The sequence below is a fragment of the Mirounga leonina genome, unplaced genomic scaffold, assembly GCF_011800145.1.
Source record: "Mirounga leonina isolate KUSES-001 unplaced genomic scaffold, KU_Mleo_1.0 Mir_129, whole genome shotgun sequence".
NCBI lineage: Eukaryota > Metazoa > Chordata > Mammalia > Carnivora > Phocidae > Mirounga > Mirounga leonina.
The window spans coordinates 12,674,386-12,746,474 of NW_023270323.1; the positions used below are offsets into that span (position 1 = coordinate 12,674,386).

The 72,089-nt window shown below is 37.5% G+C and overlaps 1 non-coding gene across 1 annotated transcript; it reads left to right on the top strand.

Moving 5' to 3' along the window:
• Window positions 1-43,436: 43,436 nt before the first annotated feature.
• Window positions 43,437-43,543, top strand: LOC118010911. The gene has a single exon (XR_004679333.1). It is a non-coding gene; the product is annotated as a U6 spliceosomal RNA (small nuclear RNA).
• Window positions 43,544-72,089: the final 28,546 nt, after the last annotated feature.

The following is a 72,089-nucleotide window of genomic DNA, read 5'->3' on the forward strand; positions in this document are numbered from 1 at the left end:
GTAAGGGCAAGTCCTCACAGAATGATGTCTTGGAAGTGCATGGCCTCTACACCTTTAAGCAAAGGAAAACATCTATTTCTACAGCCTGTTGGGTCTCAAGATGAAGGTTCTAAATGCATTCCTCTAATACCCTCTAATTTGCTGGAAGAAGGGAAAGGAGCACGTTCAGAATAGCTAGGATGGGGATATGCTAGGGCAAGAGCAAGGCTTGACGAGGAGAGTGCAGAGAAGGGAGAAATTACTTCCAATTGTTCAAATCAGTGAAGGCTGTGGGTTTTAGGTGCATCTGAGCTGGACCTTAAACCCTTAGATTGCAGCAGATAAAGGGGTAATAGCAGCAGGTAAACACAGGGCATATTGAGGGAATAATGAGGAGTTTAATTTGACCACAGCAGAGACTATATTTGGGAAAGTAGAATCATATGAAACTAGAAAGATAGGTCATATTATAGAGAACATTGCCTTCCCCTTTCACTTATTGAAAACTTACCAAGTGCCAAGAATTTACATACATTAGCCCATTTACTCTTCACAACAAACACAAGAAGCTGTTATCATTGTGCCTATTTTCCAAAAGTACAAAACGAACCTCAGAGAAACTATATAACTCACCCCAGGTAATCCACCTAGCAAGAATTCAGCTCAGAAACAAATTCAAGGAAAGAAACAAATCAAGAAAAAGAGTTTAAAATCTGTTGCCACTTTCCAAGAAAGAGATCACTGGGGTGGATTTAAATTAATACTGCAGATATGCAAATCTCAAAGGTTTGTCTGGAAGACTTGGCGGAGATAGAATGGATACGGCCTGGTGACTGATTCTGTGAAGGAATTAAGAAGGGAAACAAAGGAAGATAAAGGAGAAATAATAGCCAAATAAAACCAACATTATCAAATCTTATTGCACTGTGTTCTTGTGTGTTTATACACACACATAAATACATAATTCTGCAAATAAACATATAGAGTGCCTTTTAATAAGGAAAAAAATGGAACCTGGCCTTTATAAAAGGAGAATCTTTATGGATTCAGCTTTATATGTATTGTCTCTAGAAATAAATATTTGTAGTAAAAGTCTATTATACTCTTCATCTATAACATAGATGGGAGTTCTGCCCTCATCACTAACAATATTGTAAACTAAATTCCCACCAACCTAAGCAGTTTAATATATACTGAGAAATAGGTTATTGTCTCTTAAAGAAACCTGTAGGTTTCAGGTTAACTGTTTTCTTCTGTGCTTTTATTTGTACTTGCTTCCATAAAATGGAAAGTAAATAAAATAAACTACCATATCATAGCTAAATCTTCGTCAAGGTAAGCTGGTGGACAGCGGCAACAGAAGAGGATGCAGCCTTTGACTGCAGAGAATCGCCATGTAAATTCAGTACCAATGAAGCTTGGGAGCTTGAAAATTTGGAGAGCTACTAGATAGACATAAAATATTTGTGACATGAACTAATAAACAAATTAGCAATTTAATGATTTTGACCATATGGTCACTGACATATCCAAATGTGCCAGGCTTTATGGCAATTAACTGAAACTCTACACTAAGAACACAATAATGTAATGTACATACGAATGAAGGGAAGATTATGTTTATTCATATGGATATAGGTGTTTTATAAGCAGAGTAGCAGCTATCAAAATGTGATTTGTGGGTCCTGAAAAGTCATGTGACTCAAATAGCTCCCCTACTGGCCCGCTAACCATTAATAAATTTCTTCCTTACTGGTTTTTTTGTTGGTTTATCTTATAAACTCATTTAAGGAAATAATTTAAATAAAGCAATTGTTCATTGCACTAGAAATTCTAAGGAAAATAACCAATGCACTTTGATAGGGTATAAAAACATTTTAGTTATAGTAGTATGAGACTATCTGAGGGAGAAGCTTCTGAGCTAAGACCTAGAAAATAAGAGGGAGGCTATCATATGTAGAAATGATGGAAAAGCATCATAGCCAAAAGGAACATCAGGATTAAAATTTGAAGGAATGAAAGAAGGCCTTGAACACAAGAGTGTTGAATGTAGGTTGGGAGCTAAGAATGGAAAGATAGTTCTGGAAAATATCAAGGAAGGCCCGCATGACCAATAATTGTTTTGCCTTCTCCCTGGCTTGAACTTCAACATGCAGCCAAGTCTTTACCCCGTAAGTCTTTTGCTTGCTTTCCCCTAAGTCTTTTGCTTGCTTTCAAACTTTTTTAACTCCAGTGCATCTTCACAGCTTCTGAATATTACCAGATCTCCCACCGTGTCCCAACAGTTCACACCTTGTGCTAAATTACTTATAGTCAACTCAGCATCACTCCCCGCCCCTTTTAAAATTTTCTTTGACTGCAGAGAGAAAGCTGTAAACTCTATTTCCCAAAATCCTCTTCCCTTCAGACTCTGTCACTCACTGAGACTGGGAGAAAGGAGAGGCCATTATTCTCCAAAGTCAGGTTCAACCAGATGTTCTGAGATTTCAAGCAGGTCCCTGGCAATCTCTTGAGATGTACTCATTTCCATGCTTCATGCTAAGACGGTCAGTGGCAACTTCCCTGACTTTGCTCTCCAGCTCTTCCAACATTGCAGGAGCCTTAAGTTCCTTATCCTAGTGCCCTTCAAATTTGGGCCATAGGGAGTGGCTTTTATATTTGATACCAGAAAACAGAAGCTCAAAAGATAGGAATGTGGAATCAAACCTATGGCCTGATTAGATCTGAAGGCAGTAATTATTTCACTGTCAGTAAAAAATGGAATAATGATAATTCATGGTATGATGGGGCAAAAGTTACAGAACATATCAAGTTTAATTGCCTGGAATGAAGTCTGAGTTTCAGAGAAATAAATACATTGATACAGGCACCCTGAGTAAATAATTCTGGTGTCAATGTTTTAGCTTGAGTAGCTAAAAGTGTTTCTAACAGTTCACTTAGTTCATTTGCAATACAGACTCAACACTGGCATGAATGAAATTCAAATGAAATTAAGATGGTAGAAATTCTTTTTATAGTATACAGGAAGAAATCCAACAGCTGAGGGGATCTTGGAGGGGACTTATTACCTATGACCTCACCACCCACTAAATATGTCACAGTGAGAATCTAAGGAACATCTCCTTCACTAAGATATTGACTGACCCATTGAAGCCATACATTTCTTCTCAAATTCTACTCCTTTGACAGCTATGACACTATATTCTTCTGATTCCTTCCCAGTATTTCATCCTTATCCCTCCCTCCTCCCACTGAGCCATAATATTGCTGTTCCCAGGGACTATTCCTGGTTCTCTTTTCTTCTCACTCTACTTGTCTCTGTATACTATCTATAAACATAGTTTCCCCTACAAACCACATGCTGCTGATTCCCAAGCAAAGTTTCTGCCTCATATCTCCACCTCCAGACCCATCTATCCTGCTGCTATTAAATTTATCTATTTCAGTGGTTCTCAGATATTTTCATGTCAGGAACTAAGCCCTTTACATTCTCAAAAATCATTAAGAATCCCAAAGAGCTCCTATTTATGCAGGTTATATCAATAGAGATTTACCATGTCAGAGATTAAAAATGAGAAATTTTTGAAATATTTATTTTAAATATTAATTTAGCTTATTTAATATTAAATAAAATATTGATTCATTTGAAAATAATAATAGATCCATTGTATGTTAGCATAAATAATGTTTTTATTTTTAAGATCTTATTTATTTATTTGAGAGAGGGAGTATGAGCAGGGTGAGGGGGTAGAGGGAGAGGAAGAAGCAGACTCTCCGCTGAGCAGGGAGTCGATGTTTTTATTTTTAAAAACTGTACTAATAAAAATAGTGAGAAGGATGACACTGTTTTACTTTTTGCACGTTTTTTTTAACATATATTTATTAATTTGAGAGAGCGAGAGAGAAAGAGAAAGAGTGAGCAGGGGGTAGGGGCAGAGGGAGAGACAGAGAAGCTCAAGCAGACTCCCTGCTGAGCCTGGAGCCCAAAGTGGGGCTTGATCTCATGACCCTGAGATCACACCTGAGCCAACACCAAGATTTGGGTGCTTAACCTACTATGCCACTCAGGTGTCCCCTTTTTTGCACATTCTATTCTCACTGAATAGAAGACAGTTGGATTCTCATATCTGCTTCTTTCAATTTGCTGTGATATGTTATTGTTTTCATTGAAGTACATGAAATTCAGCCTCGCACAGACAACTAGTTGAAAAATGGAGGGGTATTTGAACAGTTCTTTTGGATAATTGTAAATACCTGTCTTTAATACTACACCAAAACTCAACAGGAAGTAAGTTCTTAAAAGTAAGTTGCAATGTGAAATTTAAAATATCAATGTTTTCATAATTTTAATTTATATTAAAATCCATTGCCTTCAGATTGTAGAAAGCTGGAAAGCTACTCCCATGTTAACAATGAGCAATTAAGTCAGATAAAGTATAAAATCAAAACTCTTTTGATTCCATTAGATAGCTAAGTTCACAAGGCAACCAAATACCCTGAATTCTAAGTTAAGACTAGTTTCTCTAAGACAGACTACAGAAAGTGTCTTACTTGTAGCAGAGCATACATGAGAAAAAGAGGTGGCCACTACACAAATGGATAAATAGAAATCAACTAAAAATTTTGAATTAATTATTAAGGGTCAATTGTGGACTACTATTCCAGAATAGCTGGAGGCCTCAGACACAAAGCATATTTGCACTCACTTGAGAGCTCTTTTTCTTGGACTTCCTCGGAGTGTTCACATGAAAGAATGGAGCAAGGCAGGAGACCAGGAAGAACCAACCTCAAGGGTACAGGACTGTAGAGGGTAGTCAGCTGCCACTGGGGTAACAGACATGAACTCTTGCTTGCTTCCCAGGACTCTTCTTTACTGAGAAGCAAAAGCCTTAAGCTACTAGGGATGGTGCAGCAATCACTATTTAACTCCCAGAGAACAGGCAATGACCCACTGCATTTGGGGGAAGGGTAGAAGGAAAACCTGTCTTCCCTGGGGAGGGGCAAGAAACCACCCTGGTTCCAGAAACCTATGCATATACAGAATACAGAAGTCTACTATTGCTAGGGTTAAGGGAGAAACTCCCACTCAAGATGAGCCACAGATACAAGACAGTTTATCTGCCACAGTGAAGAGGGGCAGGGAATGCCGAGAAAGGCCCTCCTCTGAGATCCAGGTATGCAATCCCTTCTTAAGACTGAGGCTAATCTAGGACAACAGACAACCTCATCGCCACCACCATAAACCTAGCATCACATATATAACCAGCAAGAGCACAGAGAGATCCCTTTTGAAGTGCAGGAACTCAAGGACATCTGAAAGCTGAAGGTACAGCACAAACCCAGGAAAATCTGCTGGCACCCCAGCCCCCAGACTAAACTGAAGGCAAAATCAGCCCCATATCAGAGAAATCTGAAGACTGTGGTATCCTGAAGATAACAAAGCAATGGCAAACACCAAACCCAGATCAACTCCTTCCTAAATGGAATCAAGCCCCTACACAGAGTTCTGTGAAAAAGTGCTTATTTTCTTGCAAAAATACTATTTATCTCAGTCTCTACTGTTCTATACAGTTCTATATATCCAGCATTTAGTTAAAAAAAAAAAACCTACAAAACACACAAAAAGAGAAAACAATTCCTTTCCAAAAGATAAAAGAAAAATAAATCATTTTCAAAAGTTAAAACAAGTAACAGAATCAGAATCTGATGAACACAAGAGACTTTAAAATAACTATGGTAAATATGCTAAACGATCTAACAAAAGGTAAACAGCATGTATGAATATATAAGCTCCAGCAGAGAAATGAAAACTCTAAGAATCAAATGGAAATATCTGAATTTATTTAAAAACACAGTATCAGAGATAATTCTAGTGAGAGACTCATCAGTATACTTGACAGAGCTCATAAAAAAATCGATTAACTGGGGCGCCTGGGTGGCTCAGTCGTTAAGCGCCTGCCTTCAGCTCAGGTCATGATCCCAGGGTCCTAGGATCGAGCCCCGCATCGGGCTCCCTGCTCAGCGGGAAGCCTGCTTCTCCTTCTCCCACTCCCCCTGCTTGTGTTCCCTCTCTCGCTATCTCTCTCTGTCAAATAAATAAAATCTTAAAAAAAAAAAATCGATGAACGAAAATCTATTGGTCTATCTTGCATGATTTTGTAACATTACAGATTGGTCATTTAAAAATAATGGTTCACTTAGTTATACAGATCTTCCACATGTTGGCACATTTTATTATAAAATAGCTTTTTGACTACATTTTTAATGTTACCACCAATCTCTTTAGAAAAATCTCTAAGTGTTGGGAAACCATCAAGATGATGGTGATAAATACAAGCTCTCCAAAATTCTTATTTTTGCTTGAAAGCTTAAATTTATCACTAGCAACAAATACTATCAGTTATTTTTCTCAAAGTAACAGTTCATTCATTTGCAAGAACATAACGGCCAAAGACCCAATTCTGAATAAACATAGCTTTTCTGTCAGTTTTACTTTTAAATAAAAATAATATTCTGTGAAAACAAGTAGTTATGAGTTCAGCTCATAATTCAAAGACAAGTTATCATCCTCCAGGCAAACTTTGTAATTCACTATGCATATTTCCCATTTCACCAAGTGGAGTATAAAAAGATATGTACCTTACATTTTTCTAAGGAGGAACTCCTATCTATTAAATACTAAAAAAGAGCATTCTGAGGAAAAAGAAATATTTTAGCAATTGGACTGTATGCAAAATGTTTAGAGCTAGAAGCATACAGGTTTACATAAGTTGGTTTCCTTTTTTTTTTTTTAATATTTTTATTTATTTTTCAACAGAGAGAGGGAACACAAGCAGGGGGAGTGGGAGAGGGAGAAGCAGGCTTCCAGCTGAGCAGGGAGCCCGATGTGGGCCTTGATCCCAGGACCCGGGGATTATGACCTGAGCTGAAGGCAGATGCTCAACAACTGAGCCACCCAGGCACCCTACATAAGTTGGTTTCCTATTAAGTAATTTGAACTAACATCCCTGCCATCATATTGCAACATATATATTTTTTTAAGATTTTATTTCTTTATTTGTGATAGAGAGCACAAGTGGGGAAGGACAGAGGGGAAGGGAGAAAGAATCTGAAGCAGATTCCGCACCAAGCACAGAGCCCAAGGCGGGGCTCGATCCCATGACCTGAGCCGAAATCAAGAGTCAAGATGCTTAACTGACTGAGCCACCCAGGCGCACCTCACAATCATATTTTTTTCATAACCTGTTATTTCTATCACAACAGCCCCATTTGCTTAATTGTTATTCAGTTTTAATTCATAAAAAGTAAATAAAATGTGTATTAATTTTAAAAAAAGATACATACCAAAGGATCAAAATCTAATAAAATTAATAATTTTTGTGCTTCATCAAGGACATTTTAAGTAATACTGGGCATTTTCTTAAAGCGCAAGTGCACAGCAATAAAGACTACAATATCCACAGTCCTGCAGCTTGGCACCATTGCCTTATTCATGCTAAAGCACCAATAATTTTACCCACAATTGCTCTTCCACTATCGGTGCAAATGTCAACACAGTTAAAAAGGCAATAATGTCTTTTTCCTTTTCCCCTGAGGCATCTTATTTGCATACACATATTACATCCCTAGAAAAAGAACTCCAGGATTTTCCCTCCTGTGTGTTTTTGTCTTGCTTCCTCATGGCCCATGACACCAGCTGAGGTTTTCAGTACAATGAAACAAAACTGGCAGGTCTGGAGCAGATTAGTCTCCATTTTTCTAGATCTTTGAGTTGTACATCAAATCTGGGGCTGATCGCTTGATATTTGTTTAACCTGCCTGTGAGGTTCACAACAATTTTCTCCACTCTGTGATCATCAACGATTTCTAATTCACCAATGTAACCATGCTTCACCATCACAGTTAGAAACTACACAGTGACTCAGGAGCATGACCTAATGAGAACCTGGTGCTTGTCTCTCTTTTCAGCATTGTTAATGCTCTTGAGAGCATCTGCCAGGCCATTCATGCACACCAATATGGCAGCACGGAAAGATGGCAGAAAGAGGAATAATGTCTTACTATTATTATGAAAATGATTTTGACTTCATTGACCCTTTGAAAGGATCTTAGGGACTTCAGGCATTGACAGACCATACTTTGAAAATCACTGATCCATCCCAATTTTTCATATACTTCAAACTTAAATTGTACATATCTTGGTCAAAAATTCTTCCCCTAAAGTTCAGTAATCCTCTTCCATTTCCCACTTTGAATAATTGCACCAAAATCCAGTTCTTCATCAAAGTCTAGAAATAACACCAGAAAAAACACTAGAAAATAATCTCTTCTGTCTTCCACTAATACCCATATTCATCTTGTCAGCTTCTCTCAGTAAAATGGCTTGCATCTATTTCATCTGTCACCCCAGTACACTTCTTCACTTTTATTGTCACAAGGTAGTTCTATCGAATCTCTTGTCCATAACATTACTATAGTCTACTAACAATTACCCCTTCTTCCAGTCTTGCCCCACCCTCCTCCAAGATCAACTTTCCACACAGCCATCAAAATGATCCTTCTAAAATTCAAATCATTTTCTCTAACCTATTTTCCCTTGGCAAGCTCAGTAGAATGATACACAAAGTCCTGCCTGATTAACTCCTGCTTACCTTTATAATTTAATCTTTAACTCACTTACCTGCACACACACACACACACATACATACATACATACATACATACTACACTCCAACCACAGGATGCTTCATTCAACCCCTGATACATTCCTTTTTTTTTTTTTTTAAGACTCATGCATATCCTCACTGAAGCAAAACTGATTCTCTCTCTTAAAGATCTGAAGAAGGAGAGGAAGCCAGCTATAAGAAAAACGGGGAGAAAGAGCCTTCCCAGAAGAACAGGTGCAAAGAAAAGGACATGTGCAAAGGCACAATGGATTGCCTGAAATGTTAGTACTGGAAATTAGGACTGAAGACATGATTACCTTAGAGCCATGTTATTTAAGGATTTTGTTACATGTAGTTGTTATATTTTTGGTAATAGTTTTTCATTAATGTTAGTACAACTCTTAATAAGATTTACCATAATAGAGAGCTACTCTGCAGGAGTGCCTTAATTTCATTTTTAAAAATAAGAATGCAGGACATCATAATATATTGATCTACCTTTTTACAAATGGTTATTTTTTGAAAAGAAGATTTGGGGGGTGCCTCGGTGGCTCAGTCAGTTGTGTCTGACTCTTGGTTTCAGCTCAGGTCATAATCTCAGGTTTCTGAGATGAGCCTCACGACTGGCTCTGTGCTCAGCCAGGAGTCTCCTTCTCCTCCTCTCCCTCTGTCCCTCTCCCCCCCACCCCCACTAGCTTGCTCACTCATTCTCTCTCTCTCTCTCTGTGTCACTCAACTAAAATAAATAAATCTTTTTTTTAATTAAAAATTTTTAAAAATAAATAAAAAGAGGATTTGGATAGCTCCCTAATGAGATTTTTTTTAAATGTCCTCATCTTGACCAGAATTAAACCACATGTATTACCAACGTAAGATTTAAGCAAAACAGACACTTCAGTACAATTCACCAGAAAAAGACATTTTTTTCTGCACAGAAAAGAAACATCTATTTAAAAAGTGCCAAAATGTCCTCCTTACTCTGTGCTGTCTTCACTTTTAAGGACAATGGGATCATTTGCATTTCTTGAAGCAAATTCTGCTGTTCCCTTGTCTGTGGTTAATGAATGTGTCAGAGATTCTGATTGTCAGCTTTTTTTTTTAAATACCAGTACGAAGTAATAGCCAGGCATTTAATTTTGTCACACAGTGAATTCCTCTAGAAAAGTCCTACATGTTGGGATACTGGATTCTTATTTTCCTTCATACTATTAACCAGAAAGACTGATTAATCTACACTTCTGAATATACCCAAAACATTGATAATTATTGCTAATAATAGCATCCATGATATGCTATATCTTGAAATACATAAATAATCTGAATCAAAGGAAGGTTATATTTTAGTCCTTCTTAAAATGTAGAGCTGATCAGGGCTCCTGGGGGGCTCTGTCAGTTAAGGGCCTGCCTTCCACTCAGGTCATGATCCCGGGGTCCTGGAATCAAGCCCCACATGAGCCCCATGTCAGACTTCCTGCTCAGCGGGGAGTCTGCTTCTCCCTCTGCCCCTTCCCTGCTTATGCTCTCTCTTTCTCTCTCAAATAAATAAAATCTTTAAAATAAAATAAAATATAGAGCTAATCATGCTCTTGCCCTACTTAAGCATTTTTTTATTCTAATCCATTGCTTATAGTGAATTGAGTGTTCCATCTACTGATCATAAAATTAGAAAGTTTGTATTCACCTTACAGAGTAAATGTTTTTTGAGGGAGAGGGAAAGGGAGGGGAATACATCCATAATTACTCATGTTAGAAGGTAAGACATTGAGGACCTTGGCTTTGGCTGATAACAAAGCTTCAGAGGAAGAGAAGAGTTGCTTTATTTAATTTTTTTTAAAGAAAGATTTTCTTCTTGAATAGCTAGCTTGGGGTTTTTGTTGGGTTTTGGGTTTTTTGCTTGCTTGCTTACTCCCGAAAGGAAGTTGCAAAAAGGAGAGAAGGGAAGAGAAGAAAGAAGAAGCAGTAGGGCAAGAAAGGCTGAGATGAGTAGAAGTTCTTCACAGTGGCAAGGCAAACAGTAGCTATTTTTTAAATAACATCTATGTTGACAATTAAAATCATGTGTGTCACAGTAATGTAAACCCCTTCTCTGACTCCTCCATGAAATTCTCAGTAAATTCCATTTGCTCATGTTTTGTGGGGATGATTTGGGTTAAGACTCAAAGAAACGCAAATTTCATGTGTAGGTCACCATTACATAATATGTTCTCAGCATCAGAAGGAGGTAAAAAGTCATTGCAGTACAAGACCCCTGAAAATCAGCATAAATCTAAGTATAGCTTTTGTATTTGCACAAGCCATATTTTAGTAAGCTTTGGATCCAGGTATACCTATTTGGTCCTGAACTTCAATTTGACTACTTATTAGCTACATTGCCTTGGGTAAGCCTGTTCATTTCTCAGAGTCCCCATTTACTTATCTGTAACATAAACATAATGGCAGTGCCCTATTATGTACCTGGCACTTACTAAGCACCCATTATCTGTTAGTTACTTAAACTTTAAATTGCTTAGCAAATGGATTTGCTAAGAGCTAGGGCTCTTGAAGAGCTAGTGCCACAGTGAAAAATATACTTTACTAAAGAAGCATTTTTTGAAATCACATGAAATTTCTTTGAAAATTACGTCCGCTTGTGTTGTAAGGCAGTCCCACTGTGACTCTCATTACCACATGGAAGGGACTGGATGCTCCAAGGATTTCTTCCTCTCAATCACCGCTGCCCAGACTGATTGCCACAGGCTGGCCACTCAGACAGAAATGTGTAGAGCCCCAAGGAAACAGCTGGAACCAAGTGCTAAAGCAACCCCCATAGAAAGCTGAGCTGGTAAATCAGGCCCATGGGCCACCAAAGCATTCAGCTGCCACCACAAGGCTGGTCAGGCCTACAGTAAGGTTGTGTGTTGCCCCAAAGGGCAAGGGAGACAGGGTGCCCGCTCCTATTACTATTCCTATCTCTGTGTCTATTAATCAACACTGTCCCAAAGAACTTGAGATGTATGTACTGCCTAGCGATTCTCCATTGCCTTTTGGAATGACTCAAGAGAGGGAGTCCTCCACTCTTTGGATTCTTTTTTTCTATAACATTCGATCTAGCATTAATTAAGCATTCCATCTGTTGAACATAAAGAGGAAGGCACAAGAGGAAGGCACAAAGAGAGAAAGGGGCTGACAGCTTACTAGACACTTTTGCACAGGAGACTGTCTGATGGGATTAATTTCAGAAGCAAAAAGTAATGCCACTTTCCAATTACTAGCCTGAAGATTTTGTTTTCACTGAACCCTTTCCACCTGCTGCATGTCTTCTCTCAATGGTCTTGTCTATTGACCATTACTTTAATCAGCTCCTTTTTTTTTTTTTTTCTATTTCTCCTTACTAAGATAACCCATCTTAGCAGGACATGGCTAATCATTCCTTCTCCTACCTTTGCTAAGAGAAAGTGTTGAAAAGTTTTAGAAGTTCATTTACGAATGTTAACAACAACCCAAAAACAAAACTGGAAGCAAACAGAGAGAGCCTGACTAGTAAAGGCAAGAGCTAGCTTTACACAGTATTTGCAAGGGCTCTAGATTATGCCCCATGTGGCTTAATTTGTAAACATGAAAAGAATTTCCCACCTTTAAGAAAGTAATAATTACAGACGGAGTGCACAGACTTTACGACATAAAGATTCCTAAGAGAGATGTACAAGCAAAGGAAGAGAGTGTTGGCTGAGATCTGAGGGCATCTATGCAATTAAAAGGGGCTGGGGAGAAGCAGAAAGAATAGGCTATTTGAGCTAAACTCATAAATTCATACTTCTGTATAACAAGAAGATGGCTTCTCTCATCCATTGGGAGTCAAGTGTTATATACTGAGGCTAGAGGTATAAGGTTCTTAAACATTCTCATGTGTCTTAAATTTGAATTTTTCCATGTAGTCTTCCTTAATACCCATACTTAAAGCCCTGGATGAATCACTGAGGATGTGTAGTAAGGCCGATGTGAATATTATGGCAGTAATGTCACCCTATCCTCTTGCTTCTTCAGGACCAGGTTAAGTTCCAGGCCAATAACAGGCTTACAAGTTTATGCCAAATAGAATTAACATAGGCAAATACTGAAAATTCAGTGTGATTCCCAAAGGACTCTGAGCACCTGGACCTTTTCAGGTGTAGCCCAAAGACGTAGGTCTGCCGCAGCATAAGCCAAAAGGTGAACCGAAAGTGGATCTTTATGAAAACCCTAGAAAAAATTATCTTCAAAATATATGATACAGATGATTTGAAATGCCTCTGGACATTCCTAAAGTAAATTGGATTTGATCCCAAGGCTTACAGAAAAAGGATTGAGTGTTTTATCCTGTGTTCTCTTTGGTGCCATAGCTTCACAAGGTATTCTATTGGAAAGATTCAAGTCTTTACCCAGCTTTTCTTCCTTCCACCCTCCCTCCTCCCCCCTTCCCCTCAAAACTCTATTGACAGTTTACCATTTATAAGTGTATAATGGTAAAATGAATGTGTAAGATAATGTGTGAAGAGCCATTTGTTTTCAATATATTCCACAACGTCATCTCCCACAAGCCTCACAAATACCAAGATTTCTCCAAAGTCTTGTTTCCTCATTGACACCAAAGCTTCAGTATCCACATATAGACTGATGATTGCAAATCTGTATCTTTTGCTCCAAATTTAGGGTGGAGATGCCATTGTCACCTTTACCTGAACCCGTCCAGAACAAAATATCATCCGTCCCCCAAAAACCCCGTTTGTTTTTTTTTTTAAGATTTTATTTATTTATTTGAGAGACAGAAAGAGCATGAGCAGTGGGAGGAGCGGGGGAGGGGGGAGAGGGAGAAGCAGGTTCCCTGCTGAGCAAGGAGCTCGACCTGGCTCTCCATCCCAGCAGCTGCGCTCATGACCTGAACTGAAGGCAGATGCTTAAACAACTGAGCCACTCAGTTGTCCAAAAAAAAAATCTGGGTTTTTTCCTGCATGTCTATCTTATGGATTAGCATCACCAACCTACTAATTCATCATGGGATGTAGAAGAAATACCAGAGACATCACTGTCACGTCTCTCACCTGTTCCTTCTCCTCTACTCCCACCATCACTGCTTAAAGTCCGCATCTCTTTTCACCTGGATGTTGCGGTAGTGTCATAATTAGTTGGCCTTCCCTCAGTCTGGCCTGCTTCCACTGCTCCTCCTAATTGTTCCCAGAATGATGTTCCTAACTATAAATATCATTTCTCACCTCTGCTTGAAAACCGTTTTGTAAATCCCTGTAATTTTCATATTCAAGTTCAAAATTCTTCACTTACATGCAAAGCTCTTAATGACAGGCCCCTACCTACTCCAACCTCTTCAATCACTCCTTCACATTCTTCTTCCCCCTAGCCCCACATCAGTGGATTTATAATTCTTTAAATGGATACATCTCTACTCAAATGCTTTTTCTTCTTTTTTCAAGCCAATTCCTTACTTACTCTTTCAAAATTCAAATCAAAGGCAGCCTACTTCTGGAATCATTGCCTAATCGTTCTTGCTCCCATTTGATCTATGTTCTCACTGAACAGGCCTCTACTGTAGCCTTTATTCCATAGGACTGGAACAGTTGATTCACAAATCTCTCTCTCCCATTAGACTGTAGGTTCCCTCAGGTCTCAGTCATACCTGTCTCACTTTCTCTCCCCAGGGTCTAGAACAATGCCTGGCAAACTCGTTCTTCAAAACAGAGTTGATGAATGACTTGTTGAAAGAAGGGATACAAAGCATGTGCTGCGTTCAGCAAAATCCTCAGACTTTGCAAAGCATTCTCCACTCTAGGCAAATATTTATGAGAAGTTTATATGACAGTTTAGGCCAGGTTTCTTTCTCCCAAGAAGATAACAACATTTAAGGACATAGGGAGTACCTTTATCAAGATTTTAGAAGGCATAGAGAAAGAAAGAAAAGTATTTCAATTAATATATATGAAGCCCAGAAAATTTAATATAGCAGACTATGGGGAAAAATAAGCACAAAAAAATAAATGAAGCAGAATATTTTTTAAAATAATCTTCATTTATATTTCTATATCCTTCCCCTCAGCCACATAAACACAATATAACATTCAAGAGAATTAGAAACTTTGAGGGGAAAAGAATGAAAGCGCAAGTCACTATTCTATAGGATCTTTTTTTAAAAAAATGTCCCTGGGATGCCTGGGTGGCTCAGTTGATTAAGCATCCGACTCTTGGTTTCAACTCAGGTCATGATCTCAGGGTGGTGAAGTTGAGCCCTGCATCAGGCTCTGTGCTGGGCATGGATCCTGCTTAAGATTCTCTCTCCCTCTGCCCCTCCCCCTTCTCTAAAAAAATAATAAATAAACAAATGAAATTAAATTTAAAAATCCCTAAAGAGAACTCATCAACCTATGCATGATAAAATGGTTGAATGGAAGTCTCTGGCTGTCAGTGTAAGCTTTGGAACTCACTATGGAACACTAGCACTAACATTTACTTCCTAGTGATAAATGGAACCTCTGGGATATCTCCTGAAAAACCATCAACATAAGTAAGTACATTTTACAATAGCAGAGTAAGTTTCTCTATTAGCCTTTATTTAGATAGATGAAGTGTCAAGATTATAGTTACTACTTTAAGAGCGACCCAGGCAACAGGTGCCTTCCATAATAGCAGAGTCATAAGATTCCCATTCACTGCATACCCAATTATTTTAAATCAGGTGTAACAATTTACAGATAACTAAATTGCTTTAACTTAAAAATATTTACTCATCAAATAGATAAAGAGAATGCCTCTGAATGAAGCCATTTCCCTGTAAATTATGGGTGCATTATTTCAATCCACGGGCAGCAGGATGAGTTACCAAATGATACAAATGTTGGGGAAAAGAATACTGTTACGCTGAAGTCATTCTGTACCCCAGAAGTTAATGACTATCCCCAATGGTTGCTAATAAGTTGACTTAAAGAGTACTAAAACCCAAAAGTGAAATGAATTTCATTGTAAATTGGTGGCAGGAACAGAAATTAATATTGCACCTTAAAAGTTAACCATACAGTGGCTATATGGGAACTCTGTACTTTCTGCTCAATTTTGCTCTGAACCAAAAACTGCTCTAAAAAATAGTCTGTTTAAAAAAAAAGAAAGAAACATTGACCATATATTAAGTTTTCACTTTGTCAAAATGTTACTTTGAATGGTGAATAAAATGTTGTCTAGCAATGCAAACAATAGGGTAGCTAAACTGTAATAATTCAATTCTATTTCTCCCATTTGAGGTCTTTAGATGCTTACATTCTACTTTCTAAGTTATAAAGAAAAACAAAACCTTTCAAAACCACCTCTTTCAAGAATAGGCAAGTTTTCCTATTTTCAGATCAGTACGCCTTCATTTTGAAACAAGTGCACCCCAAAATCAACAAGAGAAACAAATGGCCGGGCCTCTGAGATGGCAAATCTGTACAGTTCTTCCAATGCCTCTCACTACTGAAAGAAGGCAACCTGTATCAGAATGAAAAATGGGCACCTGGCCCAGAGCAGGGAAGTTCCTCAAAGCCTTCCTCAGTGAATCTCTTTGAAGCATGAAAATTCTCAGGCAACTTGCTTACCACCTTATGGGTAGACTCATACTGTTTATCTCTGGTAGAGAGGTATGTATCTGTGTATATGTTTGTGCATGTGTACATCTGGTAGAAAGGGTGTAGTTATCTATGAGACAATCAGAATAAATTCACACCATTGGGGAAACGTGGAACATCTATTTGGATCATTCTGTGGGACCTGGCATGTCATGGGTGACAATGAACTCTCTTAGATGTTATCCTTTTCCAAGTACTTCAAAGAAGGAGAAATGAACTGCTGGAGGAATCAGGATAGCAATAAGTTCTGGTGTGAAACCAGTTCCTACGGTTAGGAGAGGAGGTTTCTTCAAAGGTGTTCAGAGAAAAGGTACTCTCAAGAAAGAACTTAATACACAGGAGCAATAGAGAAAGGCTCCCTCTGAAAGACTGATATCTTAGATGGTTTTCCTTGACCATGAAAAAGTCCTACTTTATAATATAGCTTCCATTTTCTACTATCTACATGGAATTCAACATAGTTACCCAAATCTTGAGTAAAGTAATAAACCACAGAACTTGATGTGATATTGGCATAGAACATCAAGGGCTTGTCTTTCCAAGGGAACCTTCATGGAGGCAGAAACTCACTGAAGGGACTGTGTCTAGACATGCCAGAAGGGGACCAGCAGGGAAGGAAGAGGTGGCCCACCTAGGAATCAGAGGCAGCAAGAAATGGTACCTTGTACCAATGAGCAATAGTCTGCCAAAACTTCAGGACACAATGAGACCCTCCATGTTCTAGCCTTCATAAGAGCAGACAGTTATGTGACTAACTCTGGAGAATAAGATATAAATGGAAGTGCTGAGTGGGACTTCTAGGAAGGCTGATTAAAAGTAGCTGCCTTGGGGTGCCTAGGGCTCAGTTGGTTAAGCATCTGCCTTCAGCTCAGGTCATGATCCCAGGATCCTGGGATCGAGTCCCACATCGGGCTCCCTGCTGGGTGGGGAATTTGCTTCTCCCTCTGCCCCTCTTTGCTGCTCGTATCACTCTCTCTCTCTCTCTCTCCCTCCCTCACAAAAATAAGTAAATAAAATCTTTTTTAAAATTTAAAAAAAATAAAAATAGTTTCAATTTCAAGTATTAAAAATTCCAGAGCCATATACATCAAGACTTCAGTCTCATGGTTTTCTACAATATCCACACACTGACCACTTCCACATTTCCCTCTCTAGGCCCAGCTTTCCTTGAGCTTCAACTGCCTGCATGACATCTGCCTCAGATGTCTAATGGACATCTCAGCATCAACTTGCCCCAACCTGTTCCTCCCCCTGGTAGAGCACTTCTCAGGTAATAAGAATTTCACCTCTCAGTTGCTCAGGTCAAAAATCATGTTAGTCTGCCCTGTCTCTCATTCCCCACATCCAATCCTCAGCAAACCTGGTTGTCTTTATTGCTTGGCAAACATTTCTCATCTCTTCCACTTTGAACTCCTTCCCCACACGTCCTCTTCCCTTTCCTACTTTATTCATTTTTTTCCATAGCAAATATCATCTTTTACGTATTTAGTTTATTTACTATTCTGATTTGGTCATTTCTCCTCCTCTATTAGATTATATGGTCCATAAAAGTGAAATTCTTTCTATGTTTTGTTCATGGATGTATTATTCCCCATGTCTAGAACAGTGGTAGGCATACAATAAATGCCCAATGAACATTTATTGAAGGAATGAGTTAAGCACATCCCATTCACACTTTCTCTCCTCTCCCCAGCTCAAGCCTCCCAGACCTGCAGGAGGTAGCGAGCTGTGTCTGCTTCTTAACTCTTCCTGCTCTATCCCCCCTCCACATGGCTACAAGCCTCCCCAAGGAAGGAAGGGAGCAATAAGGAAAGGGGGGACTAGAAGACATGAGGTAGAGGTCTTCTTATCTGGCGGATGGGCTTATAGTTCTCTCTTGGCTGATTCCAGCTGGATATCAGACCCTCAATTATGAAGAGCATTCTAATTCAGCTTGTTTCATGAAACGCTAGGATATTCTCTAAAGATTGTCCCTGGTCTCCACAAGGACCTCTGCACTGCATCTGTTCCAAACACACAACATACTCCCTCCACTGATATTTTTAAAGATTTACTTATTTATTTGAGATAGGGGGTGGGGAGGGAGTGAGGAACCCAAGCAGACTCTGCACCGGACGTGGAGCGCCATGCAGGGCTCAATCCCACGACCCTGAGCTGAAACCAAGAGTTGGACACTCAACCTACTGCACCAGCCAGGCACCCCATCCCTCCACTGATCTTCGGCAAACTCTCTCAAGAAGTTTATAAATGACATATAGAGGGAGTTGGGTGCTCCCTCCAAGACATCAACTTGGACCATGGGAAACTCCCACATCCTTGTCCCGAAAAATATTTCTTCTACCAACTGTCATATGGTCCCCTTCACATTGTTACTCCTCTCAGCCTCCCACCATTCAAATTCATCAGGGGGATGCAATTCCAAGGTTCTATGTTCACATGTTTCCAATCCCCAGGGGAGAATTCTCTCAACTCTCTGCTCCAGTCTACACCAGAGCGCAAGCTAGCAATGCCATGGTAGAGAACACAGACAGCAAGGTTGTGACATGTGGTACCCTCTTTCAGACACCTCCAGCCTCTGACACTCTTAATGACTTCTTGCATGTCTTGGGGAAGAGGATGTAGTCCCTCTGATTTCCATGGAGAGAGAGGGAAAATACTATAGCATCATCTACCACTAGTAATTCTCCTGCTGTCCAACAAACTGTCTTTTGAATTACTAATTTTTTTCTTGTGTAAGCTGGAGGTGGGTTACAGAAAATGATAGTCACAAAGGCATATTGTTATCTTTCAGAAAGTTCTCTAGAAATATCTAGCAGCTCTCTTTAGAAATTGTAGATACCTATGACCTAATACCCTTAACTTTGAGGCTTTAGCAGAAATTCTAAAACAATAGGAAAAGTTCCATTCCACATTCACCAACATATGCAATATCTGTGTTCATCGCAGTATGGCAGGAGCTTAGAGTGGAATGTGAAAGAGTTTCCAGATCTAAAGCTGGATAGCTAAGTAGGGACTAGATCATAGGCATCAAAGGAGTTTATATGCCATGCTAAAAATTTTGGAAGTTATTTTTAAAGCATTTCAAAACTGGACACCTGTGTGGCTCAGTCAGTTAAGCGGCTGACTCCTGGTTTCGGTTCAGGTCATGGTCTCAGGGTCGTGGGATCAAGCCCTGCACTGGGCTCCATGCTGAGTGGGGTGTCTCCTGAAAGATTCTCCCTCTCCTTCTGCCCCTCTCCCTGCTCACGCACTCTCATTCTCTTTCTAAAATAAATAAATAAATCTTTAAAAAAATAAAGCATTTCAAAACCACTGAAAAATTTTAAGCAGGAAAGCAAAAAGGTCACATTTGCATTTTAGCAAATGTCATCCCAGCTGCATGAAGGAGAACAGATGAAATGTGAACAGTGACGGAGACTGACCAGTTCTGGAAAGCTGTAGCAGTAATCTAGGCAAGAGATGATGACATCTTAAGTTAAGGAACAATGTCAAAAAATAGTAGAAGACAGAGATTCTGAGGTAGCACGAGATTTTGTATTTATATGTTGAGGAGGCAGATGGGAGAGTCACAAATGAGGCCTAGGTTGTGCCTGAACAGCTGTTTGGATGATTTTCCATCATTCACCAAGAAAAAGCCCTGGAAGAGGAACAGATTTGGTATGAAAGATGATGAATTCAAACCCTGAGCACACTAGCAATATGACAGGTAAATGACATATGGCAAAGAAATGGCCCTGTCCCCAGGGCCACAGGGGTTCAAAGGAAAAGTAGACTGCTTAGGTCTCATGTGGGCAGACGTGTCCTTGGAAGGAACAAAGATTTGTCTTGGACTTCTAAAATCAGAAAGGAGGTTAATAGAAAGAAAGGATGAGAACATTAAAAATAGGGGAAAGAAATGAGCTAAGTCACAGAAGCCACAGAGAAGCCACATGTCATGGAAATGCTACCACACAAACTGGTGGAGAATGTGATACTTGGCAAACTAGCAGAAATTAGCTAAGATCAGACTTTTAAAAAGCAGATGTATTCAGAATACACAAAACACTGAGAAAGAGCAATAAAGAACCTAACCTCTCTCTTCTGGGTTGTAATTCAACATGAATAGCCTACTGAGTTATACTACGCTTTGTCTTACCCTCCCCTTAAAACAAGGCAAGTCTCTCTTTCCTACCTTGCACGTTGATAATATCTACTACAAGGAAGGACACCAGCGCACACTTAAGTAGGAGCAACCTACTAACTGGGAAAGGCTATAAGGCTTTTAGAAAATATTCATGCCCAATTAACCTGCCATTATACTTGAAAGGAAGGAAGGGAGGGAGGGATGAAGTAAGGAAGAGGCAAACAAGTGAATAAATATACATGTGGAAAAGGAGATCATCTGTAGTTTATTTGGATTACTTAGAAGTCTTTGACAGCACTGCTTAATGAAGAATGCTTTGAGAATTTAAATTAATGTGAATTTGTGATGTAAAAGAAACTTTATCAGTAAAGGAGAATTGGTTCAATGTCAGGGAAAAGGGATAGTGATAAATGGGCACCTCTATCTCTCTCTCTACCTCTCTCTTTCTCAGTATTGAGCACTATTCTGTTCCAGGTCCTTAACATACATTCATTTAATTTCATCAATCCAAGAACCCCATGAAGGAAATGTTATTATTTGCCACTACTGTGATGAGAAATCTGAATGGTGAAGACCAAAAGAAAACCCAAATGTGAGAAGGATCACATTAACTTTATAAATCAAGTAGAACTTTTATAGGAAAGTAGTTCTTAAAAATCATCTGTAGGGGCGCCTGGGTGGCTCAGTCATTAAGCGTCTGCCTTCGGCTCAGGTCATGATCCTGGGGTCCTGGGATCGAGCCCCGCATCGGGCTCCCTGCTCCATGGGAAGCCTGCTTCTCCCTCTCCTGCTCCCCCTGCTTGTGTTCCCTCTCCCTCTGTGTCTCTCTCTCTCTGTCAAATAAATAAATAAATAAATCTTTTAAAAAAAAAATCATCTGTAAATCTGAAATGATGACCTGTGAATTCTGTGGAATGGTTTTCCAAAGAATGGTACATAGAAGGCAATGTTACTTCTCCATATTCAATCTGATTCTCTTTGATTTCTGTACAAAGAACGTTAACCTATAAAGCATTGACTTTTAAAAAATATAACCAATATAGAAATCAGAAGATGGCACTATGAGCAGAGATATTTTATTGCCTTTTCCCTATGAACTTATCACTAATTTAACTAAAAATCCCATTGGCTATATCCACTGCTATATAATGCTTTTTCACACTGCTAAACAATGCTTTCAGTATGAATCCACATTTTTCCATCAACATGGAATAATGAGGTAAGCAGTGGAAGTCTATTATGTGTATCTAAAAAGAAAGAAGCAGAGTTCTGATACAATACTGATATAGTAACTCCAGTAAATCCAATTACTTGAGACAATCAATTTCTAAATTGACTATGAGGCCCAGCTAAGACTAAGAGTTTGTTGGCAGTCCAAGTTTTTAATGTTTTTTTATCTAACGTTCCCTGCAGGGCATTCCTGCTAATGGAGCTCATCAAGCTTCTTAGGCCACAATAACAACGACATGTAGACAGCACTGGGTTTTTCCTTGCAGCCTCCATGTTATGTGAGCTCAGTGAAAATAGCAATACCAGTTAATAGCAGGTAAACCAGATGTCTAGGAAAATCAGTGGTACAAATACCACAATATATTCAGCATATCTGGTCTCATTTTATAGATATAGATATAGATATATAGATATAGATTTTCTTGTGAAATAAACTTAGCCACTTAACCACATTGGACCACATCTTTCCAACTTAAAAAATATATAGATATTTAATACTAGTAAGTGATATTTCACAAGAACTGAAAATTCTGTTTTAAAAAAATTCCAAAACATCTAGAAGAAACCTTTATCCAAGATAGCATAGAAAGATGATCACATGGCTTCCAATTGCTATTAAAGAACATGTCTTATACGATGGCTCAAAATGTATTCAAATCCAAGTATAACAACAACAACAACAAAATAATAAAAACAATGTGAGGTGATTATTGTAACTATTACAGACAGTAAATAAGTATATTAGATAGAGCTCCATCTTCCTTGTTTTTATCCCTATAGGACATTGGGGACGGTATGTACTATGGTGAGCGCTGTGAATTGTGTAAGACTGATGAATCACAGACCTGTACCCCTGAAACATATAATACATTATGTTAATTAAAAAAAAAAAAAAGAAAAGCCTCTTCTAAGCTACTTGCAAAGAATAAGGCCATCACCTAAGGTCCAAACATCATACTAAAAAAGGCCCTAAAGAGAGAATTATTTCTACTAGTTGAGCATCCAAAAAGAAGTAAGTTGTTATACCCAGGCTCTCTGCTGTGTTTCTTCTCTCTGAGACAATGTGACTCACACATTTATGCACACGTGTACAGACATATATTTAACTTTCCTGGGGCGCCTGGGTGGTTCGGTCGTTAAGCGTCTGTCTTCAGCTCAGGTCATGATCCCAGGGTCCTGGGATTGAGCCCCATTTCGGGCTCCCTGCTCAGCGGGAAGTCTGCTTCTCCCTCTCCCACTCCCCCTGCTTGTGTTCCCTCTCTCTCTGTCTCTCTCTCTGTCAAATAAATAAATGAAATCTTTAAAATATATATATATATATATTTAACTTTCCTATACTATTAACTTAAAGCAATTTTATTTTAAATAAGGATATACATTATGCCCTTTGATTATTCTATTTAATCTTCCCCCGCATCCGGCAAAACTCTTCCACTGGGGGGATGGTGCTGGGCTCGGGGGTGAGGTGGGGATGAATCTCCACCTGACAAAGGCACAAGGCAATCCCCTCTTAGACACACTCAACACTGGGCCCTGGTCGCCACCTCCCCCTCTCTATTACAGTGAGCAGAGCCACAGGTGAGGGTAATTGAAGACAATCATACAAAATATAAAGCACTGCCATAGTCATTACCTTGTTTCAGCCTCCAAGCAACTCTGCTAAGTCAGAAAGTCAGTAGTTTACATGTAACATTCCCATTTTACATAAGAAAAGGTAGTCAAGGAGCTTGCTCAAGTACTGATAGCTAGTAATCAGTGAATTCAGGTGCTCCCACACAAATTTGGTGTTCTCTTATTACCAAATTACAATGCTTCCCTAAACCATGTTACAAAAGAAAGGATCTTAGCCTGGGGGATATCAAGAAGTGGACTTGGGGACTGACCTTACATGGAGGGTGAGGGAAAGACAAGAAACAAATAATCCAAATTTTTTTTTACCTGAGTCATTTCCCCTTAACTGAAATGGGGAAAGCCAAAAGAAGAGTAGTTTTATTGGTAACATGAGAAATATATTGTACATCTTAATGATGGAGACTTCTATTATTTTGATTTCCCACTGTTAATAACAACATTCAAAATGTATATGTGCATATATTATATGTACATATATGTGGGTTTTTCTAGTTACGTAGAATAAATTTCTAGAAATAAATTGTAGGTTTATAGTGTATTAGAAATATATTAGGGTTTTTGACACATGATGCCAAATTGACTCCTAGAAATAATATAATCACAGTTCTACCAGCAATGTGTAAGAATGTCCATTTTCTAAAATCATGCCAACACAAATTATTATTTTTTTATCAATTTATAAATAAAATGGAATTTTTGCTTATTTGGGGTTTCTTTGATCACTACGGAGATTGAACATTTTTTACTTAAGTTTTTAATCAAATTGAAATATTTTATGTTTGTGTTTGCATGAATTGTTTGTTCATATTTTTAGCATTTTTATACTAATAGGGTATAACTCTTTGTTAAATTATAGGCTCTCTTCATATACTTAAGATAATAATTCTTCGTTCAACACCCCCCCAAAAGAAACAATGTGAGATGATTATGTATAAGAATTCCTATATCTGAAAATATATATATAGTAGTCATTGTCTTTCCTCCCGTATATTCATCTTTTATGTAAGCATCTTTTAAGCTACTTCTAATCAGTAAAAACATTTTCTAAGGAACAAATTCTATGTAAAGAATTCCTTATAGTACCGAAGAAAGAACCTCATAGATACAAATATTTACAAATAAGAAAACATGTATAAAGATGTATAAGTATGTGTAAGATCACATAGCTAGCAAGTAGCAGAGCCTATATTTTTGTCACTGCTAGAAATAAGAAAGAAATTCTTGGAAATTATAATTTATCTAAAGAGAGTGAACATTCTCAATCTTCCTACAAAACTGGAATAACTTTGCTTTCACTCTAACGTCTCGTCTAGAGAAGTTCATATTGTTTAAATTTGACATCCACGCTTGTTAAAAGCAGACCCCCAAAATGTCTTAATTTCTGAGTTTTTAGAACAAGAAGCTACATGTGTAAATGATTTAAATATGGGAAACACTTTTAATCTGGCATCCATTTTTGAAATTACAGTATAAAGAAACATATGTGCCAACTGTCCCTGTTAAAATGAGAGAATATAAAACAGGAAAATATCCTTTAAATACTGAGAAATCTGGCAAAGATTCCTAGTGAGTCATAGACAACTGGGTGTGAATATTGCCAATGATTCACAAATGGTAAGGCTCAGGAGTTCAATGCCAGATGGATAAATAAGTGGAAAGAAGAAAAACTGGCAGACCATAAATGATAACTATGTTCAGGAGATGGAATGTTGCCCCAGAATTAAGGATTAGTAGATAGTACACATAACATTTTGGAGGCATGATCTCTTGAGATATGTACCATAGGAGAAATGACATCAGCTAAAACTTGAGAGTAGGCACTAAAGCACATGGGATAACTTAAGGTTAAAAAGGAAATCCTCATAAAAGGAAAGCTGTGTAAGAATCTTTCTTAAGAAAACATCTCCCACCATACAAGTCAATGGTACCCAAGGACTTTCTTAAAAAAAAAAAAAAGAATTCATAACTACCACTGTTTTAGAAACACAACATAAACACAAGAGCACTGGGTTTGTTCTAATGAGTACTAGACAATTGAGTTAAGTGGATACCAGTGGAAAAACTGAGACTGAGGGCCCAAATCCTAATGTAGCAACTTGTAGTGGTTCTAAGTAAGAGTAAACATAACTTGCTAAAAGAAGTCAAGAAATGCAAGAGGTTTCTCAAAGACAATATTTAACATCATGAACGGTTTTCAATCTAAAGAAAATGCCAGTCAACAGCTAGCCACTCTATTCCAATTTTTTAATGGATCAGAGGATAGATAAGGAAATGAGTAATTTTTTTAGAAATTTTGGGAAGAAATTAATAGGCTCAGTATCACCCTACTAACTCTGAAAAATAAAATAAATTCATGGAATAAAAAACTTTCTTATTTCTGCATATACTATTTCCAAACTGCTAGATTTAAGGAAGTCTTCCTAACAAACCAAATGCCCAGTTTAAAAAAAAAACAAAACGAAACAAAAAGTATGCTATCACTTCTTTACACTAGAAAGTTAGTTCCTTAAATGTAGAGGTTCTTTTTCACCTCTGCATTCCCAAGTAGCTGGGACAGTATCTAACAGAGTTGGCACTTGATTAATGTTTATTAAATGAACAATTAAATCCTTTTTGATAGAGGCAATGATTTTATGTCATCTAGAAAGATAGGCTGATAATTATACCCATTTAGTTTCCTAAAGCATTTTCATAAACACAGTTTAGTTTTCACTAAAGTATGACATGTCACCCAAAATCCATATTTAATACAGGACTTTATTTATGAGCATCTAGTAAGAACTACCTTGTATCAAGCAGTCTTGTGGGTTCTAGGAAATTAGAAATGAAAGACTTCAATGGGATTTAGGTAGTTGCTGCTTCCAGAGCTCCCATTCTAATGTAGACGACAATAAGAAGACAAAGAAGGAAGAGGAAAAGAAGAAAAAGGAGAAATATGTACTATTCCAAGCACTGTTCTCAATGTGTTAAATCATTTAATCATTGAAATCATCTCATGAGATAAATTACCATAATTCTATTGTACAAATGGACAGACTGAGGGACAGAGAGCTTAAGCAACTTGCCCAAGACTTGGTAACAGTAAAATTAAATCCAGTGGTTTCTACCTCCAGAGGCCAGGTGCTTAACCATTCTGCTCTACTGCTTCTCAAACCCGTGAACAAATAATTATGAAAGAGTATGGTACATGCAATGGGCAAGGCATTGGATGCTTAAAAGCATAAAAAAGTACCCTAACCTGTATTTACCCCAAAGATACAAATGTAGGGATCCGAAGGGGTATGTGCACCCCGATGTTTATAGCAGCAATGTCCACAATAGCCAAACTGTGGAAAGAGCCAAGATGTCCATCGACAGATGAATGGATAAAGAAGAGGTGGTATATATACAATGGAATATTATGCAGCCATCAAAAGGAATGAGATCTTGCCATTTGCAATGACATGGATGGAACTGGAGGGTGTTATGCTGAGCGAAATAAGTCAATCAGAGAAAGACATGTATCTTATGACCTCACTGATATGAGGAATTCTTAATCGCAGGAAACAAACTGAGGGTTGCTGGAGTGGTGGGGGGTGGGAGGGATGGGGTGGCTGGGTGATAGACCTTGGGGAGGGTATGTGCTATGGTGAGCACTGTGAATTGTGCAAGACTGTTGAATCTCAGATTTGTACCTCTGAAACAAATAATGCAATATATGTTAAGAAAAAAAAAAGAAGATACGGGAGGGGAAGAATGAAGGGGGGGAAATTGGAGGCGTAGACGAACCATGAGAGACAATGGACTCTGAGAAACAAACTGAGGGTTCTAGAGGGGAGGGGGGTGGAAGGATGGGTAAGCCTGGTGATGGGTATTAAAGAGGGCACGTTCTGCATGGAGCACTGGGTGTTATGCACAAATAATGAATCATGGAACACTACATCTAAAACTAATGATGTAATGTATGAGGATTAAAACAAAAAAATTAAAAAAAAAAAGAAATCAGTTAAGATTATATTGCAGCCCAGAAAAGAAGATGCAGAAAAGGGCATAGTCATCTTGAGTTGTTAGCTGTATTTTAAGCTGTGTATAGGCAGGGGAAAGCATATGGCTTGGCAGAGAAGAGCTAGTGAAGTGTTTTGAGCTCAACTGATATTCTAGAGGACACACAAGAGCATATTAGAAAACCAAGAAAAAAACATTTAAAAAAATTAAACATAGACTCAGGGATCTGTGGGAAAATATCAAGCAGATTAATGTGCATATGATTTTACTTTCAGAAGGAGGAAATAGAACAAAATAAATAATGGATCATGAAATTGATTGATATGGATGGGCTAAAGTCCATTATCTTGCTATTTCTTTTCCATTTGCTCCATCTGTTCTTTGTTTCTTTTCTCTTCTTTTCCTGTTTTCTTTTGGATTAAGAAAGTTTAGTTTTTTATTCCATTTTATCTCCTCTCTTGTTCTTTTAGTTTTACTTCTTTGTTATTTAGTTGGTTGCTCTAGAAATTACAGTATTAATTTTTAACTTATCACAACCATATGCCTTTTCCTGTAAAGTGAAAGAAAATTTTAATGATAAACTTCCATTTACCCCAATTAAAAATGGTCAAAATGTTTATACAGACACTTCACGGAAGAAGTTATATCAACAGAGAATAGGCACATTAAAATATGCTCAACAGTATTAGTCACCAGGGAAATGCGAAGTAAAAGCACAATGAGACATCACTACATACCCACTAGAATGGGGAAAAAATTAAAGATTTTCAGTGCCAAATGTTGACCAGGATGTGGAACTCCCAGAATTCTAATACACTGTTGGTGGGAATATAAAATGGACAATAATTTTGAAAAACTGTTTAGCAATTTCTTGTAAAGTTAAACATATTCCCGCCCTATGACCCAGTAATTCCACTTCTAAGTATTTTACCAGTAGAAAAAAATATACATCCACAAAAAGATCTGTGTAACCTTGTTCTCAGCAGTTTCATTCATGATGGTACAAACCTTAAATATTCTGTATCTTGATAACAGTGTGGTTACCAGGGAGTATGCATTTGTCAAATTCATTGAACTTACAATGTGCATTTCAATGAAAATAAACTCCTATCTTATTTTTAAAATAAAAAAAATGACCTGACAATAAATAGCTTTAAAAGATCAGCATATTTATTACTCCCACTTAGAAGTAAGTGAACCATGCTAAACTAAGGAACAAGTGTTTATTAAATGCCTATGATTATATCATTTTTTGATTTAGAGATTCTTTACCTATCCCAGAGTTCAACTACATTTATTTTTTCTGGTCCCAATCACTGAGTGCTGTCTTTGTTCTAAATTATATGAATGAATCCAAACATAGTCAAAACTCTCAAGTCAGGGACCCCTGGGTGGCTCAGTCGTTAAGCGTCTGCCTTCAGCTCAGGTCATGATCCCAGGGTCCTGGGATCGAGCCCCGCATCGGGCTCCCTGCTCCGCTGGAAGCCTGCTTCTCCCTCTCCCATTCCCCTGCTTGTATTCCCTCTCTCGCTGTGTCTCTCTCTGTCAAATAAATAAATAAAATCTTTAAAAAAAAAAAAAACAATTCTCAAGTCAATTTGTAACCACATCAACAAACTACATGCATGAGAATCCATATCTCAGCATCACATGAAGATAAACTAGAAAAGTGACTTTCACAACCCACGACAGGTAAAAATCCTACTCAATCCTGAACCCTTCCAACATGAGGAAATGAAGTGTCCCTTTGCCATAGGTTATTTAATTTGCAGTGGGAAAAAATAAAATCATGACAGCAATCTCCATAGTGTTTCACACCCGAGCAATGATAACAATAACCTTGATGCGCACAAGATAATGTGTCACTTTCCATAATATTCTCTAATTACAAAACCCTGTGTAAGGCAAGAGGCATGAATATTCTCCACTGCTACTCCTGCCAATTTTCCCAGCATTATCAGGGCTCAGGAGTTCTGTTGTGAGCATCTTGGTGAATGTGATTAGCAAGAGCAATAATATATATAATCTTTCTATCCTAGTGGTGCAATCATGATCAGAAGCAGTGGTTTCCTTTCCAAGAGTGAGATTTTCCTGCCTTGGATATCTTGCTAGACTAATTTTTTATCCTGAATGCTGATATTTGTACCACATCTTTAACATAAAGTAATGACAAAGAATGTCTTTTTTTTTCAATAAGCAGAGAAATAACAAATAGGATCTACCACAACTTTCAAAATCCTTAACTTATCTGTGTTGTAGAAAGCAGTCCAGAACCTCCTCCTCTCTCGTCTTGTTGCAATACAATAATTGATTCTACTCAGGAAATGCTTTGTAGCTAATGTATACAAAACAAAAATACTCTCTGCAGTCATAAACCCTATGTCTTTAAAAATAATTTTAAAAGCCTCCAAAAAGTTAATATTAATAAGAAATATTGCACATTCTAAAAAGGTGCCTAATGAAGTGGAATGTCACCTAAAAAGACCAGCAACTGCCAACAAAAGATTTCCAAGATGGTTGTTCTCTGTGGTCAGTTTACTGAAGGCATAAACTGTGCAGAATACTTGCATTTGTGACCACAAATGAGAATAATCAGGTTCTCAGAATCATACCAGAGTAACAAAGATCTCAGATACTAAAATGACAATTTGGCCAAATCAGAATCTTCTTCCCCACAACCAAGCTAATAACAATACAAATTATCATAAATTTGTCTACCAAAGATAGATTCAGAGCAAGGGGAGTTAGTGGAGAAGATCCAGCTCTGAAGTGAAGGATAGATTTACCACCATTATTTCTTCATGAATTCATTCAGTAAATTTAGTGGGTGCCTACTATGGGCCAGTAAACAAAAAATGTACAGTTCCTGCTCTAGGGAACCTTATCATAAGAGACACATACCTACTTGGCCAAGCCACTGAATACTGCTCAGATGGGCACTGTTAACATGCGCTCCTTTAATGGTCCTACCTCAGTGCATGCTGATCATAAAATCACTGAGGAGGTTTCCTCTCCACAGTTACAATTTCATTCCCCTACTTTCTCCTATAAATGACTCTGTCCACTTCATCTTTATTGGTGTTTTAGTTGTTCCTTTACTCGGTTACATATTTGCTCTTACAGTCACATTTATTATATTTGGACTTGATCAGCTTAACTCTCAGAAGACAAGCTAAATTTTCTAAGTTCTTGGAAGATAATTCATTAGGTCCCCCATATCCTGGCACCAAAAACTATATATGAAACATGGTCATATGTTTTGTTAAACATGAAAAAGGGTCAGTTTTCCACACTATATATATTAACCATATATTTGTATCTTATTTTGTCATTATCTTTACCAACTTTGACAAACATTAGACTACAGATTCCTTTATACATATATAAAGGCAGATTTCTCTTTTCAGGCATTAAACTATACACCACCTGACATAGTTCAGTTACAAAAGAATCTTCATTCTTGGACGATAGCTTCATTCTGATTCCTCTCCTTGCTTGCTTGTGAGGTCGCAGCAGGAAGCTGAGTATCACTGAATCTGAAAACAGCTTCCATGTTAAGGGACCTATAGCATGCATGGAGAGTCTTGAAATCATCTCTTCTTGAATAATATTACTTGGTTATGGTTGGAAACTTTCATGCGCTACTTCCCAAAGAGTGTTCATATGGGCAGGCATTTACATTGCACAACCTAATCACTACCGCTGGTTTGACGGCTCGGCAGACAGAGGTAATACACCTACAATCACAGCCTGATTGCACCACCCTTCATTGCCTGCACAGCAGCACTCTGCACCAATTCATCATTTCCCTTTCAAAAGAGGGTCTTTGCTGCTTTGTTTTGATAGGATCTTAAAAGTCTGGCTATTTTCCAACAGATTAGGAGTGGAGATTTGAATTATCCTTTTGATAATAAATGACAGGACCAGTCTTACAAATATGAAAGAGTCTTTCTGCTGGAAAGAACTGTGTTTCCTCTCCATATTTGAAAAATTAATGTTCCTTTCTCCAAATCTCATTCTTCGGCTATACATTAAAGGAAAAGACACTGGAAAGTAAGATTAAGAAAGTTGTTTTCATTTGTGATCAGATACCTTAGGGATTTCTTAGGGTCTTTCTAGGAATAGGAAAGGGAGGATTTGGAGGAGTGGGGAGTGGGGGGAGAGGAGAAATTAATGGATTTCACTGGGGTTGGCCCCAGCCTCCAATTTCAACCAGGGCAGCTTTGACTCCAGGGGCATATTTATCTTGAAATGATGAGGCTAAGCTTCAAAGACCCTCATTTGCAAAGACCCCTAGCAATGTGTTCACATGGTCATATGTTTTGTAAAACATGAAAAAGTAGAAAAAAAATGACCATAGTTAATTAAGGCCTCTGTCTCTTTCCATTCTCAGTTCCCCTGGTGTTAAGTGGCAGGTAAGGAGTTATTAGTTAAGGAGTTATATAAAGTTAAGGAGAAACTTGGGGAAAGATTTTGTTTAGGAGTAGCAGGATATCTGTCTAAGCTTTAAGTTACCCGTGTGTGTGATTAAGTTATTGCTAGCTATCCCAGTGCAGGGATAACTTCCAGGAATGCTCCCATCACTCAACAGTGCCAAGTAACCTAGCATCATAACCCAAAGGTGTAAGGCCAAAGATGCTATCGTGATATGAATATGTCCTATGGAAAGCACCAGAGTTTGAAATGTACAAAGCCAGAAATTACTTTGTAGAAAATTTCTTCCATCAACAGCCATGTAAAAACTTAGAAAATTTAGCTTGTCTTCTGAGAATTAAGCTGATCAAGTCCAAATATAAATAATGTGTGTTAAGAGCAAATATGTAACTGAGTAAAGGAACAACTAAAACCTACCTATGCTTAGTCTAGAGCACAAACTCTACACTTGTAGAGAGGGGCAGAGAGGGAGAGAGACAATCAATCAATCAGTCTATCTATAGATATAAAATCAGATAGGGACACTTTTTTTTTATGTTCAGTTAGCCACTGTATAGTACATCATTAGTTTTTGATAGTGGTCAACCATTCATTAGTTACGTATAACACCAAAATAAAACAAGGATGAATAGGAGGTTTGAACTTTTTAAGTAGGATGATGTGAAAAATAAAGTACAATTTGCTCCGCAGTTTTGTAACAATGATATGGAGTATGCCAAGCATCAACATTTATTAAGTACAATGGGCTAGGCACTACTTAGACACAGCTATGAACCATGTATGAATGATCCTTGTTCTAATGGAGCTTCCAGAATAGAGGGTTATACAGCCAGGAAACAAGCAATTGTAATCAGGCTTGTCATGTACTATGGTGGCAGGCAGTTTAAGGAACCACTTACTTGACTTAAAGGATAATGAGACTCTTCCTCACACAAAAACTTCTATGCCAAAATCTAAAGGACATGTAGGAGTTATCAAAAATGAGGTGAAAGGGGCGCCTGGGTGGTTCAGTTGGTTGGGTGACTGCCTTCAGCTCAGGTCATGATCCTGGAGTCCCGGGATCGAGTCCCGCATCGGGCTCCCTGCTCGGCAGGGAGCCTGCTTCTCCCTCTGACCCTTCCCCCTCTCATGTGCTCTCTGTCTCTCTCATTCTCTCTGTCTCAAATAAATAAATAAAATCTTTAAAAAAAAAAAATGAGGTGAAAGGGAGGAAGGAGACTGCTTCAAGTATAATGAACAAGATGCAAATGGCCAGAGGCTGGAGAGAATATGTCCTAGGCAGAGAACTAAAAATGGCTTAGTAAAAAGTATCAGACAAAAAAATGAGATTAAAGAGAAAAGCAGGCTCCATTCAGATCAAATCTTCATAAGGGAAAGGATTTGGGACTTCGGAAGTTTTCAGCAGGGACAGACAAGGATATAATCATAAGAATCATTTATTGTATTGTTATTATTTCAGTATAGTTGGCATACAATGTTATATTAGTTTCAGGTGCCCAACATAGTGATTCAACAATTCTATTTGTTACAACAGTGTTCACCACCATAAGTGTAGTTACCATCTGTTACCATACATTATTACAATATTATTGACTATTACCCTACACTGTACTTTTAATCTCCATGACTTATTTATTTTATAAATGGAAGCTTGTACCTCTTAACCCCCTTCATCTATTCTGCACATTCCCCACTAACATCCCCTCTGGCAACTGCTAGTTTGTTCTCTGTGTTTATGAGTCTGTTTCTGCTTTTGCTTATTTGTTTGTTCATTTGTTTTGTTTTTTAGATTCCACCTCTAAGCTAAATTATATGGAATTTGTCTTTCTCTGACTTATTTTACTTAGCATAATACCCTTTATGTCTATCTGTGTTGTCACAAATACCAAGATATTCTTTTTTACGGTTGAGTATTTTCCACTATATACATATATACCACTGTAAATATATATAATATACATATTTATATTATATATAAATATTAATAATATTATAAATTTATAATATATATTATATATATTTGGGTAAATACCTAGTAGTGGCATTATGGGATCATATGGTATTTCTATTTTTAATACAAGGATAAGAATATGTAAGAATTATATTTTTAAAGAAATTCCCCTAGCTTTCATGTGGAAGAAAGAGTAGAAGAATGCAATGCCAGAGGGAAAGAAATCAGCAAGATTATTGTCATAATCTAGCAGGAAAAAAATAATGATGGCCGAAAGTTGGGAAGTGACAAGTAAGATTCATAGGAGTGATAAATTTGACAGATATTTAGGAAATAGAAATCAATGGTGACTGCTTAAAGTGAGAAGGTAAATCAAGAGTAATAAAAGACAATGTCCAGATTCTGGCTTGAGTAACTGTTTGGTCTCTGTTATGGCCTGAACTATTTAGCCCCCAAAATTCATATATTGAAGTTCTAACTCCCAGTACCTCAGAATGTGCTAGCTATATTTGAAGATAGAGCCTTAATTGAGGCAAGTAAGTTAAAAGGAGGTCATTAGTGTGGGCTCTAATCTCCTATGGGTGTCCTTCTAAGGAGAGGAGATAAGGACACAGACACACAGAGAGGAAAGACCATGTAAAGACAAAGGAAGAAGATGACCACTTACAAGCCAATGAGTGAAGCTTCAGAAAAGCCAACCCTACTGACCCCTTGATCTTGGACGTCTAGCCTCCAGAACTGTGAGAAAATGAATGTCTGTTGCTTAATGCACCCAGTCCGTGGTGCTTTGTTACGGGAAGCCCTAGCAAACCTATAGTACCCTTCATTGAGAAAGGGAATACACAGAGGAGAAGCAAGTTTGGGGTGGAGGAGATGATGGGATCTTTTTGGAGAAATTGGCTTTTAAGTATCTGCAAGACATCAGGGTGAATTTGTATACAAGGAAGTTGGAGCCCCTGCAGAGGCAAAATTGGAACAATGATGGCATACCTCCATCATGTAGAATACTCTTGATTTCCATGAAAAACAGCTTCTCGTGAAGACTAGTTCACAAGATTCCAAACCACCCAAAAAAATAAAACGCTTTTAAGGGTCATTTAAAGCAATTAAGAAATGTACACCCCAAAACTGAATGTAGTAATCTGTAAAAGATAGGAATAGAAGCCATGAGGCAAAAACAGAGAGTAAAAAAAAAAAAAAGCAATAAATCTGGAAAAAACTTTCATGCTAGAAGTGAAAATTAGAGTCATTGAAATAAATACTTCAAGGTTGAAGAGTTGACCAGATACAGCTGGAAAAAGAAAATTTGTAAATCAGAAGTGCTTTAAAGTAGTTACCCAGAATACAAAACAGAGGGACAAGCAGATGAGAAATATAAGAGACTATCTGAGTGACATGGATGATAGAATCAGTAGTTCTAAGATATGTATAATAAGAATCCCAATAGAGAGAATATAAATAATGGCAAAAATTATATTTAAAGAAACAACTGAATTTTTTTCTGAATTAAAGAAAGACAGGAACCATTCTCAGACTGAAGGAGCACAAGCCCCAAGTAGGATAAACATAGACCTACATCTAGTGAAACGTAGAACATCAGATATAAAGAGTATATCTTATAAAATATATAAAGAAAATACAAATTATCTATAAAGGAACAACTATATTGACAGCAAATCATAAGTTATACTTGCCAGAAGACAATTTCAAAGTGCTGAGGAAAAATAACTATTAACCTATATTCAGCTAACCCATCATTGACAGGTAAGAGTGAAATTAAAATACTCTCCTGCACAAAAAGTCTGAAATATTTGCCACTTTGCTGAAATAACTAAGTATGTAATGCAATAATAAGAAAATTGAACCAAGGGGGTGCCTGGGTGGCTCAGTCGGTTAAGCCTTTGCCTTCAGCTCATGTCACGATCTCAGGGTCCTGGGATCGAGCCCCACATCAGGCTCTCTGCTCAGTGGGGAGTCTGCTTCTCCCTCTCACTCTCCCTCTGTGCTCACTCTCTCAAATAAATAAATAAAATCTTTTTAAAAATATAGAGAGAGATTCTCTCTCTTCCTCTCCCTCTGCCCCTCTGCCCACTTGTGCATTCTCTCTCTCTCGCAAATAAATCTTAAAAAAAAAAAAAAGAAAAAGAAAATTGAACCAAGAAGAAAGGCTTGGGACACAAGAACCAAGAGTAAACAAAGAAACTGCTAAATATGGGGTGTCTGATTGGCTCAGTCAGTTAAGCATCTGCCTTCAGCTCAGGTCATGATCTCAGGGTCCTGGGATCGAGCCCCGCATTGGGCTCCCTGCTCAGTGGGGAGTCTGCTTCTCCCTCTCCCTCTGTGCACTCTCATTCTCTCTCTCACTCTCAATTTCTCTCAAATAAATAAATAAAATCTTTTTTTAAAACTGCTAAATATGATGGAAATTTAAATAAATATTAACTGTTAAAATACTACTAATAATCACTGATTACAGGGGATCAGAAAACAGGATCCAGCTAAAATCTGCCACAATGATAGCACTGAAGTTGAAAGACGGAAGGTCAGAGTTAAAGCATTTAACTTCCTTACACTGGGAGAAGGGTAGAGCTCTTGGTCCACTTTCTCACTTGTTAAATGCACATGTTATAAAGTAAGAATAATCACTAACATAAGAGAAATTGAAAGCATGAATTTCCAACGAATAAATCAGCAAGAAAAGCTTCATCTGTGGCAGATGCAGGCAGCATCTCCCCTGGGTTCTACAACTAACTTGGTGAAGTCCCCCCTGACATTCTCCATTGTATGGCTCCAAGCAGCAGCCCTAACCACTGCATCCAACTTACAACCTCAAATCTTAATTTCAACGCTTTTTGAAAACCTAAACAAAAACAGGCAAAAGGAAAAAGAGGGAAAAAATCTTCTTAACCATCTATTTCTCTTCCCTAATGACCACTCTAAAATAACCAATAACAAATGGCAAATAGTCAAAAGATGGGTAGCATAGATTAAATGAAAATGAAACAGAAGAACAAGAACATTCCCCAAGGTGAGTAATACCTTATTGATCAAGAACTGATTGTACTGTTTATTTTCATTGTTTGACAGTCACAGTAGGCATTGCTGTCTTAATTTCATGAATGACTCAACTGAGGTAAAACAAGATCACACAGTTTTCCTGCAATAGAACCAGAAACTTCATAATCTCTAAATCAGACTCATAATCTCTAAATTTATAATCTAGCTTTCTATCTTGAGCATAGCTTCAGTTATAAGATCTAAAAACACTGATTCATTCTTTCATTGCTCTGAATTTTTAAATTCAAACACTTCTTCTATTTCAAGTATTGCATTATGTTCTAGGATTCCAAAATTTTTTGGTAAATGCTATTTTTGCTGCTAGGTTATCCAGCTTCAGCTTTTTACATGAAGAAGTCTTAGAGTTAATTTAGCAAAAACCTTACATATTCTAAAGAAAACAAACCAAGCTGATCTTTGACTTACTCTTGCATTCTTCAATTCTTTCTATAAATTGTGACCCCAAATTGGCTATGTAATTACTGGGAAGCATAAGGAATTCTCAACACACCATTTTATTTTTTTCTTATACTCCTGAGAGGTACAAAAGGAAAACTTAAAACTAGCTAAAACCAGTGTCCTAAAGACTTACCAAAACCTTCTACCACATTACAAAACAAATGACATTATTCTGACATCTTTACAAATGGCCAAACACAGCTCTCTAGCAGAACTCACTTAATCAAGGGCAGACATGTAATCACATTAAAAAATGAAAGAACCATTCCCTTACAACTTTCACCTTAAGAGTCAAAATTTATTCTTTGTCATTTGATATATGAATCAATATGGATAGGACTTTGGTCAAACATTAAGACATTTATGAGACAGCCTCAAAAACTCATCTAAAGAACTTTGATAACATATTATAATATATTTTAATTGCCTGCTTTCTTGTCTGTATCCCTTAAGTTCCAAGTTTCTCACCATTATATCACAAAGACTTAACACAATGTCTAGCATATAGATGTTCAGCAAATTAATTGCATGTGTAAGACACAGTCTAGTAATGGTTTATAATTTAGTGAGGAGTTTCACTTCTGCATTTATTTATGAGCTTAAAACTCTGATTATAAACTGTTGTAATTCAACAAGCCTTTGAAGGAAAAACAGAAATAACCAAACATTAAATAGACATGTTTTAATGTACTGAAAAATAACCAAAAAATGGGACTGAAATTTGGCAAATATGAAGTGCTATTCCTATTAAAGGCAATTGAATATTCCATTCAGCTAGAAATAATAAAAAATACAATATTTAAATGAAGTATCTGCTGAAATAAAAGAGAACACAATAGCTGCTGAGGTAGATGTCCACGAAGAAGCTTCAAAGTATTTTTCATTTTTTTTCTTAAACCCTTAAGTTGGTTTGGTTTGATGTTTCAACCCAAATACACTAAATTATATTTAAATGGTTTAAATCTCTTCAATGATCAATATTTTTCCTAATACTTTATAATTCACAAGTCATTTTATATGTCATGTAAGTTGAAGAAAATGACACAAAGCCTAAAATTCAAACTGTGAAATGGATGTCTTTTTTCCCCCAAATTTGAAGCAAATCAATGTCAGTACATATTGCATTCTTCATTTATAAGTTTTTCTGGCCCTTTAGATTCAAAATTCATAATCTACTTCTCTTGAAATAGGAATAAATTCCTTACAATTCCAGAAAGTCAGAAGAGAAACCTATTATATGACTGGTTTTCTTTCTATTAAATTACTTAACTGTTTTGAGCATATTTAATTATACAACAAATTCCTAGCAAATAAAGTTGGGGGAAAAAAAGAATGATTAAGTCTAGAAATTTCAGCTTCCATAACAGAATAGAGATCCTAGAAATAGATCCACAACTATATGGCCAACTAATCTTTGACAAAGCAGGAAAGAATATCTAAAGGAAAAAAGACAGTCTCTTCAACAAATGGTGTTGGGAAAACTGGACAGCAATATGCAGAAGAATGAAACTGGATCACTTTCTTACACCATACATAAAAATATTCAAAATGGATGAAAGACCTAAATGTGAGATAGGAAACCATCAAAATCCTAGGAGAAGACAGGCAGCAACCTCTTTGACCTTGGCCACAATAACTTCTTACTAGACACATCACCAGAGGCAAGAGAAACAAAAGCCAAAATGACTATTGTGACTTCATCAAGACAAAAAGCTTCTGCACAGCAAAGGACACATCCACAAAACTAAAAGGCAGCCTATGGAATGGGAGAAGATATTTGCAAATGACATACCTAATAAAGGGTTAGTATCCAAAATCTATAAAGAACTTACCAAACTCAACATCCAAAAAACAAATAATCCAGTCAAGAAATGGGCAGAAGACATGAACAGACATTTTTCCAAAGAAGACATCCAGATAACAGACACATGAAAAGATGCTCAACATCACTCATCATCAGGGAAATACAAATCAAAACCACAATGAGATACCACCTCACACCAGCCAGAATGGCTAAAATTAACAAGTCAGGAAACAACAGATGTTGGCGAGGATGTGGAGAAAGGGGAACCCTCCTACACTGTTGGTGGGAATGGAAACTGGTGCAGACACTGTGGGAAACAGTATGGAGGTTCCTCCAAAAGTTAAAAATAGAACTACGCTATGACCCAGCAATTGCACTACTAGCTATTTACCCAAAGGATACAAAAATAGTGATTTGAAGGGGCACATTCACCCCAATGTTTATAGCAGCAATGTCCACAATAACCAAACTATGGAAAGAACCCAGATATCCATCAATGGACGAATGGATAAAGATGTGGATCTATACATAAAATGGAGTATTACTCAGCCATCAAAAAGAATGAAATCTCGCTATTCGCAGCTACATGGATGGAGCTAAAGGGTATTATGCTAAGCAAAATAAGTCAGTCAGAGAAAGACAAATACCATAGTATTTCACTCATATGTGGAATTTAAGAAACAAAACAGATGTACATGGGGGGAAAGAAAAAAAAGAGAGGGGGACAAACCTTAAGAGACTCTTAAAAACAGAGAACAAACTGAGGGTTGATGGAAGGAAGTGGGTGGGGGGTTGGCTACATGGATGATGGGTATTAAGGAGGGCAGCTGTTATGATGAGCATGGGGTGTTGTACATAAGTGATGAACCACTGAATTCTACTCCTGAAACCAATATTGCACTGTATGTTAACTAACTAGAATTTAAATAAAAATTTGAAAAGAAAAATAAATAAATAAATAAATAAATAAATAATCATGATGGAATTTAAAAAAAGTTTCAGCTTTCATAAAAAAACAAAATAGCAGTAAATCTGATTAAGTTTTACCTAAGGTTTCTCACTGAGGTTTTACCTGAGAAGGTTACATTTGTAAAATATTTAAAGAAAACCTAAATACCAAAATACTTATTCATAACTCAATTACATTCTCATGATAATAACTTTTATCAAAAGTATATGTGAAATTATTAAAGAAAAACTGTCAAAGATATAATTATAAATTTTTCAAATAAATAATATGCTCAATCATAAAATGTGTGCCTCAGAATTGGTGGTGACTAGATTTATTCTATTACATTATACAAGGCTCATCTCCATTGTACTTTAAAATGTGAAGAATACTATGATTCATTAAATAATTATTTTCTCTTATAATCAAAAAATACACAGTAGAGATTAAACCAGAAGGTAGGGACCTTACCTTTGCTTTTCTTCAAAATATTATAAAAGTATGTGGAATTTAAGAAACAAAACAGAGGATCATAGAGGAAGAGAGGAAAAAATAAAACAAGACAAAACCAGAGAGGGAGACAAACCATAAGAGACTCTTAATCCTAGGAAACAAACTGAGGGTTGCTGGAGGGGAGGGGAGTGGAGGGATGGGGTAACTGGGTGATGGACATTAAGGAGGGCACGTGATGTAATGAGCACTGGGTAATTATATAAGACTGATGAATCACAGACCTGTACCTCTGAAACCAATAATACATTATATGTTAATTAATTGAATTTAAATTTAAAAATGTTTAAAAAAATAAAATTACATTAAAATGTAAAATATTTTACTAATTAAAAAGTAATAAAATTTAAAAATTAAAAAAAGTCATTCAACGGTACCTGTATGTTCCATAGTGTGTTCTGGAACATAAACAGCCTAAAGGAATCTCATGCAAACACAACTCTTATGGTTTATATGTTTATTGATATATGTGTGTGTCTGTGTGTGTATCTGTGTGTGTGTCTATCTGGACATTCCTGCAGTGGATCTGATCTTTTACAATAAACTTAGAGAAAAAAGTGACAAATGTAAGCAAACATTAATTATAACTAAAGGGCATGATAAAAATCAGAATTTTCCTTTAAAAACTAAAAATTACTCAGTAAATGATGTTGGAAAAATTAATCCACATGTAAAAAAAAAAAAAAAAAGGAACACTGACCTTATACCATATACAAAAATTGGCTCAAAATTAATTAAAGAAATAAAAGTAGGAATTGAAATTATAAAACTCTGAGAAGAAAACAAAGGGGAAAGCTTCATAGTATTGGATTTGACAATGATTTATTGGAGATCACACCAAAAGCACAGGCAACAAAAGAAAAAATAAATGGATTTCATCAAAATTATAAGCTTTTGTGCATCAAGGATCCTATTAACAGAGTGAAAAGACAGCCCACAGAAATAAGAAAATATGTGCAAATCGGGTATTTGATAAGGGATTAACATCCAGAATATATGAAGAATTCCTACAACTCAAAAACAAAAAACAAACAGCCCAATTCAAAAATGGGCAAAGGACTTAAATAAACAGACATTTCTCCAAAGAAGACAAGTAGGCAATAAGCACATGAAAAACTGTTCAACAGCACTTCAACAGTTTTGCAAAACAAAACCAAAATGAGATACAACTTTACACACATTAGGATAGCTATTATAAAAAAAAAAAACAAAAAAAAAAACAAAAAAAACAGAAAATAACAAGTGTTGGCAAGGATGTGCAGAAATTGGAAGCTTGTGCATTGCTGATGAGAATGTAAAATGGTGCAGCCACTGTGGAAAATGATATGATCATTACTCAAAAAAAAATAGAATTACCATGTAATACAGCAATTCACTTCTAGATATATACTCATAAGAACTGAAAGCAGGTTCAAATAAATATCTGTACACCCATATTCATAGCAGAATGGTTCACAATAACCAAAAGGTGAAAGCAACCCAAGTGTCCATCGCTAGATGAATACATGCATAAAATGTGGTATATTCAGCCTTTAAAAGGAAGAAAATTCTGACACATGCTACAACACGGATGAACCTAGAAGACATCACGCTAAGTAAAATAAGCCAGTCATAAAAGAACAAATATTATATGATTACACTTACATGAGGTACCTAGAGTAGTCAGATTTATAGAGACAAATTAGAATGGTGATTGTAAGGTTGGGAGGTGGGGGGTAAAGGGGAAGCAGGGAGGGAGGAATGGGGAGTTAGTGTGAAATGGGTACAGAGTTTCAGTTGGGGAAGATGAAGAAGTTCTGGAAATGGATGGTGATAATTATTGCACAACACTGTGAATATACTTAATGCCATAGAATTGTACACTTAAACATGTACAGTTAAAATGGTAAATTTTATGTTATATTTAACCACAATTTTAATAATTAAAATTTTTTTACCCATAGCAAAATCATATCTGCAGCATTTTTAAATCATGGATTTTCATTTTTGCTTTCATATCTGAGATCACTAGGGCTATGACAAGGGACAAATCTATTCCTCTATCCCCCTGCACATAAACTCTGCAAATTATGAAATAGTCCAATCTGAAAAACTGTTTAAAATAAATACCTGCAGTACCAGGATGTGTTCTCCCACAGGAAGTTTGCACTGTTTCTTAGAAGTTTTAAAATCCCACACAGTATTGACCACCTCACTATATATATCCTGTTGTCATCTTTTCCCCCAAATGGAACAATTTCATCTGTATTGAGTGAAGAACATTCCTTCTAAGAAATTGCATTATCAGCACTTGCAGCCTCTCTCCTCACTTTGATGTTGTGCAGATTCAAATAGGCCTGGAACCTACAAAGCTAGGTGTTGTTTGCAGCAATAATCTCATCAACCTCGCTTTCACCATGCTTGGCCTTTAGTTAGTTCTTCCAACAAACTCCGAGCCGTCTTCTGAATGTACATGAAGCTAAAAAAACATTCAACTTTGATGCTGATTCTCTTGCTTCACAATCAAAAGCTTTTGGGGCATCTGGGTGGCCCAGTCAGCTTAGTGTCTGCCTTTGGCTCAGGTCATTATCCTGGAGTCCCAGGATCAAGCCCCGAATCAGGCTCCGTGCTCACTGCTTCTCCCTCTGCCCTTCACCCAGCTCGTGCTCTCTCACTCCCGAAGTTTTCAATTCTGACAGGCACTCTTCCTACTATCCCTGGCATGGGCCCAACCCTTTTCACAAAGAATAGATGATCAATTCCTGATTGCTTCTCCTGTGAAATGATTCATCTTATATACTGTATTTACATGGAATGGTTACCTTTTATTTTTTATTTTTGTCACTTTTGATCTTTGCCATTTATCCCTCTTCTTACAAGTACTCACACAGTCAATATGATAAACTTAAATGTCATTAAATGCCAGCCAGGTACAGGCATTTAAAATGAATAGGCTATATATAAAAGAGATTGCTGGAGTTTTATAGCAAAATCTTTAGGTACTTGGTTCACCTAAAAGGACACAAATTGAATAAAGAGAAAAATAAAAACACTGAGTTAATGCTCGCTTCGGCAGCACATATACTAAAATTGGAACGATACAAAGAAGATTAGCATGGGCCCTGTGCAAGGATGACACGCAAATTCGTGAAGCGTTCCATATTAAAAACAAAACAAAACACTGAGTTGACAAAATAAAACAATTTGTAGTCCAAGGGCCACCAGTTAATGACTAATACCTTACAGGAAACAGCAAAACACAGCCAAAACTAAAATGGCTATAGACCACCTACTAAAATTATTTGCTGCTGGTGAGCAGAATGCAAACTGTTTGCTCTAGAACATAACTCTGTTCATAACTATGGAAGTTCTAAACTGACTATAAATAAAAAATCACTGGAATAACATTATCACCACAGGGGGCTCCTGGGTGGCTCAGTTGGTTAAGCAACTACCTTCGGCTCAGGTCATGATCCTGGAGTCCGGGATCGAGTTCCACATCGGGCTCCCTGCTCAGTGGGGAATCTGCTTCTCCATCTGACCCTGCCCCCTCTCATGCTCTCTCTCTCATTCTCTCTCTCTCAAATAAATAAATAAAATCTTAAAAAAAAAAAAAACACATTATCACCACAGGGGAACAAGTTAAAAAAAAAAACTTGGTAACTGTAGAAAGGTGGTAACAATGTCATAGATCAGCAATATTTTTTATATTTCTCAGCCTAATTTTATTCTAAACTGGATAATATATTTGTCTGGACACATGTATTTTCATGGCCTTTGACTTTTTTAATCAGACAGAGAAGAAAGCAAATATGACTCATTTAAGAGCTTGGAGTCCTTGGAGACTTACTTATATACAAGATGACATGGAAAATAAGGAATTTATATATTGCACTTGCAAGCATCCACTAAGTTGAAATCCTTCACAATGCTGCAGGTTGACACTACAGAATCTACTTTCTAAATGGGGAATATAATTAAAGCTAGGTTAACACTTCCCTGTAGTTAAGAGGCACTCCATGCTGATCCACTAATAAGATGAAACCAATGAATTGATACAAAAAAAAAAAAAAAAGCTTTCCAGAGTGTGTTTAAATGCAAATGTGCCATCTGCCTTGCAGAGTTTGTTGAGCAATAGGGTGAATACACTGAGAAAACCTTGTTGAAAAAGATACATAAGGTGATCTTGTAAATAAGGAAGCAGTGCAGCGAAAGTAGGTATCTGCCAGAAGGTCAGCTTTGGGATAGGGAGTTTGGTAAGGTAATGACTATATACTCTCAGTTCAATCTGCTGATGCTTGCTTTGTGGCTTTTACTTGTGTGTGTGCTTGGTTTTTTCCCTTTTTACATTTCAATAATATGTATGTTGTGTAAGATTTGTATAATGTCTGTTATCCACTCATAAATCCCAGATGATCAGTTTTTTCCTCTTTATGAAAATTTCCAGGCTCCCTAAACTGAGAGCCTGCAACACAATCGAAATTCAAGGAATATGCTTGAATTTACAAATAAATAAATGTTCAACAATCCAGGAACATGTGGAAATAGTAACGACTATCCCCAATTTTTTAAATGATTCCAATTTTTGAAAAAGGAAAAGAATTGCCAGTGTACTAATGAATATTCCACAAAACTGAGGGTCTAATTGTAAAGCATAATCTATTGTATATGCATTTCTACTATAATATCATTTACCCCACTTATATCAAAATTGCAAAAAATTAAGTGAGACTATGTCATAGATTTAATACTTCTAATTATTTTTTAATATCAGGATTATGACCTTAATTTAAAATATGCCCATTTGTCAGGTATAGATTGAACCCTATGAAAATGCAGGCTAGGGCACCTGGGTGGCTCAGTTGGTTAAGCGACTGCCTTCGGCTCAGGTCATGATCCTGGAGTCCCTGGATCGAGTCCCGCATCGGGCTCCCTGCTCGGCAGGGAGCCTGCTTCTCCCTCTGACCCTCCCCCCTCTCATGTGCTCTCTCTCTCTCATTCTCTCTGTCTCAAATAAATAAATAAAATCTTAAAAAAAGAAAGAAAGAAAGAAAATGCAGGCTATCCACACAGTATGATATCACAGTGATCTCAGAAAAGCCACATGGAGTCAGTAACCTGCGTATCTTCCACAACACCTGAAATTCCCATGTTGCCATCAACCCCTGGGTTTGTTTTGCTCCCGAGGGAACTTGTAAAATATGATAATACAAAATTGTAGCAAGGCTTGTGTACGCACCCTCTTTGATCAGAGCAGCTAGCTGCCATTTTGGATAGTGAAGAAAGCACCCTGGTGAGAAGGGCATGGGACAGGTGCAAGAACTGAAACTCTCCAGAGCTTGGGTATATCAGATGACCACGAGATAACATAGTGAGACAGGAGCCATGGACAAAGCTTAAAAACCTTACAATTTTGCCCCTCCTGCATACAGAAGGGTTACGATAGCATGCAACCTCCTCCTCCCACCACTAATAAGCACAGTTTTCAATTCAAGGTCGGCACTCAATACACACCTGTGGGTGTTTTATTAAAGGCTCTATATGTAAGAGACAAAATGAATCATTACATTTACCCACTTACACTGCAGTCTTAAAAACTCAAAGACCCTTGGGCACCTGGGTGGCTCAGTTGATTAAGCAACTGCCTTCGGCTCAGGTCATGATCCTGGAGTCCCGGGATCGAGTCCCGCATCGGACTCCCTGCTCGGCGGGGAGTCTGCTTCTCCCTCTGATCCTCCCCCTCTCATGCTCTCTGTCTCGCATTCTCTCTCAGATAAATAAATAAAAAATCTTTAAAAAAAAAAAAAAACTCAAAGACCCTTCATTCAAGTCCAAGGTGAGCAAAAAAATAGCCATGTTAATACAAGAAATTTAAAACCAAATTAACATCACCTTTAAGAATTCAGGTTTCTTACTTGTTTTGTTAGAAATGACCTTATACTCAGAAATGCTAATTTAGCAGTATACATACACACAATCCTGTGACACGTTTCTCTTTAACTTTGTGGGGAAAAAAACCCTAAATACTGATTCCTGGAACATAGGCGATAATCATTTGTTTTATGACGTAAGTGACCCTACTACCCCATATAGCAATTAAATATGGATCTTCTGCTGTTTTTCTGGCAGTGGTGACAAATTTGTACAAAGTTACACATACACTCTCAGCTGGACTCTCCTTTAGCCAACAGTCTATATTTACAATACCATCCAAGTAATTGAGGATAAGAGAAACAGTGTGTGATTATGTACCCTGGGGACAAAAAATCAATACCATTTATTTATTTACCAGTGTCAGTCAGCACTCAGAGAAGCTGTGGCTATTTGTGTGGCCCTCTTCAACTGCAATAGTTGAAGCAAATAATACTTTTTTTTTAAGATTTTATTTATTTGAGAGAGAGAGAGAGAACAAGCAGGGGGATGGAGAGGGAGAGGCAGACTCCCCACTGAGCAGAGAGCCCGACGTGGAGCTCGATTCCAGGACCCCGGGATCATGACCTGAGCCGAAGGCAGATGCTTAACTGACCGAGTCACCCAGGTGCCCTGAAACAAATAATACTTAAAGATGGACAAGACTAAGAAGTGAAGTCTTCTAAACTTACCAAAAATGATTGAGATAATGAATTAATGACAAACTATGAAGGGTAATGCTATGTTATTTTTTAAGCCCCTTCTTCAACCCAAATGGGTTGTTTTTTATTAGAAGACACAAAACAGATTGTATTGTTAGATTTGTTTTAAGTACAGTAGCTGTCATATTTATCTCCTTGTCAAGTAGACAAGTAAAAGGAACTTAGGCACAAATGACAGAGCCATCTATGTATCTTATTTGTCTATCTAGAAAGAAAGAGAGTTAATGCACATGATTCCTTTTCTTTGTGTAGGTATTTACCACAATGGAAAACAGCCAGGAATCTCTGACCATGGTCTATAATGCACTAGCAAACATTAAAAGTCAGGGCATGAAATCCTTAGCTAAAAGGTTCAGGTAATTTAATTACCAAAGATAAAAAGATTTTTTAAAAGATACCAAAGATAAAAATGAATCACTCAGGAACTTTAACATCATCTATCAATCCAATTCAAGCATGTGTTTCATCTTGCCCGTTTTACAAAATAACTTAGACCCTCTAAAGAAAAATATTTGAAAATACCTTTTCAACAAAACTGGTTTCAAAAAATACTATTTTTAGTTCCAAGAGAAGAAAAGGGTCATTCTATGGGAATGAGAGGAAGAAACTCTTGAGTCAAAGGCAGGGCTCCAGAATGCCTTCACACCTAGAGTATTATGTTTGCACATTCATTGAACATAGTTCAGATAGCACTCCTACTGAAGTAGATGTGAGCTGAGTGTGCCAGGGAAATGTCAGGCCTCCTGGCTTCAAATGGAGAACAAAATATCTCTAGTGATTCTCCTTTTCCCTAGAGGTCATCTGATTTGTGGATCATGAGAATCAACTATTCTAACCATCAGAAGCATCTCTAGGAACAGCAATATGCTTTTTGACGTCTAACATCCACATCATCAACATTCAAAGCTTATTATAGAATTAGTGTTCTGGGGGAACCTCGATGGCTCATCAGTTAAGCGTCTGCCTTAGCCTCGGGTCATGGTCCTGGAGTCCCGGGATCGAGCCCCGCATCGGGCTCCCTGCTCAGTGGGGAGTCTGCTTCTCCCTCTGACCCTCACCCCGCTCTCATGCTCTCTCTCTCTCTCAAATAAATAAAATCTTAAAAAAAAAAAGAATTAATGTTCTGTATTGAACAAGGCATACATGATCCTCTGCATCTACAAGACATTTTTACATAAGACATAGCGAGGGGAACAGAAACAATGCATAGAAAATAAATCACCTGTCTTTTCCAAAGGTAGATATTTTCTTTTGTGATCCTTTATTAATCTTTATAACCATTACTATCTGTGAGATGTTAATTTAATTCCAGGGTAGTATCAAGAAACAACCAGCGGACTGAGGGTCAAAGAATAGAGACCCCAAAATAGAAACACACAAATACAACCAATGGATTTTTTTTTTTAATGTGAAAAAGAAATTCAATGGAGGACATATGCTATTTTAACAAATGCTGCTACAGCATCTGGATGTCCATGCATATGGACTATGGTTCCTTGGTATTCTCTTGTGTCTCTGACTTTATTGTTATGTAACATCATAACCTGGCATTTCCCCTTTTATTCATTTCTGATATTGGTGATTTGTGTTGCCCTTTTTTTGTCTTTGCCAGTCTTGCTACACGTGTACCAATTTTATTGAATTAACTTTTCTTTTCATTGATTTTCTCTATTGTTTTTCCATTTTTAATATCAGTTGTTTCTGCTCTTATTTTTTTTTTCTTTCTTCTTGCTTTGGGTTTATGTTGCTCTTATTTTCCAGGTTCTTGAGAGGAGACATTAAATTATTGATCCAGACTTTTCCCCTTTTCTAATATATGCTTTTAGTGCTATAAATTTCCTTTTTGGCACTGCTTTAGCTGTGTCCCAAATTTTGATATGCTGTATTTTGATTTTCATTCACTTCAATGTACTTTTTCTGCCTCCCTTGAGACTTCCTCTGTGACCCATGGATTATTTAGAAATATGTTATTTAGTTTCCAAGTGTTTGGAGATTTTCCTACTATCTTTCTGTTTGGTTTCATTGTGGTTAGAGAACACACTCTGCATGATATCAATTATTTTAAATTTGTTGAAATTTGTTTTATCACCAAGATATTGTCTATCTTAGTGTATGTTCCATGGGCACTTGAAAAAAATGTGTATTCTGCTGTTACTGAATGAAGTGTTCTATAAATGTCAGTTTAGATCCTGTTAGGTAATGCTGTTGTTGAGTTCTTCTATATCTCTGATGACTTTCTGTCCCATCTTCTCTATCAATTATTGCAAGACAGGGTCTTGAAGTCACCAGCCACAAGGGTGAAGTTGTCTATTTCTCCTTTCAGTTCTATCAGTTTTTAGTCTACCTAATTTGCAGCTCTATTGTTTGCTACATCTTTCAGTGGATAGACTCTCAGTTTCTAATAATTTTCTTTGCCCTGAGGTCTATTCTAACTGATATTAATATAGTTATTTCCGCTGTCCTCTGATTAATATTTTTCATGATATATCTTTTCTCATTCTTTTACTTTCAGCTTTCCTATGTCACATATATGAAGTGTTTATTCCTATATCATATATCTGAAATGAAACAGTATACAGATTTGTCATTTGAACCCATTTTAACTAATGTCTCTTTTAATTGGTATATTTAGGTCATTTACCACAATTACTGATATCTTAGGGATTCAGCCTACCACTTCATTTTTTGTTGACTGTTCTCTCTGGTTTTCATTTCTCTGTTCCCTTCTTCATAAATTCCTGTTGGTTATTTCAACATTTTTTTAGAATTCTATTCTAATTTGTCCATAGTGTTTTTGAGTGCATAGTTTTATATATTTTTGTTTACTGGTTTCTCCAGATACTTTGTTTCTCCTCCTTATAATTATTTTAAATATTTCTTCTATGTATATTCAGAATCATATCAGACAGTGTTATAACTTTTGCTTCAAGTATAAACATAATTTAGAAAACACAAAAGGACAGTCTATTGTACTTAGCAATATTCTTGCTTATCATGTTCTTTATTCACGTATGATCTTCTATGGTTCCTTCTTTTATCCTTCCCTTTCTCTTTGGAGAATTTCTTCAAGCCATTCTTTGAAGGTACATCTGCTGGTAACAAATTCTCTTAGTTTGCTTTCATGTAAGAATGCCTTGATTTCCTCTTCAGAGGGATTTTTTTTCTGGGTATAAAATTTGGGGCTGAAATTTCTTTTCTTTCACCATTTGAAAAATATTATGCCACTTCCTTTGGCCTCTGGGGTTTATCACCATAAATACAGTGACAAATCCACTGTCTTCTGAATTGTTGTGTTTTCTTTTTTTTTTTTTTTTTCTTTTCCCATAGATAAGGTGTCATTTTACTTTGGCTGCTTTCAAGATTATTCATTACCTTTAGTTTTCAGAAGTTTAATTATGATGTATCTTGGAGTAGATTTCTTTGGTTTTATGCTTTTGAGGATTCACTTCAGCTTCTTGAATCGATAGGTCTATGTCTCTTGTTAAATTTAGCAAGTTTCAGCTGTGATTTCTTTGGGTATTCTTTCAAGCCCACTCTCTTGCTGCTCTCCTTCTGTGACTCTAAAGATAGAAATGTTGGAACTTTTGTTACAGTCCCACAGATACCCGAGGCTCAGTTTGTTTGTTTGATTGATTGACTATTGGTGTTTTTTGTCCATGTTCTCTATTGTTCAGATTATGTAATTTCTATTGTTCTATCTTCCAGTTCACTGATTCATTCCCTGCCCCCTCCATTTTGATGTTGAACCTATCCATGGAGTTCTGTTTCGTCTTGTTCAGTTACTGTGTCTTTCAGTCCTAAAATTTCCATTTGGTTCTTCTTTATATCTTCTATTTTTTTTTGGTGTTGAGGTTTTCTGTATTTTTCATTTGTTTCATATGTGTTTGTAATTACTTGTTGAAGTATTCTATCATAGTAGTTTGTCAGACAGTTCAAACATCTCTGTCATCTCAGGATTAGCATCTATTGATTGCCTTCTTTCATTTAGTTTGAGATCTTCTTGGCTCTTAATACGCTGAGTGTGTTTTTTTAATTGAAACCTGAATATTTTAATAATGTTACAAAACTCTGAATCTTATTTAAACCTTCCACTTTAGCAGGCTTGGCAGGGGGCTGGGGGATGGGATTGCCTTATTGTTGCCAGGGGGAGGCAGACATCCAGGTGCCTCACTCAGCATTCATTGACATTAAAGGGGAGGAGGAAGGCTCCTCATTCTGCTAGGCAGAGTGGGAGTTCCAGCATCCCTTATGGTCTACATTGACACTGTAGTAGTGGTGACCTCATTACCCCTGGCAATGATGAAAGTCCCGACTTCACTAGCCCTCCTCTGATATGGCCCCAGAGGGAAAGAAAGGGACACTTGTTTGCTATCAGATGGGGGTGGAAGTCCAGCCTCCCCACACAGGAGCTATATTATTTTTTAAAACCAATGTTACATTCATTGTTATCCAAGCTCACTGGGGTTTTTTTTTAAGGTTAATATTTATTGTTTGAAAATTGAAGCATGAATGAAAAGGATCATTTCTAGACAATGTCATAATTAAGTTTCAAAGCAGCCATGTATGTCTATCATGTTATTTTTCCTTCACAAAAAACATTAATAGCTTCCCATTTCTTGTGGGATGAACAATTTCAGCAGTGCCATGCAACCTCTTCAACGGTCTGGCCCCAAATGCCACTGCAGTCTCATATCCTACCATTCTTCTACATATTCTCAAGGGCATTTATCAAAATTATTCTATTATTTTCTTACTGTATTTCACGTGATCTACAGTGCCCTCAATTATAAGGCACTGCATTATTTTCTATAAACTAAAAAAGAAAAATACTGACCATTACATTTTATAATACTATGAATTTTAAGCAATTTCAGAAGTATTAAAATATGAAAAAACTGGTCTAAAAATTAATGAAATGTGATAATTATTAAATAGATACAAAAGAGCAATTTCTAATATGTGTAAGGTATGAAGATCTAAAGAAAAACAACAGTGTGAACTGAATTTTACTGTTACATCTATCCACACCTTCCTGCCATATTTCATTCCCCTGTCCTCATTTTAGAAGGAACACTATTTTGAATTTTTAAAAATCACCACCTGCTTTTCTTATCATTTTACCATGTATGTTTGTACCTCTAAGCAATATGTCACTTGTTTTAGCGTATTTTGAGCTTTTACACAAATGTGTTCTTTCATTATTCTGAAATGTACATTTTTTACTCAGTATAAACTTCCTGAGATTTATCCATCCTGGCACTGTAACTCATTCATTTTTACTGCCGTAGTATTTTGTTATGTACAGTTGACCCTTGAACAACACAGGTTTGAACTACATGGGTCTACTTATATGCAGATTTTTTTCAATAAATATATGTACAGTACTGTAAGTGTATTTTTCTTCCTTATGATTTTCTTATAACATTTTCTTCTATCTTACTTTCTTGTAAGAATACAGTATATAACTCATAGAGCATACAAAATATGTGTTCATTAACTGTTCATCTTATCAGTTAAGTCTTCCAGGCAGCAATAGGCTATTAGTAGCTAAGTTTTGGGGGAGTCAAAAATTTCAACTGTGTGGGAGGTTGGAGCACCTAACCCACCCACACCCCCCCCCCCCATTGTTCAAGGGTCAACTGTACATTTACCACAATGTTTCTGTCTATCCTACCATTACTGCTGATAGCAAACATTTGGGTGTTCGCTTTGTGTGTACGTGCCATTACAAACATGCTGCCATGAACACCCTTCTCCTTGTCTGCTGGGGCACATGTTCAAGAGTTACCCCCAGGAATATACCCAGGGGTGAAATTGTTGTGTCTGAACTAGGGTTGAACCAATGCAATTTTATAAGATAGTAAGTTTGTAACTATGTACCAGAAGCAGCATGTAAATATTCCAGCTATGCCCTTGAGTTCCAACGTTCACTGTTCACTTAGTTTTAAGGGATCTATCTTCCCATACTGTCAAAAACAATAGTCAATCACCTCTCCAGCCATCTCTTCAAAAAGTCTGTAACATGGAACTTAAAGGTGAAGATTTTGGAGGCAGACTGCTCAAGATTGCTCTGAAGATTAGATCAGTTAATACATATAATGTGATTAGACGGGTACTTTGGGCATAATAAGCACAAAATAATTATTAGGTATCACTGTTGTTGGGGTTGTATATTGAATTACTCATAGAACCCTGAAAACACTTAGACTGTGGTCTAGTGTATTGGTGTGTTTGTACAAATTGTTTTCTTATACTGGGACGTCCTTTCCTCCATCCTCCATCCGAACTTCATACTTAAAGGGCAATTCAGTAAATCACATTTAGATACATGCAGAGTTGATCATCGTCTTGAGGGCTACCACTGCCTCTGACATACGACCAATATATTACATGGCCTAACAATCATCCCTTTATTTCCCGTCTCCCTTCCTGCAGTTTCAGTGATACTGGAAGTAGAACTTTCCTGGTCTTTAGTAGCCCCTTGGTAAATGTTTGACTAATAAATGAATAGGCAAGTGAATACTTATTAACAATTACAACATCAATGGGATCTGCCTATAGACATTTGTTCAGCTTTGCTAAATACACTGGGATAAATTCAACTGGGATAGAAAGAGTTAAAATGTGGGCGCCTGGGTGGCTCAGTCGTTAAGCGTCTGCCTTCGGCTCAGGTCATGGTCCCAGGGTCCTGGGATCGAGCCCCGCATCGGGCTCCCTGCTCCGCGGGAAGCCTGCTTCTTGCTCTCCCACTCCCCCTGCTTGTGTTCCTGCTCTCGCTATCTCTCTCTCTGTTAAATAAATAAATAAAATCTTAAAAAAAAAAAAAAAAAGAAAGTTAAAATGTACATTCCACCTGTTCTCCTAACAGAATCTTATTAAAGGAATTCTATGGGTTTTTTTTTTTAACATCTTAGGATAGAAGACTCTTTAAATGTGACCTTTTTATCTATATGCAACCATAATAACCTTTTCTACAGCCAACTTTGTAAATTAATGTTCTATTTATTTTCTTCTTCTGTGAGAATGTCACCCCATAGCATAAGAAAATGTCCAGAGCCTTGGAACACAAAGCCATTTTATGGATCTACTTCCTCCTGTTTTAGTCTTTAAATTAATTAAATATATTACATATATATATGTTACAAATATATATATATATATAAAACAACCCTTTGTTTCTTTCTTTTCCTTTAGATTTAGAATGAAGAGATAACTGGCTGCTAGAATGTTAATACATACCTGCAAACCTTATGCAAGCAAAAAATAAAGTCCACGGCCCATTAACAGGACTGCCTTCTGCTACTTCTCCTTCATCCAGCCTTACCGTGAACAGCTCTCATTCAGACGGGATAGTCCCAATTATTAGATTGTTACATTTTATGATGTATCTAGTCTTCCTCCCTAGTATTGCTACCTAAATGGCCTCAGTTTTAACATTGGAATTGGGCATTCAAAGCAATTTTTCTCCTAACTGTGACTAAGTCCTTTAACTCTCCTGACCTGACATAGAACTAAACTTTTCTGGTTGACTGGTACTTAAAATGCAGCACCTAGAATTGAACACAATACTTTATAGATGTGATCTGAAAAGTTTACAATGGATTCTCATTTATGCATCTATTTATTTTACCAACATGTACATCTTTATTTTATTGTATATTTGCCTTAATATACCTTAAGAATATATTTGGGAGGTAGCCATGTCACCACTGTTAACAGACACCAAGTTTTTTCCATACAAATATATTTTTATTAAATTTCATCTCTTTAATTTTGTACTCTCATTGCCAGTTAAAATTCATATTATTGAATCTAACAGAATTGTTATTCCACTTACATCTGAGTCACCTGAATATTTGTTGACACAGAGTTCTTTAAGGGAATGTCTGACAGACAATATCATTTGCGTGCTCAGAGCTTACCACAATGTCTGGTAACAATAGGTGTTCAATATAAATTGAATGAATTAATTCTTAAAAGAATGTATATTCTTTAGTATTAAAATCAGTTAAAAACAAAGTTCACCTACTTTTCTTAAATACCTTTCTTTTTTCCCTATTTCTCTGTCTCATAAAATGACATAACCATCTTTAATTTTATCCGAATTTTAAACCTTGGAGTCATTTAGGATTGAGGCTTTTTTTTTTCACTGCCAATATCCAATCATTCATTCACTAACTCTCCAACCATGATGTTGACTGCATCACTCCTGCCCTTTCTATTCTAATGAGCAATGCTATTTCAGTCCTTCATTAAGAAGAGTGACATTAATAGCTTTTATTGCTAATGAGACACTTGTCTCATGATATTATATAATCCTCATTATGAATTACGACTTGACTTACTGGACTTATTTGCAGAGTAGTCCCTTTTCCAGACAAACTTTCACATCAGCAAGTACATTTGCTCAAACAGCTCCACTTAGCAGCAGGAAACACACAAGCCATCACAGCAGTGAACTGCCAGCCCTCTGCTGCTAGCTTTCTATGTTCAGGGAAGAAGTCAAGAGAATTGCAAATAAATACCCAAAATGTTGATGCTTATTTATGTACACACCAAACGTCACATCTATTCCACATTCATTACCTGAGAACCAATTGGGCCAGGCTCTATGCTGTTGGCAAAGATGAACAAGACACAATTCTTGCCCTCGAATTCAGTCTTGCAAGATGGACAGATATGGAAAAAACAAATATCCAACATTAGGTACCAAGGGTGGTAGAAATAGGTACAAAGCATAGAAAATATTGTCCAGTTTCTGGGACCTTTGGGAATAACATTTTAGAAAAACTACAGGAATGCAATTAATATTCACCATGTTCCTCTTCCATGTCAGGCTTTCTGCTATAAGTTTGTTCATATTGTTTTATGTGTATAGGAAATGTAGGAATAACTAACGATAAAATTTTCTTGGCAAATAAGAAAATAATGCTAATGCCTTTCTGCAACAAAAACTGCAAATACAGAATCAGTGACTTCTAGTCAAGACGAAACAGCAAGATATACCACCTCAGCTCTAAACACATAGCAACAATGGAAAAAATATGGGAAGATAATGCATCTTCTAAAACAAGCTAAAACAAGATAAATATCTCTGTTTTAACCTGGCCTCCCAAGAAAGCATAGCCTTGGGCAAAGACTTACTACTTTAGTAAGCAGTATAATTCCATGGAGTAGAAATGAAGGGAAAGAGGAATGAGACAGGGAAGAAGGTAAAACCAGTTCAAGGTACCAAGAATGACTGATTGATCTTCTCCTAAGGCTATCTTCTGAGAGGCTATATAAATGACTTTCCAACCCAAGGAAGAAAGGAAGACTTTACTGACAGGCTCCCATCTCCCACGGGTTAAAGCTTTACTACACAAGTCTTCAACTCTCTTCCAAACTCCCTCACACACACACACACTCTCCAGGTTATATGTGCTTGGGGCCACAGCATCACCTGCCTGTCTTCAATCAGACCGAAGATGCTGGAAATGAGAGAGTGCATGGTGAGTGCTATTGAGCCACACCTGCATGAAGGCTGTTTGGCTTTTCCAAAGAGAACTGGTCAATGCAACAGTGTCTGTGGCTAAAAAGAATGGCTGGGAGTCGCAAAGACAAGTTATGACAAAAGGACTGGAAGTGTCTATGCCTAACAGGTGTCTAATTATAATTTCCATAGACTTGAAATGCAAAGTCGTGAGCAGAACCAAAGTCATGGTCTACTGGGCTTGGACGTCAGCAGACAGTGACCTCCATCATACATGATAATGATAATCACAAAATAGAGGATGGTGGTTATCCCCAGGGAAAGAGAGAAAGAAGGGAAACAGGATTAGAAAGAAGTTAGCAGAGATTCAACAGTCACCATCATGTTTAATTTCTTCAGAAGAGCTTTAAGGGGAAAATGGCAAAATACTACATGGATAATTGCTATATTCTCTTAACTTTTTATATGTTTGAAGGATAGCTAAATAAATAAAATTCAAGAAATTAAAATACATATGATCATTAAAATGGTACTGATGTTAACAATACTAATTATTTCCATTTGGAACATGTTGTAAGCATTTGAGTCCTAAATGTGTTTTAGTTGAAGATATTCCCCTCTAGTTTACTGTTGTGAAAAAAAAATCAGGATAATTCCAAGAGTTATTTTTTTGTTGACATACACCAAACGAATCAGGATATCTTTTTGTAGTACATTTCAAGCTTGAGTCAGTCTTTAAGATGTCACTAAAAGTTTGAGAGGCTCCTGGCCAGTTCAGTCAGAAAAGCATGTGACGTTCTGCATGGAGCACTGGGTGTTATGCACAAACAATGAATCATGGAACACTACATCAAAAACTAATGATGTAATGTATGGTGATTAACATAACAATAAAAAAGAAAAACATGTGACTCTTGATCTTGGGATTGTGAGTTCCAGCCCCATGTTGGGTGTAGAGATTAACAAATAAATAAATAAGCAAACCTTAAAAAAAGGTTGGGGTGGTGGAGTTTGAAAGGGTAGTTTGTCTAGATCCTATTGCCCAGTCCCTCCATTTTCACCCGGATTATATGTGGTTTGTCCTATTTATTTGTGCGTTTATTTGGTAGAGAAATGAAATGAGAACCTAGAACATCAAGTCTTTGCATTAATATTTATAAATGGAAGAGAGCATCTTCATTTGTATCTCTCCAAGAGGGCTTTGATGTCATTCTCTCCAGAAGCAGAAGTACAGGTGTTCAATAACTCCTCCAATCTTACACTTCTTCACTTCCAAGCTTTACTCTCAATCTATGGAGACCCATTTTTTTTCCTTTCTCCCTCAACTACACACTTCAAAAAGAAGTTGTCAGCTTTGCTTACCAACTGAAGAGTGCGATGAAATGTCTGAACACTGCTGCTGAACAGAACTCATAGTATATAGTGGCCACTTAATCTGACCAATCTCCTTTGGACAGCCCAAATCAGATTATCTTTCTCAGTAGAATACTCATCACACTTCCGTTAGCTTTGGACAAATCAATCTCACTGATCTCTTCAAGCTTTCTCAGCTAATCCTTGACCAGGTCTGAGGCAGGATTACTTTAAGTCTCTTTGACAACACAGGAAAAGCAGAACTGTAAATATAACTAGTGACTTCTTTCTACATTTTCTAGGAGACATTTCCTGCCCTAGGAGACTGGATGCTAGGAGCAAGCAAAGGAGGATGGCAGAACAGAGAAAGGGGGAAAACAGACACGATGGAGGAAAAAGTCTGAGTCCCATTGCAAAGACTTTCAAGCACTTGGCAAAAGCAGTAGAGCAGTGTCACACCTGGATTATTTGGCACTGAGAGGAGAGCACTTTTCAACACTCCTCTACTTTATATGACAAAATTATTTTCGGTAATAATCATCAAATAGAATGAGTAACCACCAGAAAAGATACAAAGACAGCCAACTTTTCTTTTTATTAAATCTTGTGGAAATATAATCATGCCAGTTTAAGTGAATGTTAATAAAACTAAAATGTCTACACCTGCTAAATCACACTGATGCAATGTTTTATTTCCTTGATTAGTTCTTTAGTTTTAAAGCGATTTACAAACATAAAAAGAGAGCAAATTTCAATTTTAAAGACATTATTTGAATTCAATAAAATCTTTCATGTAAGACCTAAAAATGTGCACTTGCTAAACAAAAACATCCCATCTCTCAGTCTGCACAATTTTAGTGTTGAAACTTCAAACACAAATAAAAACTCCAAATTGTCACATAGAGTGATAAAATTTAAATAATTCAAGTTCTAGTTCGTTATCTTTACACTTGCTGTGCCATCATTGTTTATTTTCAATCTATTATTTAAATGAAGGAATATGTATTCTCACAGGGGTTAGAGACAAGCCATGCCCCAAGCAAGCTAGAAAAAAGCCAAACCTTTACAAGGAAATTCTGGAAACAAGGGATGTAGCTAATTTCACATATGTCAGAGGCCAACCGTGTAAATGGGAATATTCCATGAAGAATACAACACAGAATACAATGTTTATTAAAGGATAAGCATAAAAACATGATAACATGAAATTTAGGATTTGGACCAAGAAAAAAATATATATATTTATATGTATATATAATATAAATTTTTATAAATATAAAATATATTTTATAATATAAAATATATATATATTTTTAGGGAGAAGTATTTTATCATTGACATTATTTTAGTTGCCAATGCAAGGTGATATTTTTAGAAATCAATTTTCAGTTGGTTTTGTTATTGTTGTCAAGCAAAAATGTTTGAACACTGCTGCTGAACAGAACTCCTAGTATATAGTGTTGAACACAGATGCTTAACTGACTGAGCCACGAAGGTGCCCCATAACTTTTGCTTTATTAAAAATATGCAGATGTGGGGCACCTGGTTGGCTCACTTGGTTAAGCGGCTGCCTTTGGCTCAGGTCATGATCCCAGGGTCCTGGGATCGAGTCCCACATCGGGCTCCCTGCTCAGCGGGGAGCCTGCTTCTCCCTCTGCCTCTGCCTCTGCCCCTCCTCGCCGCTTGTTCTCCTCTCTCTCTTTCTCTTTCAAATAAATAAAATCTTAAAAAAATATGCAGATGTGCTCAAATTAAAGTATGGTAAAAACAGAAATATGAACGCAAATATAAATTAGGTATAGGAAAATCTTGTACACGATTCCTGTCACACACACAAAAAAATTTAAGCTTGATGGTCTCTGGGAACATTCTTGAACTAATTAGGTAACCCCTGGAGTATGTATGAGTGGAGCTGGTAGAGAGATTGGGTACTTAGAAGAATGTTCAAAGATATATATTCTTTATATATATCTATTCTTTTATGTCAGATGGATATCCTTTAAATGGTAGCTTTTAACCTTGGATGCACATTGAAATCACCTTGGAATCTTTAAAAAAATACTGATGCCTAGGCTCCCTGGAGTAATTCTGATTTCATTGGTTGGAGGTGCAGACTGGCCATAGGAAACGTTAACCATCTCCTCACCCTGACTCTTAATGTGCCGCTAAGGTTAAGAACCATTGCTTTAGAAAACTGCTTCTCTGTCCTTGGATTTTAAGTGGCAGCTAGAGAATTTCTCTTTAGGAGAAACTTGGATGAGGCAGGCTGGCTTTCACCAGACTTAGAAAACTGTCCTGAAGCTATGTCTGCTTACCAACCTCATACGTTTAATGAGGTCGTATTATTTGGAGATGATTAAGGGTATTATTTCAATTGGTGAGAAATGACTCCTGCCACTAACCCTGTAGAGAACTTTGGACCTAAGCAGATCTTGTCTTGAATTACGACTGCAGGTGGTCACTGCAGTGCACTGCTCAGGTCTCCCTGCAGAGAGTCCGCTCATAAGATCACAGGTGATTGGCAGCCTCTTGCTGTCCACACCTCTGGAGCTCAGAGCATCCATGCTTGCTTTGGGCTGCTCCCAGCCAATGATGGAATATGGCAGGAACACCAGAACTGGACCATTTCTACCCAACGCAGTACTCTTCTAATGGGCATCTTTGGCTCTGGGATTCCCTGAGGCACTGACCTGGATGAGACTCTCTCAGAACTCCATGCAATTTGAGGCTTTTCCTACCAAGACCTCCTTCCTTTTCTCTCCTTTCCCAGGTGTCAGACCGGCATCATCAGCTGCAGACTCTCCTGCTCCCTCCCTTTATCCTTCATAGCAGTTCCCTCAATAAACCTCTTGCAAATCTAATCTCGTCTTTGTGTTCACATATCAGAAAACCTGAACTGGCACATGACTCTAAGACCACTCAGTATGGGACAGCTAACGACCTTCCATGAGCTTCAGTTTCTTCATCTGTTAAAATGGAGAGTAAAAGGGGCACCTGGGTGGCTCAGTGGGTTAAGTGCCTAACTCTTGATTTCTGCTCAGGTCATGATCTCAGGGTTGTAAAATCGAGCCCCATATCAGCTCCACACTGGGCATGGAGCCTGCTTAAGATTCTCTCTCCTCCTCTCCCTCTACCCCTCCCCCCCCCACAACACTCGTGCGTTCTCTCTCTCCCTCTCTCTCAAAAAAAGAGTATAAATTATAAGAGATATTGTGATGATTGAATGAGATATATAATCAGTGAACAAGGTAGCCAACTTCCTGGAACACAGAAGGAAGTTAATAAATATTAATATCTCTTTTCAGCTTTTATGAACAAGTAGTGTATTTCCCTCACATCATTGAACATTTTGTTCTATAATTTATGTTTAATGCAGTGTGGTTGTGCATAGGGTATGGCACAGATGAATGGGATAAGGGGTATACAAAAGCAAAGGAGTTTCTAAAAAAAAAAAGATAAATATGTGAGGTGATGAATGTGTTAATTAACTAGATGGGAGGAATCCTTTTACAACGTATACATATATAAAATCATCACGGCATACACTTGAAATATCTTAAAATTGTATTTGTCAATTATACCTCAATAAAGTTAAAAAAAAAGAGGTTTCTAAAGACAAATACAACAGTAAATAAAGTAAAGGCATATAACAGATATGTTATATTAGTAACCCGGCCTGAGACAGAGGCACAAAACAAAAATAGAATCATGGGGAAAATGTTTTTACCTTATGTATATTTCATATATATATTTATTAAATATCATATATGGAAGTTTTTGACTGCCAAACGTTCTCTCAAATTCAGAGCACGGAAAAACAAGGATGCATGACTGCAATCAATCAGTATCTCTGAGGCTAAAGACAACCACAGGTTTCTGTCTGGTTTCAAAGGTATATATCTGCAAGAAATTGTTCACAGTCCAAGTAAATCCAAACTGGCTTGTTTCCCACAGAAACTAGCCAGCAGACACTTTGCAGCAATCTTGCAATAAACTAACAGCATTGTCAAAAAAAGGTTGGGGGGAAAAAGAGGAGAAATACAGAATTATACTATTTGGTACTCCAAAATATAAATAAAGATGAAAACTGAATTTTAAATCTCATCAGTTCTGCTGGAACACAACATTTGCATTCCTTAAAATGTCCATGTTATGCAAAAGCACGCAATAAAAACTACAGGGCTTATGAAAAAGTGGAGTTAGGGACACAACACTCAGAAATTTCATCAGTGACACATTTTTTAAGAAGGTAGGATCCTAGTAAAAAAAAATGGTAGCACAGTTTTATACATGTGAAATGGTTATGAAATACATAAATACACAATAAATGCTGCACTTGACCTTGAAACAGACCTGAAGTTTGCAGAAGGGTTGCAACTTGTGAGTTGTGAAATGATGGAAGAAGGATTATCTGAAATGGGTCTGAAAGTTCCAACCCCACACATGAGTGGGTGTGGCTTATATTACACATGGGGAACAAGGTAACAGATAGATAGCGGGAGCTGGGGAGGGGGGCTCCTATGAATTCCTGCCCTGTTAGCTTCACTGGCTGCAATTGACTGCGTTCACCTAGAGTTTCTCACAAGCAAAACGGTGCGGAAGCAAAGACAAAATTTGTGTCCTGACAAGTTCAAAGTTCCCTAATATGTCACTCTCCCCCTTTCATGGTTTCAAAAGAAGCACTATAGCAAAAGTTACTACTGTACCTTGTAAGTTCCATAAAGTTTTGTTCATTGAAAGGGGTATTTCATTAGGACATTAGATAATCATCACTGAACTAATGACAAAAAGCAGGTGTTAATTTGTCCTCTGGATAAAATCTCTATGTACATTAAATGTATGTAGAAGTAGGACACAGACAGATTAGGAACTTTTGTAATACTGTGTTATCATTTCTTTTTTTAAGAAGCTATTACTAATCAAATAATTTCCTTACACTATAAAGAAAAAGAAACAAAAGAGGGGTTCCTTTTAGGTTCCAAAATATATGTATCTTTTTTCCTTCATATCTAGAGTTCATCTTACTAACATGTTTCTCTGGTCAGGTTTTCATCTTTGTGAAGTCTTATGCGCTGGTGGCCTGCATTTCACCTGAAACTAGGCAAACACCAGCTTCTGGCACCAATCTTTAAGAGAAGCAAACTATCTTCTGGTCCCACTTGGCCATTCATTAAATTGGTAACCATAGACTCTAAGACTTAGGTCACTTACCACTTGAAGGCTCCTGTGTTTTTAAGAGAGAGTGGAACTAGATTTTAAAGTACCTACCAAAATTCTTATGATAGGCACAGTAGACTTCAAACTGCAATCCATTCATGCAGTGTAATAGCTAAAATTTTATCTTCATATGATATTTTTCAAGTTTGCCAAGAGTTTTCACAACTATTACCTCATTTAACTTAATATAATTACATCTCCCCATATCAATGTGCACTGTGAATCATTTTCCTATCCATTCCATTTTTTTTCCATTTGTGTTATTTGAAATCTTTCCAGCCTACTTTTGGAAAACAAGACTTAACCAAGCATTTCCAGAAATGTGTTACAGTGAGTGTTTGAAGAGATCAGTTACAGCTAACATATGTAAGGCACCTGCAGAAACCTTCTGCAGCAGAATTGAAATTGATGAGGCATCAGTTGAGCCATTCAACTGTTGAGCTTCTCCATTACTTAGGACATAGAAGTCTTTTGTGTTTATTTGTTTGGCTTGGGTTTTGCATTCTGAAGAGTGAAACTGGTTTCAAGAACAGGCTATCAAAGGAGGCCACAGGGGGGAAATCCAATCAAGTCCTGTTAAGGGGGAATAGAACTTCTCCCTGCTTTCCACGAGGAGAGATTTGCCCTGAATACCTACAGCTTCTTGTGCATGAAGTGGAGTGAGTTACCTGATTAGTAGTTCGAGGAAAGAACTGGATGTGTCTCCCAGCTCCTTCTGCCTGCCACTCCCTTGTGATCCAGCTGACTACAGAGTGTAGGCATTCGGTTCTGTTACTCCAAATCCCATGGTTTAGAGGGCAGGCTCTGCCTCTGCCCACAATTTAGAAGGTCAAATCAAGGGAGTGTTAGGGTATGCTGTCCTGCACCCAGAATATTCAGAAATAGAATATTGCATGGTGTGCAAGTTAGGGAGCAAAAATAACATTGAATTATGAGGCACTGGGTGGGATCACACTGTGTCAGTTGCTGACTTTTGTGGTTGGCAAGGGCTTATATTGCACCGTGCAACTGATTTTCACAGTTGCGTGGTGTGCTTATGATCAGCGCAGCCTGAAGAGCAGCTCTGGATTTTGGACTTTCAAGAGATCAGTCACTACAGCATTTTGCATTTGGTGGGAAGCTGCAGCTTTTGGTGGCTTATCCACAGGTGTGAGGCTATTTTTATACAGTGAGGGGTTCTTTTTACATAGTCAGGGCTCCCCGGGCCTTAAATAAAGTCACATGGGCCAAACAAACCTCCAGAAGCTGGCTGCTACAGCATGACCTTGAACTACCTACTGTGTGTGGACAACAGGTCAAATGGTTTTTGTTGATTTTACTATGTTTCTCAACCACGTACGTAGGCATTGTCTTTAAGTGCACAAGTGTCTATGTTTTAGGAGTGCTTTCGGAGCACACGTGTTTGAGGGCTCAGCTTTAAATTTTGTGTGCCAGGTAACATTTTCTTGAAGAACACAAAAAGATACCTGTCCTCACTAAACTCCTCTAAAGATACAAGCTTCAAAAAATAGCAATGCCAGTGTGAGTTCAGAAATCTGCCGAAGATGATTCTCCAGCTAGAATAAGGATGAAGAAAAGAAAGAAACTTTCTCTAGGTGAAAGAGTCTTTAAGGCTAAGCAATTTCCTAGCAAGAGCAGTGGAATCACCCACCTTCTCACAGAGAGAGTGGGGACTTTTCACTGGATGAAATCACCATCAGGATGCCCCCAAAAAAGGCCCAACAGCATGCCAAATAAGAATGTAGAAACTGTGGCAAATTCTGTAGTTTGCCCAGCATGTCTCAAATATCCTTTTCTAAGAGTAGCAACCTGTTCACAGATGGATTTTCCTCTCAAGATCCGGAAATTCCCAAGGGCCAAAGGTAATATACTTATACCTGAATTCTCCCAGTTGAATTCAAGTTTCCAAGTCGTGCATTCTGAAAATGGGGCACAGATGGAGTGGCATCTTGATCAGATTAAAATCAAGACAATCTACCCTGTTCTCAGATCTCACTGAACCTCTTCTAGACTCTTTAACATCATTCAATATCGAGTTTGGAGAACACAGTTTTCCGTGGAAAAATGCCTCTAAGGGGATTAGTTTTTTTCTCTCTAAATTTGGTGGGAGTGGGGCCAATGCTGTAATAATCTTATGAATCCCTTTTTAAAAATTTAGGTATATCAGAAACTTGGAAATGAATTAATGCAATTTCTGAAGTTGTAAAGGAACTACACCCATTCCATGAGAAATAATCCAGGCTGCAGCTGCTAAAGGAAACTCATCTCCAGCCATCAAGAAATCTCTGTTGAAGCTTCTGAGAATCAGAAATTGGCAAGGATGATTTTTTTTTTCACTACTTTCTTTGCAACCACAAAGGTAAAATAATTTGACTCTGGGTTTCAATTCATTTGTACCATTTAAGTTTGAACTTTGATTTTTGTTGAGGAATTTAAAAATGGGCAGAGATTTATATTTAATTTTAGATGTCCAATTTTTTTGGCACGTTATTACTGGAATAGCTCCATGTGGTCATTTGATATCATTGCAAAATCTCTAATAAGTCCAAAATCCAGAGCTGCTATTCAGGCTGCACTGATCATCTCTAATGAAGGTGAATAATAATTTGGATTGGGAATAGAAAGGGGAGAGAATTTTCAGCTTTAATACAGACTGACCCTTTTAGACCCTTCTAGGGGAATAAGATGTCCCTCTTACCAGTGTCCCAAGCAGATCCACAAAAAGTCAGAGATCAGTGAGGGCAACAGCCTCCTGATGGTGGGAGCAGGCTGTCCTGGTAGACTGTAGATTTTCTCCCCTAAGACAATAGCACAGATCCTGCTTTCTATAGGCTTGATGGTTAAGCTCCATAAAGTAAGAAAACAGACCCCTGGAGAGTATTTTGTGGTGTGAGTGGGGGGGGACATCCTCTCCTCCCTTCAGGTTTCTGTAATGGGGTTTTCCAAGATTTCTCACCCCAGTTAACTGATTGAAGAGTTTGGGAGAGAACTAGCTAGGTGTAGCTCAGCCGCTTTCCCCACATCCTCAAGGGCACAGCTGCTCTGAGAGAATGTATGCTCTCCATCCTGCCTTTAGGTGGAGTTTGGTATTAAGGGACTATTGTTGCCATGTCCCCAAGTCATATTCTCCAATACTAATTTTATCAATCATAAAGTTTAAGGCAGTATTTTGACCTCTTTGATGCCCATCTATCTTACCCCATACATATGGGTAAGATTGAAGTATACAAATATATATATGTGCATTATTATCTAGTCAAGGAAACCAAAGCTAGCCCTTACTGGGCTTCCCTTAAGGATGTACAAGGAAAAATAAGAGGACTCCCTGACAATATTCAGTCCAGTGAGTAATAAAGGGAAGGCTATGTCCAGAGTTTCAGAGCCATGGAGTTATGCCAACGGAAGCTACTGGAAAACCTTAGCCTCCTCAAATTTTCAAATGAGAACATCTGAGCGAAAAATAAGAGTTTCGAGTACAGTATTTCCAATTTTACATCCACTTTGGTTTTAAGTCTGCAAAGGGGATCCCATGCAGTTATTTGAGCATCTAAGTTTAAGAGACCAAGAATACAATGTGCCTTAAAGCAGGAGTTGGGTCACATAAAAGTTACGAAGCAAGCAAGAGCAAAAGCACAGCTGTGGGGTGTTGGCAGTGATGCTGTATATTACATGAGGAGATAGTAAACTATCTTTTCTGGGGTGCCTGGGTGCTCAGTCAGTTAAGCGTCTGCCTTCGGCTCAGGTCATGATCCCAGGGTCCTGGGATCGAGCCCCGCGTCGGGCTCCCCGCTCGGCGGGCAGCCTGCTTCTCCCTCTGCCTGCTGCTTGTGCACGTGTGTGCTCACTCTCTCTCTATCTCTGACAAATAAATAAAATCTTAAAAAAAAAAAAAAGACAAACTACCTTTTTCTACTTCCCTCATCATCACACCTTTAGCATCTGCTGTCAGGCTGAAACATAAACATGGTTATTCGCAAGACAGCAATGTATAGGTGAGAAGCTGGAATGCTAAAGAAAGATCTAGGAATGGGAAAACAAGCAGGGTATTTTCCTAATACTGTTCAGTGAATCTAGTAAAACCCATTTTGATGACCGTATTGTCACAGACCATGGCAACAGTTCTACTGGCCTTTATAGTTTTAGGGTATTTTTTTTTTATGTCGCTCCTAACAATCCTCTGATACAAACCAAATCAACACAAGTCTTTCCTACAAAAAAAAGTCAAAAACAAAACAAACAGGGCGTCTGGGTGGCTCAGTCAGTTAAGCGTCTGCCTTCGGTTCAGGTAATGATCCCAGGGTCCTGGGATCAAGTCCCACATCAGGCTCCCTGCTCGGCAGGAAGTCTGCTTCTCCCTCTGCCTGCCACTCCATTGCCCCTGCTTGTGCTCTCTCTCTCGCTCTCTGACAAGTAAATAAATAAAATCTTTTAAAAAACCCCACTAAAGCTTAGTTATGTTCATGGTTTACTCAATGTAAAGCCATTAGTCACCGCTAGGACTGGCAGATCGGACTCAGAACCTCCACCTTCCTTCTAATTCAACATTATTTTCTGTAATGCATGCACTCATACAGCTGGAAAATTAAAACAAAGATATTTTTCTGAGTAAAAACTCAACCCAGGGGCGCCTGGGTGGCTCAGTCGGTTAAGCGTCTGCCTTCGGCTCAGGTCATGATCCCGGGGTCCTGGGATCGAGCCCCGCATCGGGCTCCCTGCTCCGCGGGAAGCCTGCTTCTCCCTCTCCCACTCCCCCTGCTTGTGTTCCCTCTCTCGCTGTGTCTCTCTCTTTCAAATAAATAAATAAAATCTTTAAAAAAAAAAAAAAAACTCAACCCAGACTTGACAATTACCTTTCTGATAGCCAAAGAAAGGTTTCCTTACTCCCCTAATATGGACAATGAGATAACTCCATTCCATTTTATTCCTATCTTCAAATAAACTAGAGTGAAAAGAAAGACATGATCTACGTTAATGAAAAAGATGGAAAAAATCAGTTTCATATTTTAGTGCCATCCAATTTTAGTGCCATCCAATTGTTGCCAGTCTCCAATTCTTTGTACAGGGTTTGAAGTTTGGAACTGAAAATATCTCAATGGCAAATAATAATCAGAGATTCCTAACTTTTCCCCCACTATCACCAATAACTACCTAACTCAACAAAAACTGTTCCCAAAGATAAATTAAAGAAGCTGCATTAACACAAAAAATTAAAATAGGATAAGACTGAGTTCTTGACCGATGTGACCTCTTGAAGTCATAAGGAAGAGGATGTGTCCAGATTGCGTGCACACACACACAGAGACACAGACATGAACACACGCACACACAGAGACACAGACATGAACACACACACACACACAGAGACACAGACATGAACACACACACACACACAGTGAGCCAGTTCCTTATGTTCCGTTTAATCATCAAATCCAGTCCAGACTATTGAATAGCTTCCTTGACTAAGGGGAGCCCAGAAGACCTGAGGAGCTGGGCTCTTCCAGATAATTTTGTCTGAAACTTTTTAGTTGTTCTTTCACTTATGCACTTCAAATCAAAAACCCTTTCTTCCACTCATATCTCAGAAGTAATAAGGAGTGGAAAAATATCCCTCAGAAAGCTAATTCTCCTATCAGGAATCAAAAATGTACACACTGTAAACACCCAATTTTTGTATAGTTCATTTCTATTTGAAAAATAGAATTCTTTTAGGTCTCCCCATCTTCCTCTCATTCAATGAGTGACAATCTTCTTCCATCTCTATCATTACCTCATGGCTGGCTGAAAGGACAATAGTTGATCTGCAGAAATCTTTGACCAAACCCTGTGCTGACTGTTCTGTCCTTAGATGATTGGCTCCACAAAGATGCACTTGCTGCTGAATATGAACTATAGACTAAGGCTGTTATTCATAATTGGAGCTGACACTTCATCCAAGCTGTCACCAACATAACATTAACTTTAAACCCAGAGTAATGAAAATGAAGGTCACACACTTAGTCTATCTGCACCTCACCCATCTGAATATATTTGTGACCTCTGAATCACTGAAATACTATTTTTCAGAGGGCAAAAATAATACAAGAAGATCTTCACCGATCCTTATAATAAAAACTAACAAGGACAGAAGAAAATCATTATGCCAACCTTAAAGCAACAGATATCCAGTCAAAACACAACATACATATTAAAGCATGCTTACCTCTCATAAGAAAGTCATACAACCTCACTATTTTGTTTGGTAAGAAATATTCACAGTTTTACCATACAGAATTGGTATAAACCTTGACTTAAAGAAAAGATGAGGATTTTATTTGAATCAACTTTTGTGGCTTACCTAAACTGTTGCTATTTACTTCCGACATAAACGATAAATGAATAAATTGTATCCGGATACTCACAGCAGAGAGCTCAGTTGCGGCCCCTTAACATCAGACGCGGCCAAGGCAGACTGAACGCTACTGTTGGGAGGTGCTTTTATTTTCCTAACAAAGTAGCACCCTCTAGTGGCTCTCCAAAATTACTAAGAAGTACAAGCCAAGCATGTGACATAATTTGTTTACTATCCAATTACGCCATGTCAAAACATTCAGGTGAGAACAAAAGCTTGCTCTGGGCATTACAGGAAGCAACCTCATTCTATGTGTTCTCTGGGGATGATGGCTTTTAACGGAAAAGATGTTTAAACATCGTTCCTATTTCACATCTATAGTGTGTCTCTGAGAAAAATAGGCCTTTCCCCGGTAATAGTTTATTATTCTATGAAAATTATTATCATTACCCCCATAATAACTAGTGCCACCACTGCGATTAATAGTAATGGAAAAGTTGCCATTTACTGGGCATTTACTATATACCTGAAAATATATTCATTGTGTTACATATTATACCTCATTTAAAACTCACTAGAGATATACACCCTAGGTTTATCCTCATACACCCTAGGTTTATTCTCATCCTGTGTTATGGATGAAATAATTGAGGCCCAATTATGTAATATAAGTTGCCCACTACCTGAGTAGCAGTAAAAAAAAAAAAAAAAAAAGAGACTCAAAACCATCTATATATGTTTGCAAAAACTCTTCCAATCCTGATTTCAACCAGCAGAAACTATCAGTAGCTTTCATGGGTATCCAATGTCATGAAAGTGTAAATTGAAGGGAATTACTCAATAACAATGAAAATAAAATTGAAAATTTGTGTAAAATGCTTTAAGTTCATGTTAGAAATACAAACATTTTCCTTAGTATATAAAAGTCAAATATCAATTCTTGGATGGCGAAGAAATAGTCCCTAGAGAGCCAATATATTTCCTCATGTTTTAGTGCATGCGTCACAAAAGGGTACAACATTTGTTCAGTCATGATATTTTATAAAATCATGAGAGGTATATTTATTCAGGTAGGCATTCAACAAAACATTTAGTGAATGTGGGGCGCCTGGGTGGCTTAGTCAGTTAGGCGGCTGCCTCCGGCTCAGGTAATGATCCCAGGGTCCTGCTCAGCAGGGAGCCTACTTCTCCCTCTCCCTCTGCCTATCACTCCCCCTGCTTGTGCTCTCTCTCTCTCTCTCTGTCAAATAAATAAATAAAATCTTAAAAAAAAAAAAAAAAACATTTAGTGAATGCCTCTAACATTACATCTAGTTCTGATAGTCAAAGAACCAGGATCATTGAGCTAAGCAAGTTGCTGTGGGAATACCAAGAATTATCAGGCAAGAAGACCCATGCACTAGAATTTTTTTGTGGCTGTAAAATTTATATATGCCATCTTAAATATCATGTGTCTGATCCCCAGTAGGTAAACTCTTTCTGGTATTTATTTAAGGCTTGAAAGAGCCCAGAGAAGCAAACGGGAAAGAATGTTTATTGTGCATCTGCTAGGTTCTCATTAGTAGTCCATGCCTTTCATATAGATCATTGTGTCAGACAATACTAACTGTTCTTCAAATCTATTTCCTTCTCTTCTCAGGCAGATTTGGCTGCACTTCCAGCCTACATTGTACTTAGGTGTGACTATGCAACTGGATTCTAACTGTTGGAATGGGAGCAGAAGCAATATGTACCATTTCCATGCCTACCTCATGAAAGTCTCCCTCTTGAGATCCTCCATGTTCCTTTGTCCTTCTGGATAACTGGAGTGGAAATAGTTCCTAGGAAACTTTGAACACCATGCATTGAAGATAGCAGAGCCATAAGATGGAAGGAAGGAGACTGAATCTTTGAATCAATGCTTGGAGAAAAAACATCTAACCATCAGGATCACCCATTTTGCAGTTTATGTGAATAAGAAATAAACTTATTTTTCTTAGAGATAAACTTTTATAAATTTTGTCATTATGCATGTTTCCATTTAATTGTTGGTTACAGCAGTAAGCCTTATATTAACGCAATTATTTAATATTCACAGAAAAGTTAGTAGTTTTAAGTGGTTTTATAGATGAAAAAACCGAGGTTCATACAGTTCAATAACTAGTCCAAGTATTGACAACTAATAAAATTCAACCCTGAGGGGCGCCTGGGTTGCTCAGTCGTTAAGTGTCTGCCTTCGGCTCAGGTCATGATCCCAGGGTCCTGGGATAGAGCCCCGCATGGGGCTCCCTGCTCCGCGGGAAGCCTGCTTCTCCCTCTCCCACTCCCCCTGCTTGTGTTCCCTCTCTCGCTGTGTCTCTCTCTGTCAAATAAATAAAATCTCTTTAAAAAAATTTCAACCCTGAGTCAAATCCACATCTCTCTAATTCCAAAACATGTACTGTTTCCTCTATGTTACACTAACAGCCCATCCACCTGCCTCTTAACAGTAATGAAACTACCAGGTTCCTTTGTATTAGTCGGCTTAGTTATATACTGCAGTAACAAATGGCCCTGAAAATCTGACATTTTTACAATAATGTCATCTATGTCTGTGTTAGCCTCAGTTCCTGCTGAATGCTTTCTTCATCCTGGGACCCAGGCTGAAGGAATAGCTCTTATTTTGATCCCATAACAGAGAGAACTACCTGATGGCTCTTTAATGTTACTCCATGCACATTCCATTGGTAAAG